Source organism: Bactrocera dorsalis, chromosome 1, assembly GCF_023373825.1.
Source record: "Bactrocera dorsalis isolate Fly_Bdor chromosome 1, ASM2337382v1, whole genome shotgun sequence".
NCBI classification, from domain to species: Eukaryota; Metazoa; Arthropoda; class Insecta; order Diptera; family Tephritidae; genus Bactrocera; species Bactrocera dorsalis.
The window spans coordinates 99,129,820-99,201,908 of NC_064303.1; the positions used below are offsets into that span (position 1 = coordinate 99,129,820).

At 37.3% G+C, this 72,089-nt stretch overlaps 1 long non-coding RNA gene across 1 annotated transcript; it reads right to left on the bottom strand.

Moving 5' to 3' along the window:
• Positions 1-12,795: 12,795 nt before the first annotated feature.
• On the bottom strand, positions 12,796-58,572 carry LOC125777835 (uncharacterized). The gene is made up of 3 exons (XR_007422419.1): positions 57,824-58,572; positions 18,667-18,829; positions 12,796-12,876 (listed from the first exon to the last, which is right to left on the bottom strand). It is a non-coding gene; the product is annotated as an uncharacterized LOC125777835 (long non-coding RNA).
• Positions 58,573-72,089: the final 13,517 nt, after the last annotated feature.

Consider the following 72,089-nt stretch of genomic DNA (forward strand, 5'->3'; position numbering starts at 1 on the left):
GTATATTAATGTTTGTATGTATGTATGTATGTTAGAAATAGCAGCAACCAAGTAGAGCGCATAGCACCTACTCATACACAAAATCAAAATACGCTGGACGACGGTACAAAACATGAAAGCACCTCAATGCGCAGGTCCTACCCACAAGTTGCTCCTTAAAGCGTAACACCTATCTGCAGCGCTTTACCTTACATATAGCCAAGTATGGCAGCTCACATTACGAGCACCGCCACAGACTGTTGCTCATATTTTTTATTAGACAATTTTCTTTCACTTTTTTCATTTTTTCCAACAAAATTATGTGCGACTGCTGCGCAGTCAGCCAGTTAACAGTGACTGCGGCGGTTGCAGCGACAGCGACAGCGCAGCTTAAGTCAGAGGTGAGCTTTGAAATTCCATTTTTATTTTATAACGCTCACTTTTTCTTAGTAAAACTGTTAAACTTCTTGAATTGCCACACACACACACACAAACAAGAATCGCTTGGGTGCTTAGCTGCCAATGCTAACTTTTATATAAAAATGTATAAATCTGTGTATGTGTGTGGTTTTATATAATAAATATCATTACTCCAAGGTAGTTTGACGCCCTCTGCGTTTTTCGCGTTGCTTTTGTTTTTGTTTTTATGGCATTAACCAATAATATGTAATATGAAATGTAGAAAAATTCATAACTCACCCCTAGTTGGGAGAGTGTAAGCTGAGAGCGCATTTGGCGCAAAATAAGTAGTGAGTTTACAGTACCTGCCACTCGGATTGAGATAGAAAAATCTATGAAATATAGCGGATTTCATAATATTTATGTGATTCCAGAAATGGGCGTAAACTTGAGAGGTTGCAGTTGGTTTTTTAAAGTTAAATTTTTTTTGCAGGGAAAAGCAGTTGTATGTAAATATGTACATATATCTGTGAGTTGAGGTAGTGGATTAATTTTATTGTGAGTGTTTTCTGCTATATTTTTTTTACTGAAAATAGAATGTTGGAGTTAGCAATTGAATTATTTGCTAAGCGAGTAAACTTGTAGAATTTTATATGTAATCATATCTTTTTCTGATTGTCATATGGGACGTTTTAAGGGGTAAAAGAGGCTTTTTTTCAATGATTTTTGTTTATCATAAAAAAAAATATTTTATTACAATTTTTTATTGTTACAAATATACACTAATAACAAAGAAATTCCGAAATATTTGGAAAAAAATATTTTAAACTCGGCTGTTGCAAAGCCCTTTCCTGTGACTCCTCAGAAAAAAGATGCGTCCGCGGTGGCAGAATAACTCCTTAAAGATCATCTAAAGTGAAAAAATACTTGTTTTAGTTACAACCTTAACTTAGAACATGAAGGAAGGAAAAAAACTGAAAATTTAAACCGTTAAAACTGTTAATTTAGAACATGAAGAAAGGAAAAAACTTAAAATTGGATTTTTGGCAGACTTTTTTACAAAAAAAATTAAAATTTCAGCGAATATTTCGCAAGATTTTTTTTTTGTTATAATCAAAAATAATAATTGTTTCTCAAAGACCTTTGTAAAGTTTCATAAAGATCGGTTGAGTAGTTCTCGAGAAATCTTACTAGCCGACTTCAAAAACACAGTTTCGAGAACAAAAACGCGTTTAAAGACTTCGCACTTAGCCTAGCTAGCCTCGAACGCACAAGTTATCACAGCTGTAACCCAGAAACTATTACTCTGATGAACTTGAAAATTTAGAACAATAAAACGATAAAAAAATAAATTTTTTGAAACCCGTAAACCCATGTAAGTAAATAAGCAAACAAATTTTTAAATAAAAATTTCAGCTGTGATCAATAATTGCAGTATTGAAGATTTTACATCAAAAAACCATATAATAATATATAAAAATAATTAAATAATTAGTATTTCGTCGAATGTCCGTTGGACATACGTCGGACAGTACAGCTGCGCATCTCGTAAGCATGGAGTCCACCAAACGCTTGCATTTCTCCATGGGAATGGTCCTCCACGCCTTCTTCACAACATTCCATAATTGCTTCGTATTTGACGGCTTATCTTTCTCTATAGATTTACCGCCTGTAAACCATTTTTGGGATCAAATGAAGCATTTACTGGCCACCGTACATGCTGTCGGCGTCCTAGGGAACCAAATAAAATAATTTTTGTTTCGTCGGACCACAATTGTTGCGTAATTTTTTGACCAGCCGATGCAGGTGATTTTCATCAAATTGAATCCTGGCCAGCACAGTGATTTTTTGATTTAAAGCACTTATTTTGCAATTTTTTAGACTTATGTCGGGAAAGGATCTGAGCAGAAAACGTATTGAAATATTTTTTTAAGTAACGAAAAGCCAAATAGTCTTATTATTGAAGCACTAGCTGATCAACTAAATGCATATATACCTCTGTACATACATACATATGTACATGTGCATATAAAATAATTTTTTATCAATTCTATACTAAAAGGGAATATGTTTTCCATAGATAATAAATATATGTATGCATATACATACATATCTACATATGTATGTATGTCTATATATTTATACACATTTATATATCTACTTAAGTTGTCTGTATTTATGTATATACTTGTACATAAATACATATAAAATACATAATTCATAAATGACAACACTCATATTCATATTACGACGGCGCTAGAGCACCCATACTCGTCATACTCCTCTTACCACCGACACAACAGCAAAATAAGCAGACAAAACGAAAAAAATGTAATGAAACCGAACCAATACTTTGAAGGGAGACACAGCAAAAGATGACTACTGAATATACGTAAATATGTGTGTATACAGTATACTCTCAAAAAGTAAATTCTCAAAAAGTAAATAATCGCGGAAAAGTAAATCACCTTTAAGATTACACATGCACCTCGAAAAAGTAAATTTTTTAATTTACTTTTCAGAGAGTGTGATACAAAATTCGAAACGAAGCAAGCAGCGTTTCTTACGATGTTGCAAAAACATTTACTCTCTTGTTTATCGCGTCTTTTTAGTAAACAAAGAAACTGCTGATGAAATAGAAATTTTGTCAGACACTTCAGATGGAGAAGAAGTCAGCCAGGAACCCAAAGTGACATATACGGAAGGTTTAAAAATGAAAACGATGCAAATCAGGTGTCAGACTTTTTGAATTGTCGTACAAAAATGGTCAGAAAATATATTGCAAAAGAAAAAAAAACAAAAGAATATTCAAGATTTTTTCTCTTCATAGTAAATATATATGTATGTATGTATGTAAATGTAAATATATTTTTCATGTAAATCCATATGTTTTATTGAAGCAAATAAATGAATGAATTTTTTAAGTTTAAAAATGCATTTAATATTATAAAAACAGATAATTTATGTATATATTTGGAAAAGTAAATTATTCGAAAAAGTAAATTACCCAAAATACCAATCGATTTACTTTTCGAGAGTATACTGTATAGTTATGCAACGCTCATATCTTCCGTCATATTCCAACATTATTATACGCCTCAATATACAACAACATCAACAGCGACGGCAACGTTAGCAACTTGACTTGACTTGATTTGACTCGGTCGTTGCACGATGGTCACCTCCTCTTCTGCAACTACAACTACCGGTTTATATATGTTACAATTTGATGTTTTGCTGCTTGCCTTAACAGTGTTGTTGCCGCACAAGAGTCAAGTTTTGATAGCCTCTCATAATCATAAACAGCAGCACGCACACACAGCAATAGCAACAACAGTCGTATAGAATATCACACAAGCGTATGCATTGCTAGCAGCGATGGTAACTTAAAAGCAACAACAAAAGCATGTCACCACTTTTGCTGCTCAGCAAAATCGCTGCATGCGCAACAACACGTGTACGCTCTCAAATGTTAAAAAGTCGAGGCGGGGACCAACTAGTTTAGTGAGTGTGCTTCATTTCAGGAGTGCTTGCTCCAAAATTCAAGAGTTGCGTGCTATATAGCTCACAGTTTCCAATTACTGTTATATTAAAAGTCGTGTGCCATTATGTTACTTCGAGAAAGCGCGCTCATTGGCGCTGTTAACCATATTGTAACAGTTTTATTTTGCTCATTCGCCATTTTTTTCCATTTACTGTTAGTTTATGCTCTGCGCGCTCTGTTTGCTTTCGGCTGCGCAACATTGTTGGTTTTCAAACAAAGTATTACAGCTATCTCGCTTTGACGTGTGCTTTTGCCAGCCGTTATCTAAAAATGTATTTTAACAGCGCACGGTTATGTTGAAGTAGCATATTCTGTTCAGCGTTACAGTCTTATACTCTGTAATATTGTTTGGGAAGGTGTTTTCGAAATGTTGACGCATAGCAGAGAATGTGCATAAATAATTATTTTAACTCGTTGTGTTAACAGAGATTCATGCTGTAAAGTACATTATCAGAATCAGTGAATGTTAAAGAAAAATTCTCTGTCCAAATGTTATCACTACAGAAGGCGCAAATGTTAAGGAATATAAAAAGAAACAACTGGGAACATTATTCCTCCAAGTATTTGTTAAAATTTTCTGGAGTAATTGCTTTCAAGTTTCAAACCTTTAAATTTAACGTATTATATTCACATCCAAAACTCGTTTTTACAATTGTTTTTTCTGATTTTTTAGAATACACAAAAATAAAAAATGTGCATTTGAAGAAATTCATGTATGTAACTTAATAGTAGGGTACTTATTTTTAAAAATTTTGAAATTTTTTTCCCAAAAAAATATTTTTTGGAAAAAAATTAATTCTTCAAATGCCTTAAAATCAAAATTACTGTTCTTCGAATATTATCTATCAATTATACATATCTAAGAAGGTTAAGAAGACAGTCCGGACGTTTCGTCACCGACTCTCAATTGCCTACTCAGTCCGAAGTAGCACCTGTTGGCAACAGTTATTCTACGTAGGAGTTCGAGGCTGATATTATTGTTAGTGTTATTACTGGTTCCGAGACAGACGAAATTATCTGTGACTTCGAAGTTATGACTGTCAACAGTGATGTTGGAGCCAAGTCGCGAGTACGACGACTGTTTGATGACAGGAGATATTTCGTCTTGCCCTTGTTCACTACCATATCCATTTGCTTCGCTTCATTGGGTTACACTATGTTAAAAATATCTTACAAATTCGCTCATATCTTCAAACTCTTAGCCAATCTTCTTCAAATCTTCCAAGATGATACTCTCGACATTACTTGCGTAGTAGCATGCAAAGCCTATCAAGTTTATATAATTTATTATACATTGTTTTTTTTTTTTTACTCTGCGAGCATGTCAAGATTCTAGTTTGACCCAGCGTTCAGACGTCTTTATCTTTATGATACGAACTAAACGCGCAGTTCAAATATTTCGGGCGAGAACTCAACAGTCTATTTAGTCGAAAATAGCACTTTGAGATTAACAGGTAGTGCTGTCATGAAACTTGATAATATTAGGTGCAAAGATATAAGCTACAATACGAATGAATGATATCGACGGCCCATAGACTCACTGAATCCCATCAAACTTCAGACCATTAGATTAGAGTGCCACAAATTTTGTTAGTCAATGCAAAAATTTATTATTTTGTGCCGCTTTGCTTGAATTGGATTGCAAAAGCTCTCTTGGTAATTAGACAGTGGATCTCCAACCCAAGAAATCTTCTGACAACTTAACTGTTGAATATTTTCGCATTAGGTTCTCATCCACTTGTGAATCATAACACTTACGGGTGAGGTTTCATCTTGAAAATCTGCTTTGGAGTATTATTACATTGAAGACATTTGTACATACATCTCACATTATCTTGTTGTAGCCTAAAGCTCACAAAAAAAAAGAGTTCTAAACTGACCCAGCTCGTCACGATGATCATTTATATACATACATATATAGTAGATACATGTATATATTTTATTGGCTTCTCTGATATTTCCTTCTGGTTGTTACAAACTTAATATACTCTCTTCAGAGTAAAAAAAAATTAATAAAACCCACAAACATCAAGACAAAGTTGCTGAATCTATTAGATACATATTTAACATGCGTAAATAGTAGCGCACAACTGTCTAGCCAATAAATATGCGCGCGCTGAAGTGTTAAGAATTTCATTAAGCACGTTTTAAATGGTGGCACGCATGCGCAGCACAGCAATAAACCAAAACGCACTGAAAAAACGTACAGAAAAAACTGAAAAACAGCAGCAACAACACACCCACACATAACAACAACAAAAAGTAGTAGTTTTAGAATAATTACGTGAGCGCTAAGCTATTGAGCCCGATCTAAGCCTAGCGTTTGGAGCGTAAAAACGCCGCACCACGCACGCACCAAATTTCAAGTAACCCCTTCGCGGCGCAACTGCTGCCGCTGCATGCCACAAAGCGGCACAAAGTCCGCCGCGCAATTTTGTTTCACTTAAAATATATAATATTGTGCTCTGGTAATGGCAGGAAGGCAATTCCCATACAAACACGTACATATGTATGTGACCTCTTAATATTCCATGGAAAACTGTGTCTAGTTTTCATATTTAGAATGGCTGTTGCCATAATTATACCCTAAACAGTGTATATTAAGTTTGCCACGAAGTTTTCAAAACCTAAAAGGAAACATAAACGAGCAGAGTGTCAAGCTGAGTCCATTTAGCCATGTTATTTCATCTGCAGATATGTATACGAAATAGGCCCTTAGTTTTTGAGATATCGAACAGAACTTTTGCACATGTCCTTTTCTCTCCGAGAAGCTACTCATTTGTCGAAACCGCCGATATCGGACAACTATAGCATATAGCTGCCATACAAACTGATCGATCAAAATCAAATCCTTGTACGAAGACCTTCTTTATTTGACAAGAAATCTTCTCGAAATTTTGCGCAGATAATTTTGCAAGACTAAGCTGGAATCCTCTCGTAAATTACTCGGATGGGACCACTATTGTACATAACTGCCATACAAAGTAAACGATCAAAATCAAGTGCTTGTATGAAAAACTCTTTTATTTGACGAGATATTTGTACGAAATTTGGCTAGAATTATTTGTTTAAATAACGGTATAATCTCCGAAAAAATTGTTCAGATCGGACCACTATAGCATATAGATGCCATACAAACTGAACGAACAAAATCCAGTCCTTGTATGGAAAACTCTTTTATTTGACGAGATATTTTCACGAAATTTGGCACAGATTATTTTTTCAAATAACGGTATAATCTCCGAAGAAATTGTTCAGATCGGACCACTATAGCATATAGCTGCCATATAAACTGAACGAACAAAATCCAGTCCTTGTATAGAAAACTCTTTTATTTAACGAGATATTTTCACGAAATTTGGCACAGATTATTTTTTCAAATGACGGTATAATCTCCAAAAAGAATTATTCAGATCGGACCACTATGACATGCAGCTGTCATACAAACTGCTCTTTCAAATTGAAGATAAAAATCTTTTTATACCCCTTTATGCTATTAGAAATGCATCCGTGAAGGGTATATAGTCTCGTTCCACCCGAATTTAACTTTTTTCTTATCTTATTTTAATTTGAATGCGATTTTTCCTACATGAAATTGGTGTGAAATGTTGAGCGGCTCATTTAAGTGCCCACGCATGCGTGTTTGTGCGAGTGTTCGAATATATTTGTTTACTTACGGCAGTCGGCAGCAAGTGTTAAAATGGATTTCGTTCAAAATCACATAAATTTGCCTAATTGCACACACACATACACATACACTTTCATGCATACTCTTTTAACATACACACATATGTATGTAAATTTAATATCTAGTCGTTATGTAATAACCAAGTAGCGGCATGCCCTAAGCATTACGTAAATCCACACAAAATTATACTAAATCCATTGCGGACACGCTGCACATTTTCCCGAAATTTATTGTTGGTAATAAAAGTAAAAAGTTGAGTGTGTTGTATTTGCTTTGAGTATATAGGACTATGTGGAAACAGAAAAATTGTGTGTAATAATTTTGTAAATTTTTTTGGTGCTTCTTCTGCCTTTTGCTGCCTCATTAGAACTTCCTGCCGCTTAGATCTTTACGCTTTTAGCACTTTTAGTATGCAACGCAAGCGTTTTGCTTGCTGCCAGTAGCCTCTGTGGTCGCTTGCTTGTTGGCTTGGGTTCGGCGCGCATGCGTGCAATGTGGTAGCAATAATTAAGGAGAAGACGCAGCGGCAGAAAACCCCTTTATGCGCTTAGAAAGGAGAAATTGTTGTTGTATTTTTATATTTGGAATGGTTTTAGTTTTGATGTTGATGGAAAACTGAAAATTTTATTTATATACAAATATATGTATACATACATATGTATCTATAGATGTGCGTATGGATGTAGGTATTTTAGAGCATATGAAATGCAGCAGCACTTGAGTGACTTGCCGCAGGCTAACTCATACGCACATATGTATGTATGTGTGTATATTTGTATATTTGTATGTATGTAGGTATATAAAATTTAATGTACATATGCATTTATATGACTATGTGCTTGTTTGTGTTGTTGTTTTTGTTGCACGGAAACCGCTCACCGCTCTTCGCACAAATCCCTTTGGGCTTTGAGGTTTGTCTGCCCGCATTCGCCTCGAGTATTTGCCTTCTTTTACAGTTGACATACATACAGGTACACATATGTATGTATGTACATACATATGTAGAATGTAAAAATGTGCGTGTCTTCAATCCTTACAAGTCTCTTTTTTCACGTGTATTAATTTGTGCCTGCAAACGGAAGTGATTCTTTTTTGCCCTTTACTTTTATTAGATTTAATTAATTTTCTTTTATTTCTGCTTCTTCTTATTTTTATACCCTGAACAGGGTATATTAACTTTGCTATGAAGTTTGCAGCATCCAGAAGAAAATGTCAGGTTTAGACATGTCCCTGCATTGTTCCGTTCGTCTGTCTATAGATATGAGAACTACTCCCTCAGTTTTTGAGATATCGATCTGAAATTTTGTACACGTCATTAGTGTTGGTAATTTGTCGGAACGGTCGATATCGGATCACTATAGCATATAGCTGCCATACAAACTGAACAATCGAAATCAAGTGCTTGTATGAAGACTTTTTTAAATTAAAAATATATCTTCCTGAAATTTTGCACATATTATTATCTAAGACGATTGTGCAATATATGTAGAAATTGTTGTGATCGGACGACTATAGCATATAGCTACCATACAAACTGACCGACCGAAATTATTTCCTGGTATGGAAAAAAATTGTATTTGAAGAGATATCTTCCCAAAATTCGGCATGGATTATTGCTCAAAACAACGGTACTGTATTCTGAGAAATGGTTCAGATCGAACCACTATAGCATATACCTGTCATACAAACTAAAGGACCAAAATCAAATCCTTCTATGAAAATTTTTCCATTTTACGAGATATTTTCCCCAAATTTTGGCATGGCTTATTGCTCAAAGCAACGGTACTATATTCTGAGAAATGATTCAGATCGAACCACTATAGCATATAGCTGCCATACAAACTGAACGAACAACATCAAGTTCTTGTATGTATTTTGCATTTGTGTAGGGTATTATAGCTGCAGTGCAAACGTAGTCAGTGTTTCTTCCCTTTTTTTCACATAATCAATAATTATTTGCCCTTTGGCTTAGCTCTATTTTATAATTACGCGCTTCACTTGATTTAAGCCGTTTTCTTAATTTACCTTGAAGTAAGGAGGCTCATAAGCGATTGATTAACAGAAGATTTCAAACACGAAAAACATTTCTTCGCGAAATGTACATATTTTAAATCCTTCGATTGCTAATGAAACTTTAGTTTTGTCAATCTTCGATTGTTCTTTAACTTTTTTTATCTAAATTACACCCGAACTGACAAAGGCAGGAAAGTATTAAAGCAAGGGATGGTTACTGAATGGGCTGTTTGGAAAAAAATTTAGGCTTTCTCAAAAATTATGTACCTCTATACATACATATACATATATACTCGTAAATACCTATTTCTAACATGGCAGATGTCACATAGGTTGGCGATGACGAGATATCGCGCTTATTAAGGGGTTAGGGGTAGTTAGAATTTTCAAAAAATTATTTTTTTTTGTATTTTCGTTAAGTGTAATATCTTAAAAATATTCCCTGAAAATTTCACGTTGATCCGATAATTAGTTTTTGAGTTATTCGAGAAATAAGAAAGAGAGCTCGGGCACTTCAAAGCACTAGTGTGAAACTTTAAACGCGTTTTTCTCAAAACTCTGTTTTTTGAATCGGTGACAACTGCAACTCGAAAACCGTTCAGTAGATTTTAATGAAATTTATGCAATCCTTCGATTTTTATCTTTTCGAAAATTTCGATTTTTTAAGACCAATTAACTGTTGATTTTTTCGCAAAAATTTAGAAAAAAAATTCCTGAGGCCGCCATTTTGTTAATTTTGAAAAAAAAAATAAAATCCTTTGATCAGGCCCGGGATTATCTATTTATAAAACTAATTGTTTTTTGTCCGATTGTTTTTAGATGAATATCCAATCTCCCTGTCACTGCAAGTACGTTTTTTTGGAACAGGGTCAACACAAACAACTATAACTTTGGAAATTAATTTTTTTTTTGAAATTTTCGTGACTTCAAGTCAACACATCCTATAATAATGCCATATTACTACTTTTGTAAAATAACATGATTTAGTAGCAAAAAAAAAATACTGAAAACTCTCATTTTTTCGTGCCTCTAACTACCCCTAACCCCCTAAAGCTGCCAACAGAGAAGTATATACTTATCATTCTAGAATTACAGAGTTATGTGGGATATTGTAAGTAGCTCTACCTAACGAGTTCTGTTAATAGAACTACAAAATTGTACAAACAAATAAAGGGGTTTCTTCAAGCATATGGTTTTCAAAAAGAAATAAAACGAATATATATAGTTTAATGTTATAATCAAGAATTTAGATTTATTATAAAATAAGAGAAGCAAGTGCCCACCACGGCTGAATGTAGTAGATTCTGACTGAGAAGCATAATTTTCATTCAATAGTAGTCTGATTTGGGCCGTATGTCAGCAGTAACGTGCCGAATATACTCTTCCAAGGCGTCAATCGCCTCAGAATTAGCTGCGTAAACAAGCGACTTCGCATAACCCTACAAAAAATGATGCAGCGGTGTTAAATTGCACGGTCTTGGCGGCCAAATCACACGCTCAAAACTCCAGATAATGCGTTCACCAAAAATTTCCTTCAATAAATTGATAGTTTTGTTGCCAGTATAATGTAATATCTAACGCCCTCTTATTGGAACCAAAGCTCCTCCACTACAACATCCACTTCTTCAGGCACAAAAAAGTCATTAATCAAAGCTCTATAGCGTTTACCATTAGCTGTAATAATTTGAGTGGCTTCATTTTTGAATAAATATGGACCAATGGTTCCCTCTACCCATAAAGCTTATCCAAAAGTTAATTTTTGAGAATGTAACGCCATTCCAACAATCACTTATGGATTATCTAAATGTGATAATTTCGTTTATTAGCGTACCCATTCAACCCGAAGTAAGCTTCATCTCTGAAAATATTCTTATGAAACCCGAATTTGTAACTACCTCGTTTTAGACCCAATCATGAACGTGCGACGCGCTTGGTGGTTACTTGGCTTCAATTCTTGCGCGAGTTGGATCTTGTAAGTCTGCAAAGCAAGACCCTCCTCAAAATCTTCTATAAAGTGGCTGAGTAAAGCTCCAAGTCTTGCCTCTTGCACTCATTCGGGTCTTATTCAATACTCTGCTCCACAGCAGCAATACCGTCTTCGGCGCACACTGAATCGATTTCTTATTTAGTAAGTTAGTTACATAATGTTCTATTTTTTATTGTGTTGTTTTTATTATTATTGATTACAAATGACTTCAGAAATAAAATATATAATACGAGGTGTGTACAAAAAGTATCGCGAATTTTGTGTTTTTTCAAAAATTATTTATTTATTCATGAATATCTATTTTGTCCCCTTCAAAGTAATCCCCATGAGATATTATACACTTGTGCCAACGGTTTTTCCAATCTTCGAAGCACTTCAAAAAATCATTTTTTTTTATCTTCTTCAGCTCCTCCTTCGATGCCGTCTTTATCTCGTCAAGAGAAGCGTAACGTCGTCCTTTCATGGGCCTCTTCAGTTTAGGGAACAAGAAAAAGTCTGGAGAATACGGTGGCTGCGGCATCATTAGTGTGTTGTTTTTGGCCAAAAAGTCGCGCACAAGCAACGATGTGTGAGCAGGGGCGTTATCGTGGTGCAAAAGCCAATTTTTGTTCTTCCACAAATCCGGGCGTTTCTGGCGGATTGCTTCGCGCAAATACTTATCCATCATTAATATACATATTTTTTCAAAATTCGCATTAACAGAAACTGAAGACAAGCCGAAGATTAACAACGACCGTCGTCGAGCACATACATACCTACCTAGTAAGACCTAGTACATACAAGTATATACCCCAAAAGCACACATTATGGCTTCACTGATTGTTGGTCAATCTTCCAGGCATAAATGTGGGTAACGGTCAAGTATTATATCCTTAAACAGTCTTTAAATGAAACATAAATTGTATTTCGATGCCGAAAGCACTAAATAAGACAAGAGATCGGTGAACATATAAACTTCAGCAGGAAATTTGACATGAAATTGATGGCTGTCAACATTTGAATCAAACGAACATGGCTTTCCTGGAGAAAAAAAGCGGCATGTTTTCAAATTATTATTTTAAATTAAATATTTAAATTGTTTTTTTTTTATACAAAAAGTTAAATACTTTATTCAATCTCTTTATTATTCCAAAAATATATTTTCAAAAGATGTTGTGAAGTTTTCAAAAGAAAACATTCAAAACTCGGTCATGACGACGTCATTTTCGGCAAAGCCTCGGAAAAAACATGCTTCCGTGTTGACAGCAGAACGCCTTACTGGATCATCTGAAATAAAAAGAAAAAAATACGAATAAAAATCATACTTATATACGTAGACGAAGGGAAAAAAGTGAAACTTGTAGTTTTGGCAGAAGTTTTTCCAAAAAAAAAAATGCAAATTTTGTTTAAAAAAAATTCTCAAAGTTATTCTTTAATTAAGGTGAAATTGAAAATAAAAAAAAAAATTGTAAATTGTATCCCGAAAAACTATGTAAAATTTTATTAAAATGCGTTATGTAGTACACAAGAAATCTCTAAAACTATAACTCGGATCCACTGAGAATTTAGGCCAATATTCTAGAGATTTTTTAGAATTAAATAAGGCAAAAAAAAATCGATATCTTAAAGCCGTATAACCCCTTAAATATGTAATATTATATTTTCGAAACTACTTGTCTTACTGCCCGGAATCATCAATTCGTATTATCAGCAACTCTTATATTCTGAAACTCCAATGTACATACATATATATTTTTCAATTTAATGTAAATTTTTTACCATTTCGTACTAAAAATAAAGAAATAAAATAAAAAAGGCTTGTTTTATTTTAAATATACTTATTTGAAACGTCAACAAGTTGTATCATACTCATATATTACATTTTGAAAATCTTAATATCTACCACAGTAAGTATAAATGTATATCATAACATAAATCTCTTAAAAAATATATGTATGTATGTAAAAAAAATATCCATTACAATGAAATGAATAGCGGAAATTATTCATCTGCACCACCCTGTTAAAAACAATATTTACCATTTCTACAAATCAATAGGAGATCATAAGAAGCAGCAAGGCTGCGCTCAAAGCATAAAGCACACAAATAATAGATAAGCTCTCCATATTACATATGCATTAACTATTTCCAATAACAATTAGCAACAAATAAACCGTGTTGTTTCTCTCTTACGGCATCACCCACTCATGAGTGATAACATTGCAGCTTTGTTGTGGAATGGAATTTCATTTACCGCAAGCGAAAATGACACACAGGATGAGCGAAACAAATGGAACGAAGAAGTGTTGTTGCATTTTTTAGAGTAAAGTAAGTAAACAAATCAAAGAAATTCGCGCATAATCAGCAGCTGTCAAGTGGCTCTCATTATAATTATGGGCGCCTATTAAGACAACAGCGAATAATGGGGATTTGCGTGGGAATTTTTTGATTTCTGCAACCAACCTTGAAGGGGCGTAAAAATAATTTTTTAATAATGAAGGGGTACTTACACTAGGCAATCATATTTAATGAGAAGGTGGGTGGCCTCACATTCCAAAGATTGCCGTGCATTTATCCTGCTCTGATTGTACTAGGCGCTCAAAAAGTAGATGACAGTAAAAAAAATTATATGCAAACTTTATCATTGTAATCCTTTTACTCGCTGTGCATGAGCTTTACAGTTTTTTTTTAGTATTATGCTATATGGAGTATATAAGAGCGACCTTAAGGACACTCGGCAAATGGAACAAAGCTTTGTTGCTGTGAGCAAATATTTCAAGGGCAAATCAAATGTAATATGATGCGTGGGACCTTCAAATGATCAGCTGTCCATCACTACATTTTGTTAGTGTTAAGCAGTAAACAGCGAATATGCAATCGAGCTTAAGGATATTTGACAAATAGAACAAAGCTTTGTTCTTGGAAGCACATATTCAAACGATCAGCTGTCTAGTGTCTACTACTATTACTACATTTATGGGCGCTTGGTAGGTCAACAGCGCATTTAGAGGCCGGCCGGCCAAAAAAATTGCATATTTTAGTATATAGGATTTTCCACCAGGCAATCATATTTCATGAGCTTCATATAAAATCAAATTTGCATGGTTGATAGGATTATGTTTTATACTAGGGCCACAGAAACTATAATATATAATTTTTTTGCTATAATCAGCCTCATTCATTAGCCTCTGCTTCATTAATGCATATGCATATGCATTATCAGTTTTGTTAGTGTTGCACAGTAAAGAGAGAATATGAGGTCGAGCTTAAGGACACTTGGCAAATGGAACCGAGCTTTGTTGCTATGAAGAAATATTTCAAATGGAAATCAAATGCAATTTAGCTCTTCCAATGTAATGCGAACGACCTTCGAATGATCAGCTGTCTAGTGTCTATCACTGCATTTATGGGCGCTTAGTTAAACAACAGTGAATGTTGTATGATTTTGATGCAATTTTTTTATTTTCTTTTCAACTTTGAGGCGATAAAAAAAATATCAATTTTAATATACAGAAGGCGGCCCCACCACCTGCTTGCGTTGCGATAGATCGCATGTTCGTGCTTTTTACCAGGCGCGCAAAAACTAGAAGATATACGAAATTGACATTTTTATTGTTTTAGTCAGCCTCTGCTTCTTTAATATGCTTATGAGCTTCACAGTTTTGTTGGTGTGGAATAGAAAACAGATAATATACGATCGCCCTTAAGGACACTTGGCCAATGGAACCAGAGCTTTGTTAGTGTGCGAAAATTTTCAAATGCAATACAAATACAATTTTTTGCTTTTCAAGTGTTATGCGGTTAACCTTCGCACTGATTATGGGCGCCTAGTTGGTTGACGATCACACGATATGAAAACGATTGCTGACTGATATGGACGATTGGTGGGAGTTTATTTAAAAAGAAAACCAAAAGGAAAAAAATTATTAAAATATGTATATAACATACAAGTTACTCTCATACCAGGCGCACATAAAACTGTGATGATGACCGAAAAATGTTAAACCGCAGCATGACAACAAACAACAGTAAATAGATCAAATACAATTCTATCGGCATGATTTGGCACATGGAACAGAGTATTGTTATTGGAATTCCTGGAAGCAAAAAGATGTCTGATTTTCTTCCAAGAAAATTCGCCGCTAAAAAGTGTTGCAACAAAGCGTGCTTAACTCGGTATTTAATGAATACTTTGCTTACCCAACATCTTGTTGATTTTTGAGCGCCTAGTATTATACATTTTCAACATACACTGAGAGAACGATGTGAGAAGAAGAAGAAATAAAAAAAAATTTTAAATCAAGAAAATAAATAAAATTCTTACTTACCAAATAATATACAAGGTAATACAATTGTTCGAAAATCGTTTGTTATGTTATTTAAATAAATAAATTTATTATTTTTAATTAAAAAAAACGTTTGTAATCTAATTTTTTCGTGAATTAAATTTATTAAAAATTAAAATGAAATAAAATACAAAACAAATGATAATTTAAACAAGTAAGGCAGGCAGGCGGCTAAAAACAAATGTAAACGAACACTTTATACCCTCGCAACTTGCAAGAATCAAAATCGAAGAAAATAATTTCCGAACTTCAATAATATAAACTGACAAGTTGACCGATATTTTTTGGTTAAAAGATCGAAATAAAATTGGTGATATCACGATATCAAGGGCTTGAACAGTTGTAGTTCAATTTTGACAATTTTTAGTCATAAGGTGACACACCTCAAATATACAATTCTTGCAAAGTGTATGTATGCATTGGTGCTTGATTCGTATGCTGGAATGGGTCAGTTTCAGATTTAAAGTGGCATTATATGGAAAGTAGACATGGTTGTTAACCGATTTCATTTTTTCATTTTAATATAGGAATATCAAGATAATCTGAAAAACCGAATTTGGTTGGAATCAGTTGGGTAGATACAGAGATATGCATTTTCACCTAAATGTGGGCTGTGTCACCCATATCATACAAATTTGAAACCGACTCCTACAAAGCCTTTTCTGCCATTTCAGGTGTAAAAATTAAAATGTATCTGGTGCATTTATCTACAGATTTATCGCACTTGTAGTTGTATTTAAAATATGTTATACGGAGAGTGGGCGGGGTTATGATCCGAATTCACCCATTTTTAAATGCTGGGTAGGAGGCTAAAAATATTTACCCTGAACGAATTTTTTATTATAATTTGAACGGTTTTTGAGATACATAGATATGTATGTATATATAGATCTTATGAGAGGATGGGGTTACGCCCACTTAAAAAAAAAAAAGTTCAACTATAGATGCCCTTCCTAAAGTAATGCTTTGTATTAAAACTCAGTCTTGTATCTCATTGTGGAGCTAAAATATGGTACTTTATGGGTTTCCGATTAATGGCGTTATGTGAGAGTAACAATGGTCCGATTCCGGTCATCTGGAATAGAAACCTTCCTTGGGTGCCAAAGTATAGGGTGGGCCATCTAACGTTTTAAATTTGAATTATCTATATTTCGACATTGGAAACGTCAAATACCATTCGGAAAGTGACAGATATTCAGTAAAAAGTCTAAAATTTACGAAATGGGTCGCTATTCACTATTCTACAGTTCGCAGATTGGGCAGAAGATCGTTTGATCGAGGATGGTCAATTTTACCGAAAAATCATCTTTTCGGACGAGGCTCATTTCCACCTCGATGGTTACGTTAACAAGCAGAATTGTCGCATTTGGGGCACAGAAAACCCGCACGAATCACTGTATGGTGCGGATTTTGGTCTGGTGGAATCATCGGCCCATTTTTCTTCGAAAATGAAGAAGGAACCGTAACAAGATGTCTCAATTTTTAATCGAGGACTAAACAGACACAATCACTTGGAATTCAATTGGTCTCGTCATCCTCATCATTTTTTATATGTATATGTAGCGGGTTTTTCAATGAAGGCGCTATAAAAGCAGACTGATAGGGACGACGCCATATTTTTTTGCCCTTTTTTCTGACATTTCTGTCCAGAAAAGTTTGTCTTTTCAATATACGATCCAATAAATTTACTACCGAAATTCGGAGTCGTCAATAAACAATACATGCGTTATTGGTCAGGCAGTAATCTACACGTACTCAATGAGACGCCATTTCATCCCAAAAAAATTACGATTTGGTCCAGTTTATGAGCCGGCGGCGTCATTGGGCCGTACTTCTTCCGTGATGACCAAGACCGGCATGTTACTGTGAATGGGAATCATTACCGCTCAATTATAACTAACGGTAAATGCATACTATTGGGTTCCAGTGAATGTCACAACCAATTTATTGAAAGCCATGTTTGGTGAACGTGTTATTTCACTAAATGGCCCAGTCAATTGGCCACCTCGGCTGAGCGATTTGATGTCGTTAGACTATTTCCTATGGGGTTACGTCAAGTCTATGGCCTGTGCCAACAAGCCAGCGACGATTGACGAACTTTGTCCGAATATCGATCGTGAAATTGCCGCAGTATCGGCCGCTTTATGCTTTAAAACCATCGAAAATTAGATTTAGCCTCTGGACCTCTGCAAGCGTGCCCATGGTGGCCATGCAAAAGAAATAAAGAATTTCATTGATATCTCAAATCGTTTTTTATTTCTGTAGCACTCTTATTGAAATCCGTTTTATAAAATCTTTGCTTCCGACCAACTAGCGTGAAAGCTCTATCAGGCTTGAAAAACTGCTTGACTAACCAACTTTTTGTCTTTTATCATCCTAACCGAAAAATAATATTGACAACCACCCAAAATACAACAAGAGACCGCCGCTTATGACAAAAACACTCGAGAAAGCAGTCGCTAAGCACTTCACTTGGCTGCCGCCAGTTGCCACAGTGCCACATTCTGCATGCAACATGCGACAACGCACTCGAACTTTTCCGGATAATTAAACTTTTGATTAAGCAAATAAATATTCGCGCAGAATTTGATGAAATAATTCAATTTAGCAACAATTTAGATAAGTCTCCTCAAGAGCACAGGGCTCGGCCTTGCGTTGTGTGCAAAAACCAAGGCGACTGCAACACACTTACAACTGAACATACATATGTATATGTTCCTTAGGTACTTACCGCATAAATGGGCGCGAAGCTTACGCCCTCAAGTTGTGGTGCGTTGAGTGCGGGTAGCGAAGACATTTTGTGGTTGCCAGCCGGGTCTTGCATCCAGCGTGCCGGTCGCTCAGCCAGTGAGGCACGCATAATTTCTCGAGTGCCGAACATTATTGCTGACTTCCTGTGCAAATAAATAAAAGAAAAAACAACAGTTGATAAAAAAAACAAATCATATGAATGCAAAAATAATTTCACATGCCGTCAATTACAGTTATATTATATGCAAGCATTGGTGTGAAAATTTTATTATGCAAGTGGATTATTCGCACAATTTTATGCCTCGCATTTCTGACTTTCTGACAATTGAAAGCATTTTGATTGCGTGTCATTCAGTCGGCGAGTGAGTGGTAAGTGTTGAGTGGACACTGGTGGTTGGTGAGCCGTTTAAATGGTATCAAAATCGCTGTTTTATATGTATGTACATATGTATAGCTGTAGCTTCCATTGTGATTTGCATCAAAATCAATTTGAATTGAAATATCACTAAAGGACCGTTTTCTGCAGACAAATACATCTGTGCTCAAAAAATTTGCTTATCTGAGTGGACTCAGATCTTAATGGTCTGTCGTATGATGCGCCCTGATAACCGACTATTTGATATTTGAAATTGAAGGTCGTGATCTCGGCGACATTTGGTTTCAACAAGACGGTGTCACTTCCCATACATCGCATCAATCAATGGATTTATTGAGAGAACACTTTGATGAACAGATAATTTTACGTTTTGGGCCGGTCGATTGACACCGAAGTCATGTGATACATTTCCATTAGACTTTTCCTGTGAATATATGAAAATTCTACAGTCTATGCGGACAATCCCGCTTCGATTCAGGCCTTTGGTCTTCTTAGCAGAGAAATAGTTAATTAAGAAAGGTTTAGCTATGTATTTGGTTAGATCGGCAGGGTATCATCTATTTTTATTTAGCACCTCCCCTATGTTCAAACTCTTATTTCGGACCTATACTGTCAACGATTAGTCCATCTGAAAGAAGAATTCGCCCAGAAGAAGCTAGCTTTGGTCTATAGGAAAGAAATTGTGTTCCATTAGGACAACCCCGGTTAGACAAATCGATAGTGACTTGGTAGTCAGGGTGTTGCTGGTTGGGAGGTTCGTATGCTGCACCTTATAGTCTGGACTTGGCAACAAGTGAGTTCTATTTGCTCCTATGTATGGTGGAAGATTAGGCTGGTAAAAAATTCGCCTCAAGAAAAGCTTTTGACTCCGCGTTTCGTACGGTATGTGAAATGATAACTCAACTCTAAAAGAGAAAGCCAGAGCAGATACGGTGAAGCACTGGCAGTAACGACGGGAGGACAGCCGAAATGGTCGCTGGACATTCCGACTAATCCCAAACATTGAACCATGGATACATAGACCGCACGGTGACTTTCATCAACACAAATTCTCACAGGACACAGCTGTTTCAAATCATATTTGAAGCGATAGAAACACGATGACAACGATTTATGCGATTATTGCGGAGGCGAGACCATCGAGAATGAAGAGCACACTTTGCTACCTTGTCCGAATTATGAACAAAAAAGCAAAATTTGGAAAAATGCATTCGAAATAGACGAAATCCCAGAAAATCGAGTAGGTATATCAAATGTTGGAACCACTAGATAAGTGGAAAGCCGTGCGTGAAGTAGCAGCCAAAATAATGACACACCAAAGAGTTGGAGAGCAAAAATGTAGAATAGAACTATAAAATGTAACGGACAACTAAGAAGCCATGACTAGAGCAGACGAGAAGGGTTTGGGTACAAATACTGTACAAGGCGGGTTATGAGACAAAAAGAGCTCGGATCAAGTAAGTGCAGTTTGTTATTAAATGCATTAAGATCATTACGTATGTATGAGTAATACTCAATCATCCTCCCAACGTAATACTCGTACTTGACAGTGGTACAGGGGGGATCGGTATAAAGCAATAGGAGATTCAGTTCGGATTAAAGTTCCACACCGACATGGTCTTCAGGCTTTCGTTGCTTCCTCTTCGTAAAAAAACACTAAATATTGCGCAGATCTGTTGCATGTTGGAATTAGTAGAGACCTACACTCGCGGCCCGAACGAACAAAAAAGTCAGAAAAAAAATTTAAGAAATTATAGTGGTAAGGTTTCCGTGGCCACGAGTGTAGTTATAGTTTCATTTAGTAATAAGTAATTTGAGAACGAAGATTGTTCTAGTGCGATTTGTGATACTCTACAAGTATTCTCTACAAGTTTCAAAACAAGAGCATCGTTGGGATTGTAAGTAATCCGATCTAAATATGGGTAATCTTCTCTAACTCGGCCATTGAGTAATCTCTCCTCACAAGCAGTTTATCTAATCTAACCAAGAGAAGATTATATACATATGTATGTATGTATGTATGTATACACAATTATGAATTGTTAGCGTTCATATTTGCAAAGCTGTCTTGTTTACTATTTGAACTTTTCTTATTTGTAGGCTTATATACTTATGCTACTTATAGCCATGCATATACTTATAAATATGTATGTATATGGCAAAACTGTAACTAATACGCCTTTTTACACCCGTAAATCCTTTAAATGACGACTAAACGCTGCTGCCCACTTGTAGACAAACAAAACGGTATACATATATATATATATGTACATATATGTATGATTTGGTGAGGCAGTCTAAAGTGTTTCAAACGAACGCCTACCTACACTCCTTCAACACAAACAAACAGAACTGGAAATTCAGGAGTTTAAGTAAAACTCCAACTAAATTCACTAATCCGGTGTGCCAAATCCACGAGGCTAGTGAGACGCGCAGCTGGACGCAACCGTCTGTGCTAGAGCACCACCAACCGTTATAATATTGGCTATATTTTTACCGCATGCCAAGGCACGAACAAAAGAACGAGCACAAACGAAGAATAAAGCATATCCTTTGACTAAGTGTGTAGAAGAGCAGCAGCAACGGGATCAAAAGTAGCGGTTTATGGGCCTGAATAGGTGCCTATACTTATAAGGAAACACAAAAATAATTTTCGCATGCGCAAAAGTGTTGAGTCGGCAAAATTAGTGCAAAATGCTCGAGCGGTCACTTGAAGCCTTTACCGTTGGCAGGTATATCGAGTGCATTGGTTAATAAGAAACAAACGGTTAGACGGACAGAACTGTTGTTCACTGACCGTAAAATCAGCTTGTCTGCATTTATGATTTTTCTACGGCTCATTTACCTTGTCCCCCTCCCGATATACAACTGAGTCTAATATGCCAGCAAATCCTTTGAATTAGACGAGTGAATGGTTGTGGGTTTTATGTTTGGATGTGTAGTGTATGCATGTATGTATGTATGTGTTGCAAGTAAGTAGGTGGTTACGCTGTATTATTTTCGGACAATTAAAGCAAATATTTTGCGTACTAATTAAAGCAGGACACACAAAGGTGAGCACACAAACACATACATACAGTTAAGCAGACACATATGTATATATGTATGTATGTACATACCAGAATTTGCATGCAACGCGGCAGGATATCGCCCCAGTGCCAACCTTTTGCTCGAACTCGCAAAGCAAGGAGGCAAGCCAAGGCGAATAGTTGGTTTGACAGATATGAAAAATGAAATGAAATTCAGATTTGCCAATTGTAGACATTTTATGTGAAAATATGTGAGTGAGAAAGACAGAAAGTGAGTGAGAGCGAGAGAAAACGCTGGAAGTAAAATTTACATGTTTTACCCTTTTGTTTGCGGCAGAGAATATGCATCTCTGCTGTGGGCAAAAAATAGTAAGACTTTTTAACTTAAACGAGAATTGCTACACACATTGAAGAGTATTCCAGAAATTTACTTTAATAACGGCTTCGAAGATAGGAAAACACGTTAAAATAAGTGTATTGGGGTCCGGGGGGACTACTTTAAGGGAGACCACATAGATTTTGTAGAATAAGTGAAGAGTTTTAAAATTATCAACAAAGTCTAAATTCTTTTTGCCCACAGTTATCTGCACCGATTTTGAGGTTCATTATTTAGAGCATTTAGTGCTGCCTGCCGAATTACACACACATATACATGTACATATTCAAAAACATAAGCCAAGCAAACAGTGCCGGCAAGCGGTCAAACAAACAATTGGACAGCCTTGAGGAATGTATTGTGCGCCATTTCTCAGAAAAATTATCCATTTAAAGGATTTAGTGTGTGCATATCCTTTAATATGCCTATTTAGTTTATGCTTGCGCATGCGCACTATTCTTGTGTTGCGCGCTGATATGCAAATATTGACAAGGATAATTTGTCAAAAATACCCGCTACAGCACAATTGACCAATAGCAACAACAACAACAAAACACCGAGCATGAATATTTGATTTTGTGAAATCTTTGATGACTGTGCCCTTGCGCATACACACGCACACATGCGTATATATTTCATACACAAATTGGCATGCGTAGCTAACTGTTTGCTCTTTTCACTCCACGAAAAATCATTTATCATTAAGTAAAGGCATATAAAATATTTAATGGCATGCGAAATGTCGCTACTAACGGCTGTGTGAGTTTCTTCAAGGTTTTCGTTTTGTTTGCGCGCTCAAACGGTGCTTTGGCAACTCTTTCTCCTTAACCAAATTGGAGCAAACGCCGAATTGTTCAATTGTCTGCAGGGCAACAATGTAAAAGTCAACTGGAAATATTATGGGCAGAAATTGTGAAGGACGAGAATTATGCTTCATAAGAATTCTAGGAAGTAGCAAGCCATTATTTTATGATTACTTTAAAGTACAGCTGCTGTTATGGTATAAGCATATAATAAACATATTTATGTAAATAACAACTATACATATGTATATACCTAAATAAATAATATTATTTCAAAACCACCTCTAATAAAAACTATTTCTATTACAAAGCATATGATATACTTAGATATGCTTGGACCTGCAAAAATCCTTCTAAAAAAGCACTCTAAATGTATAACGGATACAATGAGCCTTTCACAACGCTGATGACTTGCATTATGCTTTGATCGCAAGTTTAGAAATTTCATAATACCAATGAGAAGAAAAATTATTGCTCTTCTTGACTCTTTCAGAATTGAATTTGGCTGCCTTTGTTTATTTCTGAACTCTCACATCGATCCTTAACCATAATTTGGCAACTATGTCATATACCAATTGGTTTAAAGTCCAAAAAGTCGCATTCTGACTCATGGACCGAAAGTCGTTTATAGAGAATATCTGTGAAGGTTAGGTTAGGTTAGCTCATCCCAAGTGAGGATCTCCCTCGTTCTCCCATCTCCGAAATAGTCTTTGGCCGGTTAAAATCCGGGTCAATTCCGGTAACACAGAACCGGCTGTCGTGGGAATTGCCCAAGAGAACATCTTTCTTGACTGAACCTTCATAACGAGTCCTTTGTGAAGGCAGAAAAAGACCGTAGAGACTCGGACTGAGGTATGGAAAAACTTAGCGAATTTTACGTCGAGATCTTAAATTGAAAGCGTACAAAATACTGCTCGTGTAAGAACTGAAACCGCTTGACCTATCTAAGGGACGTTGCTTCGCTCTATAAAAAGTTCCAAAAAGAGCCGATGTTTTGAGCCAAATTATGTACAGCGATGAGGCCTATTGGCTCAACGGGTATGTAAACAAGCAAAATTGCCGTATTGGGGACGAAGAGAAACCTGAAGAGGTTCAAAGGCTGCCATTTCATTCAGAACAAACTACAGTTTGGTGTGGTTTGTGGGCCGGTGGAATCATCGGTCCATATTTCTTCAAAAACGATGTCGGAGAGAACGTAATCGTCAACGATGACCGTTATGGCGCCATGATAATCGATTATTTGGTGCCTGAAATTGAAGCTCGTGATCGCGCCGACATTTGATTTGAACAAGACTTCGCCACTTCCCATACATTGCATCAATTAAGGGATTTATTTAGAGAACATTTTGGTGAGCAGATAATTTCACGTTTTGGGCCGGCCGATTCGGCACCAAGATGATGTGATATCACACCGTTAGACTTTTTCCTATGGGGATATGTAAAGTCGTAAGTCTATGCGGACAATTCCACTTCGATTTAGACCGGAGCAAAACATCAGACGTGTCCTTTGCCAGTTACCAGTCGAAATTCTCGAACGAGTCACTAAAAATTGGACTCAACGGATGGACCAGCTGAGACTTAGCCGCGGCCAACATTTGAAACAGATAAACTTCTAAAAATAAATGCCTACTCCAAAGTATACAAAACGATTTTTCGCTTGAAAAACCGAAACTGAAAAACCATCTTTGAAACAATCTTCTTCCATAAGCACTAAACTGCGCAGGTTTAAGACCAACTACTTATAGACAGTATTTTTGTGCCTACCATCTTTACCTTACACCCACCTCCTTTAATTTTTATTGTCTTTCTGAAGGCACTCCATTTAATTTGGCCTTAAATCAAAATGTTAAATTCACCTTTTCAACATTTAATTCTACGAAATGCACAAACGAATTGATATGTCAAATTAATGGCAGGCTCAATGGCATATTTATTACAAACACACACACTCAAAAGTACACAGCCATGGTCGCCTCATATATGAAAGCGCAGAACCCACCACGGCGAAATTTGCGCCTACTTAAAGATTTTTACACACATGTACATTGAAGTTATAAGTATGTATGTCATATGTAAGCACGTGTGTATGTGTCTGAGCAGCTCACCGGCTGAATGCCACACGCATGCGCCAAGAAATTTAAGGGCGAAGGTAGGCGACTGCAAGGAAAGCATCAACGGCAGTCGATTCCTCAAACCTTTTGGCCATTGACAGCCAAGGCAAGCAAACACATATACAGATACACAGTCATACGTAGATATATGTATGTATGTATGTAGGTGCATTAATGAGCAGCAAATTAAATATGTAAGTGCAATAAAATAAATAAAATGCAATAAAGAACACGTGATTTAATATAAAATAAAACAAAACTACTCGGATACAGCGCACAAACACATACATACATATATACAGCTTGGTTATTATTGTATGCACATCTACCCGCTGGAACATAAAAATCCCACAAATTTCATCTTCCCCGAAATAAATCAATCAATTAAATTTTTATGAAGTACCCGCAGCGTTGCGACCGTGCAAGTATTTTCGCTTGAATTATCATGCTTTTTTGGTGCTTTGTTTTTGGTTTTTATGCCCTGAATTTATACCCTACTACCCTACCCGTAAGTTTGCCAAGAAGTTTGGGATTTGTGGGGATCCAATATACATTCATGAGCAGATCAGTTTTCGAGATATCGATCTGAGATTTTGCCGACGTCTTATTTTCTTCAAAAAGTTGCTTATTTGTCTGAACCGTCGATATCGGAAGCCTACAGGATATAGCTGCCATACAAACTAATCGACCAAAATCAAGTTCTTGTATGGAAAACTTTTTTATTTAACAAGATATCTTCACGTCTTGTATGGAAAACTTTTTTATTTAACAAGATATCTTCACGAAATTTGGCGTTTGTTCAGATTGGCCCACTATATCATATAGCTGCCAAAGAAACTGGTCAAAATCAAGTTCTTGTATGGAAAACTTTTTTATTTGTGGAGATATCTTCACGAAATTTGGGATGGATTATTACCCAATCCAAGTCTACAATATTCCAAGAAATTGTTCAGATCGGCCCACGATATCTTATAGCTGCCATACAAACTGATCGGTCAAAAACAAGTTTTTGTAAGGAAAACTTTTTTATTTAACAGGATATCTTCACGAAATTTGACATGTATTATTATCAAAGTCAATTCTACAATATCCCAACAAATTATTCAGATCTGCCCACTATATCATATAGCTGCCATACAAACTGGCCGAACAAAATCAAATTCCTTTTATTTGTAAAGGGTATTACTGCTTCGACACAGCCGAAGTTAAAGTATTTTTGTTGTTGTAGTTATTGGCTTTTAGCCCGGCCAAAAGAATGCTGTGACAAACGGCTTTACAGACTGTCATCACTACGCCTGCGCATGTGCCACAAGCTGCATCAATGACTAATCACTGTGTATGAGTGTGTGTTCGCATATGCATGTGTGTGGATGTGTGTCAAACAAACGAGATTTGAGGGAGGACTCACTGCGTTTGAGTGACTGACATCATTGTCAACGGCCATAAAATCGTAAGCAACAAACAGTCAATAAAAGTAAATCGAAAACGAATGAATTGAAATTAAGATAAAGATGAAGAAAACGTAGAAGAACAAGCATAAAAGTGAAGTATATCAAAGTGTGGAGCCACATCATATTTTACGATGACTTTTGTGTGCAGCTCATCAAAATGTCTGCGACGGCGGCAGAATCACAGCGTCGTTTTGACAGACTTTGCTGCAAGTTCACCATTGACATGTGTGTGTATGTTGTGTATGGATATGTGTAAGTGTATTTGTGTCAATGAATCTTATGAAAATGAGCCTATCAACGCAATGCCGAGCAAATGTAGTATATGTGTGTGTTGTTGTGCCTGCTCACATTGATTTATTTTATTTCGAAGGATTTTTATGTTATTTTTGTTTTTTGCTCTCGTAGTAATTAAAATTTCAGTTAATATACTCGTAGCAATGCAGTGAGTTATGCGCCGAATCGCGTGTTGGCTCTGTCTGCCCTAACTGAAGATAAAGCACTGGGCGAAGAAATGTTAGAGCACATTTTGAACAGATTCTTTTAGATTATTTATAAGGAAAGCGAAAATATCATATGGAATCTCCTTTTAAAATTTAACATCATATTTCTCTCTATGTAGGGAATCCCACTTCAAAGTACGGAACGTCGTAAGTAATGCTACGACCTATTCAAATTATGGAACACTTCTCCAAGCTTCTGAATGATAGTGAAAGCATAACACCAAGAGCTGATGATCCGATTCCCTAATCGATGACGATTTCATCGCCCGACCATGAAGAAGTTCGAATAGCAATTACCCGTCTGAAAAACAAGACAGCGGCGGTGGCTGTTGGATTACCGGCCAGCTCGACGGCGAAGAACTCATAAGGAGTATGCATTAGCTTCTATGTAGAGTATAATCGGACAAAAGCATGGCCGACGATTGGAATTTAAGTGTGGTCTGACCAATCCACCAAAAATGATTGTGCCAACTACCGTGAAACGCCTCTTTAACATCACATATAAGGTTAGATTAAAGACCCTTGTCGACAAACTGATTGGTCCTTATCAGTGTGCCTGGGAAATCAGCAACTGGACAGATATTCACCATGCGCCAAATCTTGGAAAATACCCATGAAATGTTACTTAATACAAATAATTTACTCCTGGCGAAAGGATGGTGTAGTGGGGATGAGTTGAACATCAACCTTTCTAAGACAACTATCGTCCCTTTCACGAAACCTAGGTCCCTGCCCAGTCTTAGGAACCTTACACTTGGAGGCAGTGGGGTAAGGATAACTAACATGGTCAAATACCTTGGTCTCACGCTGGATTCCTCTCTACGGTGGAAGCAGCATGTTGCCTGACCTTAATCAAAGCGATTGGCTGGCTGGAAAAACCTGGGGCTGCAAGCCAAGGATCGTTAGGTGATTGCACACCATGATCATGCGACCGATAATCAGGTATGCAACGACTTGCATGTATCTGCATGTCGAATGCAAGGCGTACTTGTCCGACGGCAGCACTTGAAGTCATGCTTGAGCTTACATCACTTCATCTAGTATTATTGGCCCTTCTCCCAAGGAACAGCTTTACTAAAAAGGTTAATTTCACGAAGAAGTTCAAAGTTACTCTTGACGGCAAGGCTGAATGAAATGATTCCACTCTCGAGCTACTGCTTAGGGATAGTACAATCAAGTGGTACACTGACGGCTCAAAAACGTCGGATGAAATCGATGCAGGGGTCGCCACGCACCAAGCTCTTCATAGCGACATTCAAGTGGCACTTAAACCAGTCTAATCCTATGAGATCAAATCGCTACTGGTGCAGGAGTGGAGAGAACGGCTGATAGCCTAGCGGAACGTAATCATGTGCAGTTCATCTGGGTGCCCGGTCAGAAAGGTATAGCCGAAAATGAACTGGCTGATGAGCTCGCCTGCTCCGCAGCTCCACTAACATGGTAGGATATAACTCAGACTACTGGTCGCATTTTACACTGGCCACTGCCAGCCGAAGAAGCACTTACACAACACGGGTCTAGCTTCTTGCTTAAATTGCCGGCTCTGCGACAGGGAGCCTGAAATACCAGAACACATGCTAATTGACTGCATAGCAGTGACTGAATAAACCAAGAAGTACTGAAAAAGTTCACAAAGAAAAATTTTCACGATCTTCAAAAGAAAATAAAAGCCCCAGGAAAAGAGTTCCAATAGAAGCTTATTTCAAAATCAATTCTTTAAGTGTACCATATACAAAATAGAGTGTAGTAACTCAAACGAATTCTGAATGGGCGACAAGCATATGACATTTTGACAATTGATATGCGCGTTTTGATGGACAGCAACGGGTCGGCAAATGAACTCAAGTCAAAGCCAAACATGTGTGCCAAACGATTGAGCCAAACACGAACACAAACCTGCAACAATCAATGAGCTAAACCGCTGGGTATGGAACCGCAACAAACAGTGGCATTTTGGGGAAATAATTTGAAGTTGGCATGAAGCCGCCAGCGCCGTGTGCTGCGCCGAAGCGCCACAGAAAACATCAAAATGCGCTCTGGCATCTGTGCAATTCGATTTCGGGGAGACAAAACTACAATAATATTTAAGCAAACACATAATGACGATGGATGATGGCAATGCCGGCAGCCATAAAAAATAGCACTGTTGTTGTTGTTTGACTGATTGTCAAGCGAAAAAAGTCTAACTACGTCACGGTTTCTTGACGTCAAGGCAGGAAGGACCAGTGAGTGGCGCTGTCGGGCAATGCATTACAGGTTTTATAAGTTATTGTTGCTGCTCTTGTTATTTGTTGCATGCAACAGCCGGCAGTTTGGCGACAGCCTGCTGCTGCTATTAAATCTTCTTGCGAAAAAAGTTGCAAGAAAAATTTCGAAATGTCAAATTGGTCGCAAATGACAAACGACTAAGCGCCACTCGGTGAAATATGCCGCATGTTTGTTGTTATGAAATATTGATTGGCGGAGTTGCGGAAGGCTCGCATGTAGGCGCCACCACTTGAGGAACTTTTTTGTTTGTGCATTTATTAAAAGGTTTTTGTTGTTGTTATGCAATGTATGCCACTTCCGTTTGGAAAAAATAGACTCTTTTAAGAAAAAAATGGCATCCAGTGCATTATAAAAAAATATATAGCAAAATATTTAAGAAAAATATTGTTTTGTGTTAAATTCATTTTTTTTTTTCTTCTTCTTCTTCTACATGGCGTAACAATACGCGATTTAAAATTATAGCCAAAAAAAACAAAAAAAAATTCACGCAATTGAGGAAAAAATCTCTAAAAAAATCTATGGGAGTGCACAGTGGTCGGGCTTGTAAGAAAAAAATACTTCTAGTGGAGAAAATATTATAAAAATTCTAAATATTTTTCCGAAATTCTATAAGAAAAATATGTTTTGTGTTAAATATCATTTATTTTTTCTTCTTCTTCTTCACTCCTTAAGTTACACTGGCGTAGTCACCGCTTCACGCGAATAAGCCGAGTCAATTTTAACAAGTTCACGCAAGTGAGGAAAGTTCTCTGATCGCCTTTCACTTGGGAGTGGCCAGAAACGATTCTTTTACATATGACTCAAGCAGTTCACGACTTCAGGTCTTTGATCAAGTATCCTCTGGGTAGCCTAAGAACATCCGTTTGAAGTGAGAAGGCGAAATATTCCCTACTTAGGGTTGTGCGCTGGGTTTGGGACCACGTAAAAAAACACCCCCAATGAGGAGGAAACAACAAGAAATTCATCGGAAATTCATTATTCACTGCAAAGTTAAAGGAAGCCATGAAATTACATGCCAAAATACTCAAAACTAAGCTACTCATCGTAAGACTTTATAAAGTCACAAGTATATAGTATTCCCGATTTAACAAGCTCATTATCCTCGCTGTTTGCTGATAAGGCATGAAAAACAACGTTTGCAAGCTTAATGGAGGCTGTTCGAGCAAACAGCTCATTCAAAGCTTAAAAAAACTTCTAAAAATGTGATATTTTTAGAGAAAGCTAAGAAGATTAGTTGCCACCATCTCATGGGAGATCATCAGAAAGCACAATTACTTCATATAACAAGAAGAAACCCAACGAGATATCCATGGCTGCTTCAACAATGGACTGAAATAACTAGTGTTAGGCATTAAGCGTTTGCCAAGCTTAGCCATAAAATCGGTCCACGAAAGATCCCTTAGTATTGATCAGCTCACAAATCCAAGATAAGCGATTCACACTTGGACAGATATTTGTCCTTTGCCTTACCCATCAACTCTTAAAGGTGGATCACCAGATCCTCATAGACCGATCAAGTGTTTTCAAAGGGGTGTTTATCGACAAAAGCCGCTTTTCTCAAAAAAACTCCCTTTGGTACGCGACATGTGAGCCAATTGGGCCTGTCAGAACACCTATAAGTGCGAAGAGATTGACTTTGCTCAGAGCTCGGTTCGAGTTCGGAGAACCTTTTACGATTCACTCTAGGCCAGAAGGATATCGCAGTCGTACAAGTTCTGGTTGTTGACCATCCGAATGGATGTACATTTCTCTGAAGAAAATTGCACTTTGGAGCAGTACATCCGCTTTTTGAAGACAGCCTGCTCATTTTGCAAAACACTCCAACAGTTCGGTGGGTCTGTAACTAGAGATGATGGTGAGCTCACGACAAAAGACTTCACCACCCACTCTAAACCTTAAATTCGATCCATTCATGAAAAAGCTTAGAGGCATTTCTTCTTCAACAGCTTTGTCCGCCCACAAATCCCTTGCAGGTGTGTGTACTGAGAAGGTTCTGTGGTGCAGTGATCTAGGTTGGAAGATATGGAATTGAAGTAGTGGAGAATTTCAGTGTGTCCCTACCCTGGACCCCTCATATATCCAGCCTTTATCAGCTATGTTTATAGATGCAAGGTGTAGAATGGTATTGAGTATTGAGCACTACAGATGCCGATGAGGGCCCAATGAGAGAAGAGTAACATCAGGGTCCTAGATTAGACATAAATTTGGAACTATTCGGGATTTATAGCCCCTACTATCCTGCAAATGGTGATCGGACTAAGATATTGGATAGTTGTATTTACTCCTAACCACTAAATCATGGGGACCTCTAATTCTAGAAATAGCAAAAGGAGACAATTTCTGTTCCATAAAATTATCAGAAGAATCAGAAATCATCTTTTGATGGCTAAAAATATTAGACTTTGATTCAGTGAGTAAACCTTAAGCTTACGAAGTTCAAACAACGTTTGAGAGGGGACATAAAACAATAAAGAAGTGTATGAAAAATTCCAGGATGATAATACTAGCTTGACTGCATTAAAGTTACAACTCGAAAGTAGATAAATGTTGTGTATGAGCTCGGAAGGCTTCCACGAAAAAATAGGTAAGCCCGATCACATTAGAAATATGTCAAATTGTGTATTACAATATTTATATTTCTAAGGTCGAAATGAAACCGCTACCGAAGCCCAGTTGGATTCCAACAGACGAAGTGTGTTTCCTATGGTTGTGGATATTTTTTGGGTAGCTTAAAACAGCTTCAGAGGCCGAACTTCGTCAAATTGGAAATGCTTTTCAAAATTAAAAAAAAAAAAGGTTTGGCAATGAAGAAGCAAGAGTTTAAGAGACTTTAGTGTATAAAATTTAAGGAAATTATTGCGGTCCGCAGTAAGGAGGTTATCGAGCTAAATGCAGACATTTGAATCATTAAAAATTAATTTCGAATCTTTAATTGTCTATTATTTCAACAAATTGTGCACTTCTGGCATCGTGCTGCTCATAAGGTGCTGTCAAGAGACAGCCGATTAACTGATATAACTTTTTCCAGAAAACTGCTGCAGTCACCACATGCTGCATGTTGAAACAACATTTTACCTTAAAAATATCACCTTTCACAGGGGATTTGAAAATTTTTACGATTTTTAAATGTCTGCCAGGAAATTACATAACATAACATATACATATGTATGTGTGTGTATATATCCCGATAGTAATTTGTCTAAAATGTGTGCCATAAAAATTGCCGTCCGATTTCAATCACAATTGCCACAACCACATATCCTTAATAGCTGCTTTCACCTTTAAAAAGCTATAAAATATTTTGGAAAATTGTCTCGTCGTTAAAAATAGAGCGCAACAATAATTTTGGAAAACAAACAAAAACACAAATGAAAATTCCAAGGAAGCTGCAATGATACACGATCGACTGTTGGCGAAAGGGTAAACAGATCGTAAAAATTATTTTTATGACATTTCTGGTGCCCTGCAGGAACAACAACCATAATGCAGCTAGTTGTTGCTGGTGGTGCTTGTGATGATGATGCTGCTGATGGCACTGGCTTGGGTGTGTCCTTCGGTGATGCAATGAGCAATGAGCCCGGGTAATTAGTGGCGCAATTAGACAACAATAGCAACATTTGGACAACAAAAAACAAAACAACACAAAAAATTTTAAAGCGAGTGCTGTTTGCTCGCTTAAGCCGCTACTAATCAGCAAATGCAAGCCATAAAATAATATTGTAATAAACACCATATTTTATACAAAGCCAAGCAGCGGGTATTTTGTGCGAGATTTTTCGTTTGTTTAGTGCAACGCGTGCGCATACGCGCCATTGTTTCGGGCGTTGCAAGTGTTTTACGTTATGTTTTTATGAGTCTTCGCCCTCGGCGCAAGGTCGAAACGCGGTGAAAGTTGTGTAAGATAATTTGTTTTAGGACTTTTGTGTCAATAGTAGACAACAGCTAATGGGTTATGCTATCGGGTAGTTGGCTGGTGGCGTTTTTAATGGCGATACGCGGAAGGTTCGAGCGGCAAACAACTATATGCGATTTCTAGGAATCGCTAATATAATATAATGCTGTTAAATAAATAGATGTTTTGCTGGAAAATATTTTTGTTTGGAAATAATAAATGAAGTGTTACATAAACGAAGGATTACATAAATGAAGGATTACATAATAATGTATGTATATGTATATGTGAATACCCGCATTATACTTGGGTACCTAAGGATTGGCATTTTTAATGCAGACGCTACATTTAACATCTGGAATAGATGGGACAAGACATAATTTGGACCAAAAGTATATGGTATATGATATATATATATAAGTCCAATCGGACGTCTAGAACCAGAAAAATCTAAAATTATATAATATATAGTATGTTTGAAAGGGTCACGGTTCCTGCCTGTATTCAGCGTCTACATTTTTAACTTAAAGCATTTTTAACAAAACCATTAACAGCTTGTATGTCAAAGAAACCCATTTATGTATGTGATAAAATTGCAGAAATTAAAATCTTGAAGAATTAAGGCTCTAGTTTATACCTATTACTCGATTTCAACTAGTTCCATGGTATCAAACAAATATTCGCAAACAAAAGGAAGTGAATGAAAAAAATTATATATCAATACGAGAGCGGTCGGATAGGTACTTAGACCCCACAGCACCATTCTAGCAAGAGGTTACCATCGTGTAATATATTCTCGTTGACTGCTACTGTCGAAGTTTCAACCAAATCGGACTTGTAGTTTTGTTTTGACCGCGCGGAGGCATAGAGGTAGCCGAGGATTTCTAAAAAACACGAAAGAGACCAAGCTCGTCACAAGACGGTGATTCAAGTAACATAATCTAAACACTTCTATTCTTTGTAGACCATCAAAATTTGGTTTTATGATTTTCAACATAATCGAGACTCCGTTATACTACATGAAATACAAGGTGCGTTACAAAGTAAGCAGGAATTTTTTGAATCTAGCGCTCCCTGGTGGCGCCATCTATATGTCGACTGGTGCGATAGAACCTGCTATCTTTATCGATTGTCCAGTGAGAATTCCATGATATTTCATCTATTGAAAGTGAAGTTATTGCGTTTTAAGTGTCAGTATGTTTGTGTTATCGGTGCGAAAATTAGCTTCGAACAAAGAGCCAACATTAAAGTTTGTTTTAAAATTGGTAAAACTTTTACCGAAACGTTTCAATTGATGAAACAAGTTTATGGCTATGATTGCCTATCTCGTAGCGGAGTGCCCAAGTGGTTTCAACGTTTTCGAAGTGGTCGTAAGGACATAAATTACGATCAACATGTAGGCCAATCAAAATCAGTGATCACCTGAAATTCCATCGAAACTGTGCGTGAATTCATCAAAAATCAGCCGAAATCTTCATTGAAATTCATGGAAATGGAATTGAACATCTCCAAAACATCGATGTATCACATTTTGACCGAACATTTGGGCTTATGAAAGGTGTAGTCACGGTTTTTTCCGCACAAATCGGCTGACGAGCAAAAATTGCTCAGAATTCAACATTCGAAGGACACCTTGTGACCGATTGTTTGACCAAAATTTACATTTTAAGCATTAGCCACTCCCCGTATTCACCTGATATGGCACCGTGCGACTTCTTCCTTTTCGGAAAAATGCATTTGTCCGTGAAAGGAAAGCGTTATGCAGACGTAGAGGCGATTCAAAAGGCTTGCACCGGCCAACGAGCTATAACACTCGTTCGACAAGCTTTTGGACCGTGTAAAAAGCTGTATTGAAGCCGAAGGAGACTAAATTGATTTTGCCGAAAAATCATTTTTTTAAGTCCTGTTTACTCATATGTGTCATGAGCACGTTCCAAAGTTCTCGGCTGGTTGTGGGCCGCGTTTTGCTCACTCCAGACAACAAGCATAACCATGTTCTTTATATTTCGGGATTTACAAGCGCTAAAGATGAATATTCTAAGTTACAGTTTATTTACTGTATTCATCCTGGCCAAAAAATTCAATAAAATCGCAAACATTTCCGCGTAATTTTATTACAACTTTTGACGTAGTTTAATTTAGCAACACTGCATCGATGAACTCAATCTTGGTCCTCCATCAAGGACCGGTGTTTATCGATAGCATGGTGAATTCAAGAAGCAAGAACTATTAATGCTGTGCGTAAACTGATATTGAAAATCCTCATGTGCCTTATCGCGAGATTACGTTTGATAAAGATTTTTGATGAAAATTTGATGACATTTTTTTTATCTTGGATCTCACAAAACGTGTCGAACACTCAAAATAAGGCTCGCCTGCTGCGAAACACGTCTATTACAGCGTGACAAGTTATAAATCGTGGATTTAAACGTATGAGCCCGAAAGTAAACAGCTGTCGACTTTCAAGAAATCAGAAAAACCAGCCACCGAAGACGGTTCTACTTTTACAATGACAGTTCGAGCTCTCACACATCGACTGAAAAAACTGCATTTTTAAGCACTAAAAACATCGATTTGACGAGACATTCACCGTATAGTTCTGACTTGGCACCGGGGATCATGGCTTTATTACGCTGATGACTTCTAGATAAAATTTGATGCAAAGTTACTGGCTCTCTTAAGGGGTTGCTTGGGTTTACGGATTTCAAAAACTCGAATCTTTTCATTGTCTTATTAAATTCTATAACACCTCTAGAATATTATCCTACATTTTTAAGTCAATCTGAGTAATAGTTTCGAAGATACAGCCTTGAGAACTTGTGCACTCGAGGTTAGCTGGGCTAAGTGCGTCATCCTTACACGAGTTTTTCTCGAAATTTTCATTTCTTTGTAAAAATGTCTGCCAAAAATCCAATTTTCAGTTTTTTTTCCTTCGTACAATTTCTAAGTTTAGGTTTTAACTAAAACACGTATTTATTCACTTTAGATTACTCTATAAGGAGTTATCCTGCCAACGCGGGGTCGCTGGAAATGGCGTAGCAATGGCCGAGTTTAAAATATTTTTTTCGAAATTTTCAGAATTTCTTTCTTAATAGTGTATGTTTGTTACAACAAAAAGTTCTAATAAAATATTTCAATCTCATATGAGAAAAAAATTGTTGAAAAAAGGCTGTTTTTAACCAAGAAAACCCATGTAACCCCTTAACAATATTTCTATGAGAATTACTAAAGCAATCGGGAGATGGAAACGAGCTCATTTTAAAATGATTTTGCTCCGGCGTGAGCGAAAAAAATGAGGATCACCGAGTGGATTAAAATTCGGAGCACAAAACCAAAATTTATAATCTCAAAACTATTTTCTTTTGCCGGAAGTGCAAGCTGAAATCCACAAACTGGGTTACTGTCTAAGGTCAAAGTATTGATATCAGTAAAATAAAATAACAGTTTTTATTTGGTTGAACTTCAAAAATGTCGGTCACGAACAAGGCAAGCACTTCCGATTTGAAGGCAAAATGCAGCTGGAAATACATACATACATATGTATGTATATGTAACTACATGTACATAAGTAAAGGTGTGTGCTGACCACATGCACCTGCTGAATTTTGGCCACGTACAAAAAGGACGAAACTACGGTATGATCCGGCTATGATCTCAAATATTTTTGTAGCGTCCAGTGTTGCACACGTACACATATATTTAGATGCATTAACACATACACATGGCCACATACATATTTACCGTAATGTGCATATATAAATCGCATAAAAAAACTTTTTTGCTCGCAAGCTGTCGATTTTCACTTCAAATTTATGAAATCTCACAAATCGGCGCTGTCTATCGACAGACCAAGACCAGATCCTTCTCTCCGCTGGCGACCACAACATCACGCTTGTCCGAAATATAAACGCAGTCGTTGGAAAGCATTTGATAAAAAAATATTATGAGCTCAGCAAACCGTTGAAATGTGATTTAGATTTAAGATTTTTACTGTGTCTTTTTCATGCAACCAAACAAACAACAAAAAATAAAGAAAAAAATAGACAACAACATAAATTAAATTCGCTTATCACAAATAGACCGCCACTGGCGCCTCACGTGTTTGCGCGGCTACAAGTGCGGACGGCAGAAAAATGAGGTGAGTGGCAACCGAAAAAAAAATAATAACAAAAACAGCAACAGTGATGTCGCCAATGCTTATAGACTGCCGAAAATTAAACGAAGAAGCAAATAAGGCAAATTAAAAAGTGTCCAACTGAAAATCACATATGCTGAACAACAACAACAACGGGCACTCTAAGCAGGCAGTTGCACTTGCGCAAAGCAGGATCAATGAAGCAGGATTTTTACCAATGCATGTGCGTGTTCACAAACATACATACATGCACATATAAAGGTGCATATACATGCGTGCATTTCACATGCTTATTGTTGCTTTTTCTGCCTTTTTTTATACAAGTATGCATGAAGGAAGCCAATCTTCGGTATTAGATCCCTTACTCAATCAGTTATGCTCGCAGACCATAATAATTTCTGTCAAGTTAATCGATTATTTCGTCGCCAATTGTCTGTGGCGCTATTTCATTGATGAAAACGGCAATTGAAAATTGTCAAAAACGTAAGAACGAACAACAACAAAAAAGAAAAAAAATATACAGCAATTTAAGATTTACTTATGGCCAATTGAGGAGGTACACATTTAACACCGTTGCGCATTGAAATTACTTTGATTGCCTCAAATCTTTGATACAGGTATGAACATATAAAAATACACATTTTTTATACATATACTATATAACGATATAAGCATATGCACATGTGTATGTAAGTTTGATTGTATGTTGAGGCAAAATGTTGTACGTGTCCTTTTAGGGAAGGTCGTAATTCTTATGTTTATTACTTTCAATTTATCCATCATTTTAAGTAACCTTTAGACTTCCATACTTACATACGTACATAAAAATATACATATGTACAACTATGTATATCAAAAGGTAGTAAATCTTGTGCAATGGGAAAATAATAAACGAAGTCAGTCCATAATAGATATATTGTATAAAACTCTTTAATGAAAATATCGGGAGATACAAGTTGAGGTAATCGGCTTGCTGAGCATACTATTCGTAACGTCATCACCCACCTTGAGACCCAGCATTCATTACTGGATAATATTTAACCGAATAGACCACGTCCACCATGAGGTGAAGAAAATATAGCAGCCGTAGCTGAGAATGTAGACGAAGATAGTGAAGAGTCGATTCGGCACCATTCGCAGCAACTTGGACTGCTGTATGGAACGACTTGAAGATCTTAAATTGAAAGCGTTCAAAATACAGCTTGTGCAAGAACTAAAGCCAATCGACCTTTCAAGCGACATCGCTTCACTTTATGCACTCTTGAAAAGTTCCAAGAATTTCCGACATTTTTGAGCCAAGTTTTGTTCAGCGATGAGGCCCATTTCGAGCTCAATGGGTTGTAAACAAGCAAAATTACCGCGTTTGGGAAGAAGTGCAACCTAAAGTGATTCAAGAGCTACCACTTCATCTAGAAAAAAAACGGTTTGGTGTGTTTTGTAGGTCGATAGAATTATCAGAACATATTTCATCAAAAATGAACCCGGTGAGAACTTAACCATCAACGAAGACCGTAATCGCGCTATGATAAACGACTATTTGATACCTGAAACTGAAGCTCGTGATCTCGACGACAATTGGTTTCAACAAGGCGACGCCACTTCCTACACATCGCATCAATTAATGGATTTATTGAGAGAACACTTCGATGAGCAGATAATTTCACATTTTTGGCCGTTCGTCTGGCCACCAAGATCGTGTGATATCGCACGGTTAGACCTTTTTCATTTTGGAATATGTAAAGTCTAAAGTTAATGCGGACACACTCTTGTTTTTTGGCGCAAGAGAAGAGCAAAAATTTTGTAGTACGAAATTCATCGATATCGCACGGGCATTCCTCAAAGTTTTGCAGGAAGTGATCATTAAAGCTTTGAATAGATTTGGGGTTTAATCGAACCTTAAGAATCTCATCTTCAAATTTCTCTGCGATAGAACGACTGTGCGGGCACAACGTAATGTGAGTAGGCGCACCCCAAAAGAGGTCACTTATCCGGATCATGGTTGCCAATGATATTCTGGAAAAGCTTGAGTGTCGAGAATGTACGAGTTAACTCAGAGGTACCTTAGTATCATAAGCTACTGGGGTCTCATAACGGCTTCTCAATAAGTCCTGGCAAGATCGAATTGGTTGTATTCACTACGAAGTACAAAAGAGGCGCATCTACTATCAATAAGGAGAACGCGTCTACGGTCTGCTGACAGAGATAAGTACATATGGCTTATTCCAAACAGTAGCTCTCATAGAAATCTGTAAAAAAATCTTGGAGTTCGATTTTAGATTTCCTGTCCACTGTAGCGTCTTCCAAGCGAAGGTGGCTACCATAAATGTAGAAATCTACTGCTCTGGAGCGCAGCCTCCTTCAAAGTGGTGACTGTCCACTCGAAATGTGAACGGTAGGATCTCCGTTTGCATCTTGTGGTTTACTACTAAGCTAAGGGACCTCAGACCAAATTAGCAAGCGTTAGTAGACTATCTGGCTAATCTAAGAGATCCAAGGAACTCATCGCCCTCAATAAGGTCACCTTTCAATGGTTGTTGGAATCCTAACTGGAATTCAGTAAAATTAAATACTGTACTGGTTTGTCTCTATTTTCCCAGATCAAAGAGCAAAATCAGTTAGGATCTCACACTTTTAGAAATCCAGATGAAATAGTAAAAATTAAAAAAAAAAAAAAAGGGGTAAATTTAGATCTTGCGTTAACTTTGGAACAATATGGATACAAAGTTTATCCAAGCTGATGAGTTCAGATAGAAGTGAGGAGTTTCAATAAACTAGTTCGTGCGATCATCCAAACGAACTAACATGATAGACATTCGAAAGAGAATGTTCCGAACGAAACCAGCGAAAAGTTCACAGAATGATTTTAATTATAATGAAATTGAGTAAAAAAAATTAAAAACCTAGCAAAACGGATCTGGTCTCCAGCCGACCTTTTTTTGTTCTCATACAGAAAACGAAGAAGTTACGGAGGGAAGAAATTTAGCGGTAAGAAAATGAACAGATATCTCTTTTATCCAAAAATAAATCATATTAAAATTGGTAACGAAGAGAAGAAAGCCAGCTATAAATGTATAAAACTCGACGAAGATTCTGATGAATAATAAGATTGAATTTCGACTTCTTGACACGAACCAATAACAGCGAAAATATATTTTCGAAAACTATACGTGGACTTTCGCGGCATTAGAATTTACCTTTCTTTATTCGAACCCCAGAAATTTTATAGAAATAGTCTTTCAACCACCACCAAATAATGCAGACATCAACATATTTCATATGCAACAAAACCGCAACTTTGGTGGCCACATTTCGATCGTAAAATTTTCCAGAGAAGCAACAAAACATAAAATCGCCAACAAGAAATCAAAATTCCACCAAAATACATCAATATTAGTGAAAATAAACCGACAACGATTTCAGTTATTGATGTAGTGTGTAACAAGCGAGTGCGAGCAGCAACGACTAACCGGTGGAACAACAGCAGGAACTGGCAGCCGGCAACAATAAATGTCATGCAACATTTTCACGCATTATTCACACACATCATGCCACCATATATGGATGTAGATGTAATTGCGTTCTGGTGAAATTAAAAGCAAGTTTGTTTATAGTTAATATGGCAGCACTGTGCCTTGGGAATATTTCAAGGGAAACATAAGCAATTAAAAAGGTTTAGAAATTAAGCCATAAAATTTTCCCCCGACAATACATAAATTATGGAAAAACTAACATCAATTAAAAGTCATAAAAATCGAAAATGAAAGCAATAAGCGGTGAGCGGTGGAAATAGCGAGTGCAAGTGCGTGTGTGTGTGTGTATGGATGCCGTGGGCTACGCAGGGCTGGAAAGGTGGCAGCAATTGTAGTAGGTGCGCAGGAGTTGTGGCGTTGAAAGTTGTTGAGAAAACAACACAGACAACAACAAAACAGAAAAGCAACAACAACAAGATATAAATGCAGAAACAACAACAACAACATATAAAATGATAACAACAATATAGAAAGCAACAACAAACAAAACAAAGCGAATGATAAAACCTGAAAACAACAACAATAAAACAGCAAAAATTACAATAACAACATCGTAAACAACAACAACCATACAACAGCCAACAACATCAACAGCAATTATGAAGCCTTCCAACATCGGTAGCCCAGTATGTGGCCAAGATTTTACGAGCGAAATTCTACAAAGTGTCTACCACAAACAATTACATGTGGCTGCAACAATTGTACTGCTGACTGCTGCAACAAGCTTCAATGCCCAGCCGCAAAGCGATCGATCGATGGATGACTTGTTGTTGTTGCGCGCTCGGCTGCTGATGAGCTATGTGTGTCTTCTATGCTGTGCTATGTCGTGGCGTTCTATTTGTGATCGCTTGATGGCTGACAGTGGCAATGACGGTGGCGGTGATAATGAACTATAATCATAAAAATAGCAATGCAACAACAACAACAACTAAATAACAACAGCAACAATGATAATAATATTAATAGTGGCATTGAACTGCTTCGTATGCCTAGTACTCCAAGGGATCCGGCGAGCGCTCGCTCACTCGTGTGATTGCGCGGGGCGGGAGCGCAAGGTGCAGCCGCATCGCTGCTGTTGCTACTTCTAACAACTACTGTTGCTGCCATGCGGCACTGAGGCACATTTATCAACGATCAAATTAATCACCAGAAATTCAATAGAAAACGCATAAATGCAAACGAGAACCGCCTGCAAACGCCGCCGACTTACTCTCACACGATAAAAAAGAAGTAAAAAAAATATTTTGATGTAAACATTGTTAAAGCTGCATATAAATAACATTAAAACATGAAACAAGCCAATTGATACTGGCATAAACTTCACAAAAAAATGAGTTTCTATACAAGATCGGTCGGTTTGTATGGTAGCTACATATATGCTGTAGTGGTCCGATCTCAACAATTTCTCGGAATATTGTAGACTTGTCTCTGATAATAATCTATGCGAAATTTCGTTAAAATATCTCGTCAAATGAAAAAGTTTTCCATACAAGAACTTGATTCGGATCGTTCAGTTCGTATGACAGCTATATGCTATCACAGGGGGCCAGACCTGGGGGATACGGTGGCTGCGGCATCATTAGTGTGTTGTTTTTGGCCAAAAAGTCGGGCACAAGCAACGATGTGTGAGCAGGGGCGTTATCGTGGTGAACTTTTTTTGATAGGTAAAAATCGAAGACGATCCAAAACACGTGCAAGCAAAGCAGCTGTCAACATTTAAATGAACATTCAAAATGGCCGAGCATGTCGGCATAAGTGAGAGACATGAGTACCAACATAACGCCACAAAAAATTCGAAATTCGAATATACGTAACCCGCGAAAATTCAAAATCCGCAATACTTTTTGAACACACCTCGTAGTGTCCAATACCGGCGATTTCTATAAATGAGCAGCTTCTTGGAGAAAGAAGATCATGTAAAAAATTTGTAGCGACATCTCAAAAACTGAGGGCCTAGTTCGCGTTTATACAGACAGACAGGCATTAAAAATTTCGTGGCGAACTTAAAATATCCTTTTTAGGGTATAAAAAAGTCGAAAAAAATGAAACGAAGTAATTGGTTAAGATCGCGAAAAGACATGTAAGAACAAATAGCATATGCGACGCAGGCTGTTGTGGCCAAGAGTGATGGTGGATAACTAGGTGCGGCGTGAGATCATATCCCAAAACCAGTAAAAATATATGATCTAAACATCTTCCGTAGATTAAATTTCTTGAACCATTAACACCAATTGAGGCTCCACTACAAAAAAAAGGTGATTCCGCAGATAGGACCATTAGCCGTCAATTTATAGCAAAATGGCCTCAAACAAAAGTTGAACTTCCGCTTGCATTACTTGAATGAATAAGCCGCCCACAAAAGGATCGAAGCTGCATTTCAAGGAACAGTTCTTTTCATGGTCGCGCATGAGCAACCCATTATGAAACGAATCTTGTGCGGTGGACTGTTCCAAGCTCTCTGATAACTATGAGTTTTTACACGAAGCTTTAAGTTGAAAATTTTCCATAATACAAGAGAGAATGTTGAGTTTTTACTCAAAGCATTAAATTGAATTTTTTCTACAATTTAATGTTTTTTTCGAGCCGAAATGTGCTTGCAGGCAAAAAACCTTATTATCTCAACCAGGCAACATAGTTTTCGATAGTGGTATCTCGGATGACCTGCAAATATGTTAGTAACATTGACGGGCGGTTATCACTGTTAAAGATAAACAGACAGTCGGATTTAAGTTTTAGACAATCGGACTTAGGCTTATCGTTACTACGGACTCGATCTTGTTTCTAAAATCGTGTTAAATTGGCAATGTGACCATGAAAATTTAACTGTCGAAGTGAGAAGCTGGCGGAAGGGCAGGTTTGTTCAGTGGCAATCCATAGCAAAGATAGCCTCAGACTATCATTAGACTTTTAGTAGTAAACTCAGTAAACATCATCTCGTTACCCACTCAGAGGTATAGATGGAAATTCAAAGGGGAGGAGTTGAAAAGTTCTTTTGCGGCTCCCCTATGCTGACAAAGACATTCAAGGGTTCCTTGAAGCAATTGATGTTAGAGGACTCAGTTTTTGGAATTCCAGCAATAAAGTGCGTACAGCAAAATCACTTTAGAGTAGCGAGTGAGCGAAGCAAAAGCTAAATATTTTTTGGAAAGCGAGAACTGAGTAACATTATTGTAGTCATAAGAGAGTACTTAACTCTGAAATCTCACCATCACAAACTTGGAATATCGGAATCGGCAGAATGCAGAGCTTGTCAGAAGAACGATAGAACATTAGAATACCAGATATTTCCCACTGCCCCCAATGTTTCACTCTAAAAGAGATTGAGAGGCTAGAAAGTTTGTGACAGTAACTTAGAAATTTTATTAAATCTAGCGAATTGTTGAATGATATCTAGTTGACACCAACTTGTGAGGACAAGAAGTATAATAGAGGTCGTTACATTCAGGCGTCTTTGTGACCTCCTTATTTAACCAATCAACCAAAGATTATCATTTCAATTGTTAGGATATTATAGTATCTATTCAGACGCAATTCCTCCCCTTCTCAAAGCTATTGAGCATTTTACAGAAATACTAAGGATTATCTCTAAAATTATTATTTTGCCCACAACAATGATCTCCATGTTGCATTCTTTTAAGGAGAAATATTTAAGGAAGCAATGCCATTTTTTTAGCACCTAATAAGGAACTTGTCAAGAAGGTCTCGGTTAAACATGGTAATTTAAAGAGAAACTTTTATAATCATGTCCAAATGTTTACCAGTGCAAAAAGGGGTAACACAGGAACCCTGTAAATATTAATTTCTTGCAAGAAATTATGTATATGTATATATACCTACGTATTTAGATGAACTTACCACCGCCCAGAGATTATCAATAGTTTCATAACTCGCAAACAAATAACTTCCGACGAGATGGCATACGATTTCAAGCCTATTTCCGGGGTTAGTCACTAAAGAACGATTAAATTTGCTGCGCAGAGAGTTCGTATATCAACTAGATGTATTTACCGGAAAATTACATCATCACCGAAGATGATAAAAATCAACTATTATAACTTAAATACACACACATACATACATTCAAACATATGCTTTGTGTTGGAATGCGCAAGGAGCGCACGGCGTCGAGCGTGTAAGTGATGACAGGATAAAGCTGATAATAAGCGAGACCCCACCAAGCGAAACCTTGGCCAAGCAGCCAACCACCTTGCGTTAACCAACCTACACACATATACAATTATAAATATTAATATCTATAACAACTTCCATAAGGACCCACGTCGAAACGCGCGACTCCGTGTCCATCTGTTTGTGCCTTCACTTATGTCTCTGCTTTATTCCGTCCGTCCACCAGTCTGTCTGTCCGTCTGTCAGCACGACATGGAAAATATGGAAATGTGTTATATGCAAGTGGGCACTAAATAGCGGCACGCGGCTGCAATAACCAACCCTCAGCCTAATGTTGCAACAACAACAAAAACAGCATTATGAATTGTGAATATGATGGCAATAACAATAGCACCAACAAAAGTAAAAATCATAATGCGCTGTTGAAAGCACCAAAAATTCATAAATTTATAGGGGTGCTAAGCCCCTGTATGTATGGGTGTGTATGAGTGTGTGTGTGACAAGTAGTTGACTTCTGGTTAACGGTGACATACAAGGCATGTGACATGTGGCATTGTGCGAGAGTGAACACAGCAAGTACCACAGCAACAACAACAACAAAATCAAACGTTTACAACGATAACAACGATAACAACAAAAATTTACAACAACAACTGTAACAAGAACAAACACAATAAAAACAACAACAATATCAAACGTTTACAGCAACACAACTTGACAACAAAAATAACAAAACTTTACAACAACAACAAAAATAAAAAACACAATAAAAATTTACAACAACAACAGTGAGGACAAAAAACAACAACTGGCACAACAACAAGAACAAAAGCAAAAAAAATACAACAACAACAGGGAAAAAAGAATTACAACAACAACCACAACAACAACAGTTTTAATAAAACCATTTCACAACAAGAACAATTTACAACAACAACAACAAAATAAATAAAAAGAATACAAGAATAACACAACAACAAAAAATATCAAGCAGCAATCATAATCACAACAACATCAGCAAAGCAATATCTACAAAAACATCAAAAACAGCAAAAACAACAACAACAATAACACAACAAGGTCACGCGCTTCATGTTCACTGCGCCGCATATCCTGCCGCAGCGGCACACGCACACACACACTCGCTGCTTATTATTCACATTATGGAAAATAATTTCATAATTCGTGGGGTTGTTTTGATGAAGTGATTGGAAATCGCGGCGCCTGACAATGTGCGAACAAAGTGGAAAGCGGAAAAGTATGTGCCCCCAACCGTTAGACCCGCTAACAATTCACCCAGTAGCTGTGGCGGAGAGGGGTGCGTGCCAGCGCCTCTGGTGTTGCTATAATTTTATGAGTAATTCAACTTTATTAATATAGTACGCCCGAAAAGGATAGCGCAAAGGATAATGCAAATGCGCCGCCGGCCTGGCTGGCGGAAGGAAGTCGTCTGAAAGGGAAGTGTGTTTTTGTAGGCAGCGTATGAAAAGTGTGGCACGTGGCTGGTTGGCAGGAAGGCGTTATGTTTACACAGTTTCATCTATTGCCATTTATGAAATGATTTTGTGCATTTATGGCGACTTATGTAAATATTATTGCCTCATGCCGCACACACTTCCGCCAATTTTATTCGCAACATAGCGCGTATTGCGTGTGCCAGTCTGTGTGGGTGGCAAATTGTACGCGGCAAGTGGCAAAGTCAATATGTTTGCGTATTAATGCATAATTATGACAGCAGGAAGCTGTTGTGCAAATATTTGAGGAATTTATTTGAAATTTATGCAGTCAAACGGAAGGACAATGAAGTGAGTACTAAGTGCTAACGAGGTGGGAGGTATAAATGGGCGGTCTGAGGGGGCGCTTTCAAGGAATGTTAAAGAAATATATGAGAATAATAATTCCTATGCGAAGACTTTTTGCATACAGGACCCTTAGGAGGTATAGTACGATCGAATTGATTCGGAACAAGTAGGCGGAAAGCGGGTTCTATGGTACAGACCCAGACTTTATTCGGCCACGCGTTGACCTTTTCGTGATTTAATCCTTTTTGGATCGGAATTTAATATTATCGAGGCATATATAGTACTCCAGGGTTCAACAAACATATTCTACCCTATTAGCTTAAAATGATTTAATTTGGTTGTATTCATGTATGCGAACTCACATAATTTTACGTGAAGATAATGTGAAGCCCACTGAAATACCATTCTCCGAGCATCACTCATCGGATATACTAGGTTAGGTTAGGTTCTACTGGCCGGCTGCCATGCCATACACTGACCTACTGGTTTTAGTAATGACAGATAAAGGTAGGGTTTAATTAGAACTTTAATATTCATCATAAAAAACGTCAACGCCTTCACCATGAAATACCACGAAATATAATATAATGAAATGATATCATCGGGTTGTTTTCTTGAAAGAAGTAGACTAAAGTAGGTGATATGGCTGGCCTACACTAAGGGCATCATACTTAGACTGTCAAATACCGTCCTTTGTGAAACCTCATATACTCGTAGTGAGATTCAGGTGTTTTCACATTGACTTCGCAAGAACGGAATATTCAAAAAGACGTCTTGTTCTAAGCTACACGTACGTTATGATTTTGAACCAACATAGCCCCGATCGGACAATGCCCAGTTAAAATAACGTACAACTAAGAGAAAGTTGGTAACATCTCATTTTACTTTGAGAATACCCGAATAACAATATCCGTGTGTCAAACGGAATTACTCATTGGATATATTACTATATCTCTCCCCCCATAAAATACTGTGGAATGCTCTCTTCAGGTTCTTGCTGTAAAAAAAAATATTAAGAATAAGAAGACTAAGTAAGATGCTATGGCTGATGTTCACGAAATAGGCTGCCAAATTTCATTCCTTGTGAAACCCTACATTCTTCTGGATGTCAGAAAATGCGAAGTTTAGGTGTGTGTGTTAAGTAGGCCTTGACTTGACAGAAACGAAATATTAATAAAGTCGTCTTATTCCAAGCTATTGATATTTGGCAATGATTAGTAAAAAATAATCTACGACTTGTAAAAGGTGAATGTTGGTAAGGGCGAGATCTCCCTAGTCATTAAGATTTACAGGACAAAATGAAAGATCTTGTGATTCCATAAATGTTTGTAGTTGGCCAATTCTCACCATGCTCACGAGGGACCCAGTTACCCAGTAGTAAACCGAAAATCCTACCAACTTGTTCCCTTTCTGGTCAGATCAGATTCAATAAGGAGATTTCAATATCGCATACAGGGACCAATGTCTACGTCTCTCAGAAAAAATTATAATAGACTTTGAACAAAGAATGGGAAAGATTACGTGTCGAAAATAATAGTCATACAAACTAAAGACCGAAGCTAACGATGATAGAAGTATAGGTTTTTCGAAGAGTGCAGGGTAGTCGAGTACAACCTTCGGATCCGACCTAACCCAATAAATATAAACCGAAAACTGCAAAACTAATGAGTTTGCCAGTGAGAGCACTTTAGCACCAACTTTTTTGGAATCGTGTGGGTACTTCACTGTCCCTTGCGCTGAAACGTTGGATCTATGGACTTTACGTGATTTTCGTAAGCGCAGGTCTAAAACCAGTAAAAAGTCCTATTTTCTGTAAGTTGGCAGTACTGTTAGTGACATCTATGATAAATTTGACGTCAAAATATTCAATAGTATTTGAGATATGCGTCGTTTTGTGAGGCTCCAAAAGTGAATTCTTCGATTTTTACTGAATTTATTGAACAAAGAAGTGCGATAATGCACCATGTCATACTGCATTGTTTATTCGTGATCATTTCGCTACATTTTCAACTAATATCTTACTATACTTATTGGATTGTAAGCATAGACGGTAACATCTACTACTAATTGAAATTTTGAGTCTCTTTTGGGAAGCTATAAGCCTTAACACTAAAATCTTTACTATTTTTTCGCAAATTTTCTGCTAATTACAATTTAATTCACTCTTCATAAGACGCAGCTGTCAATGCTTGATCTACCAATTCTGCACTGGGTAATGCTACGAGTACAAGACACTAAAGGTAGTAAAAAGCAACTTCGACTAGCTCTAATCCAACTACTAGTCTTACAAATCACTTGACACCACTATTTCGTCCTCGACTCCAGCACTTTTCACATTTTTCATGTAGCTGCGACGCACCACGTTGGGCGGCACAATCATCTGTCTGCGAGGGAGGAGATGAGCAAATCCGCCCTTCCTGACTTGCACTAGTGTTTCAGGCTCGTGTATTAGTACTCGTATATGCGATATATACAAAGTGTCTACAAGCGTACCAAATACATATGTATACAAATGTACAAACATTATTACCACCCGTTTGACATGACAATTGAACTTTCTTAAATTGCGTTTAGTTACTCTTACAAACGAAGGTCAATAAACTGCAAGTTTGAGAGTGTTTCAACCCCAAAATTTCACTAAATTATTGACATGGGATGCAATGGTTCCCCAATGTAAAAGGAAAAAAATTTCATGAAATTTTCAAAAGAAGTTGCGAATTCAAGATATTTAATGTGAAGTTTTGATTAGAAGTAAAGAGCGAAGAAATCTTCCGACCATTAAATTATTAATTTAACATGTAGTGTATTGTAGAGTACTCCGCAAATACTTTACTCTCTCTCTCCTCTCCCTCATTTAACCTAAGTAATTCGCAAGCCTTGTCCAACACTTCTAATTTTAGTGCCTTCAGGCGCACTTCAAGTCACCTCGAACCAGTCATAAAAGCGGTTAACCGCTGGATTATCTTATCAGCAAATGCTAACGCAATAAAATTGTCATAAAATTAGCTCTTATGATGATAAGAATGCAAAACGGAATCACTATTTTTTACGATTAAAGCATAAGTGGCGGCTTCTGTATCTTAAAGAGATAAGAAGAGTATTAATGTTCGGTCATTGTTGGCAAATTAATGTTGTTTGTGCGTTCAGAAAAAAAAAGTGTCTAGGCAATGTTGTGAGGGAAAGCTTTTAAGTTTTGAGATTGCGTGGAATTTCAAAAATATCGTTTCGTTAGAGCTGAAGGTTCGAAGCTCCTGGGAGAAACAAATTTTATGCATTCGACAGATCGCTCTTAAACATTTAAGGATGGATCCAGCTACATGACTCATGTGGAGTCCTACAAATACGAAGATCATATATGATGGGAAATCGCGAGAATTTTTTTTTATAGCTGTGAGTACTGCACTCAAAATATTAAAATTTTCTTTCAAACCGAGAGGTCACCAACAACGCAATTTGAAGCCACAATAGTCCGAGTAGTAATCTTGAAGTCAAAACATTCAGTTGGATCAGTGAAAAAACAGAGAGAGAGAGAAAGAGAAAGAAAGGCAGAAGAAGACAGATACACAGAGTTGATGGAAGAAAGATAGAAAGAGAGAGAGACACATATAGATAAAGAGAAAAAGAAAAGAAAGAGGTTCTCCAAATCCATTCTTGGTTGAAAGACAAGAACCATATCTGAGACCCTAAAAAAAAATCCAAAAAAAGAAAGCTTCCCTTGGATATTGAAGTCGTCGCAAAGACCAATACGCATATAGGAAAGGTAAGAATAATGATTGGACTTTACTAATATAGCTTTAGGTGACCAGATATTGACGAGGCGTAAAATATAGAGAAAAGGGAAATGTTGGCCGTGGGTACGGGTCAGATGGTCTATCCGTTGAGTCCAGTTTTCGATGACTTGTTCAAGCATTTCGACTGGTTACTGCCGAATGACTGGCGTAATGTTCTGCTCCAAGGAATCGAAGTGGGATTGTCCGCATAGACTTTAGACTTTACATATCCCCAAAAGAAGTCTAACGCGGTAATATCACATTATCTTGGTGCTCAATCGACCGAACCAAAACATGAAATTATCTACTCTTCGAAGTGTTCTCTTCATAAATCTATTGATTGATGCGATTTGTGGAAAGTGACGTGGTTTTGTTGAAACCAAATGACGTCGAGATCTTGAGCTTCAATTACAGGCATCAAATAGTCGGTTATCGTGGCGCCATAACGGTCGCAATTGACGATTACGTTCTTACCGGCATCATTTTTGAAGAAATATGAACCGATGACCCCACCAGCCCAACTCTTGAATCCTCCAGGTTGCTTTTCGTCTCAAATGCGGCAATTTTGCTTGTTTACATACTCATTGAGCCAGAAATGGATCTCATCACTGAAGAAAATTTGGCTCGAAAACGTCGGATCTTCTTGGAACTTTTTAAGAGCTCATAGAGTAAAACGATGTCGCTAGGGAGGGTCCAGCGGCTTTAGGTCAGGTCTTCAAGCCTTTCCATGATGAAGTGCCAAACAATACTAAACAAAAAAAAGCACCTTTAATTGGATCACCCGTAAAAAAAAGAATTTGTTTTTAAAAGGTTTATATTGCATAAAATACTGTCAATTTTGGTCGTGGTCGTTATGAATAGATAACGATGAATCTTAATGTCGCATGCTGAGTGCATTGCAAATAGATTTTTACACAATTCCTAGCTAAAATCCATGAATATCAATCCAATCTTCTAACGAGAAGTACTTTAGATTGGCATCAATATATTATTGTCGTTCGTTTTTTAAGCTCATTATCGTTGAGTACTTAAGATAGGTGATACGGGTATCGGCCTACACGCTTACTTTACAGAACTTAAGCATTCATACTTTATAGCGATAGCTTTTCGATACTTTATTGAACTCAACAGATCAAATTCGATCCGCTTGCTTTCTCAAACGAACAACTTCGGCTAGCGGTCGTAAATTAGCACACACCGAGATGAGTATTAAATTTGTCACCGTTAATGGCGCGAATGAGCTAAGTTCACATAATTTTTGATTTTTATTGAAAATGGAAAATTTTGCATACGAGATTTCGAGTCTACAACCATAGAACTACAACAAAGTTCCGACTATTTTGGTAGGAAATAAAAATTTGTGATTTCAATAAATTCGATTAGAGTGTGAATATAAATTTTGTGCTTATGGAATGTCTAATTACTTTACGCTTTCGATTTTCCCCATTTTTGAGACATTAAGCATGAGAGGGAGAGAAAGCGAGAGGCACGAGATGCGGGTGTTGGCGGTGGAGCAGATATGGACGTATGGTTGCCGTTGGGCGGCTTTGTTGCAAGTTGCACATATATAAATTTATAATGCAACAATATGGCACGTTCCAAATCAATTTAGAAAATAATAAATGGCAGGCATAAATTAAATTAATATGGCAGTGACTTTCAAACTATGCCGCAGCGAGCAATTCCAAAATTAACCAAAAGCATTTGCCGCGCGACATTGCACCACGCACCGAGGCAATTAGCGTAAGTCCCTGCGGTGCCATGCAACCGATGCGAGGGGGTGGCTTGCCGCGCAACCATAATCTGCCTCAATTTAGCTTTGAAAACCATTTCGAAAATCCACAACACACACACACCGAGCACTCAAAATAGAAGAAGCCTCAACAAAAGAAGCCAACTGAGTGAGTGGACTGACTGATCGCAGGGATATTTGCTGTGGGGAGCAAGCTGCAGCTATTGTGGCTGTGCTGTGTTGTTGTACGTTCGAGAAAATGTCAAAAATGCAATTATTTATATAAAGTGAAACATTTTAAAAGCAATTAGAAAATGTGGCGGCGAGCAGTAAGCTGATAGTGGGCTGACAGGGGGTTGCGAGTGGACGGAAATGCAGCACGCGGAGAAGAAGAAACTCATTTTTATAAAATTCGATATTTTGTTGTCAAAGTCATTGTATGTTATTGAAATTTTTTGTTATTGTTCTTGTGATATGCAGTTGTTGTTGACTGCAATCTAGAGGTTAAAGTGAACGCAGGCTGTTGACAACTGGGTAGCTCATTGCATCTTTGATGTGTACATGTCCAATGAGAGTTGGACCTGTAGGAACCACGTTCCGTTGGAATTGTTAGAACCAAAACCCCTTTCCCTAATGAAAGGAAGAAAACAGCTCCGGATGAATGACCCGCAGTCCAAGAAATGCAATGGACACGACAAGGACTGGGGCGAGTAGGTCCTTGTGGCATTTATTACAGTGACCTTATAAAGGAGCGCAAATTTGGTGTGGGATTTGTGGTGGGAAGAGGCTCCGTCGCCGAGTACTGTCATTCACCCCGGCGGCTGAACGTCTAGCCACGATCCCCATTAAAGCAAAGTTCTTCCACATATCACTGATTTGCGCACACGCCCCGACGGAAGAGAAGGACGATTGACTAAAGATGTCTTCTTTGAGCGCTTACAGCTCACGTATGAGAGTTTTTCCCATCACGATGTAAAAATCGTGCTTGTGGACTTTAACGCCAGAGTGGGCAAGGAAGGTATCTTTGGCACAACTATCGGTAAATTCAGTCTCCCCGATGAAATATCCCCAAATGCGTTGAGGCTGATTGACTTCGTCGGGGCCTGAAATATGGTTATCTGTAGTACAAGATTCCTGCATGGAAAAAGTCATGAATCTACCTGGCCTCCGAAATTAAAAACCACCAAGCAGATCGATTAGGTTGTGATAGACGGTAGACACGTCTCCAGAATACTGCGTACGTTCCGAGGTCATGCCATTGGCTCGGACGACAATCTTGTTGAAGCGAAGATACGAATCCACCTCTGCGTAGCAAAAAACGCAAGTCAACAAACACAAAGAAGGTTCGACGTCGAGAAGTTGCAATTATAACAGACAGCCGAACGATATTTTACTCGGCTTGAACTCCTGCTCTCTGAGGGTACGAATATAAGGGAACTGTGGGACCGCATTTTAAGCTCCTTACGTACAGCTGCAAACGGAACCACAGCTTTTCGAAAAATGCAAAAGAAAAGTTGGTACGATGAGCCATGCGCAGGAGAGAAAGCAGACTGCCTACCTCGGAACGTTACAATCGTTCACAACACTTGCAGGATGGGACAGATACTGAGAACTGAAGAGGAAAGCGAGACGCATTTGTAGACAAAAAAAGAGAGGCCGAAATGTGTGAGTACGAAGAGTCTGACAAACGGGCCGATAGGGGTATTGCTCGAAAATTCTACGAAAAGATGCAGCGACTAACAGAAGGTTTCAAGACCGGAGCATACTCTTGTAGAACCTCCAGAGGTGAACTAGTGACTGATGACCAGAACATACTGAAATTATAGAGGGAACACTTCTCCAACTTGCTGAATGGCAGTGAAAGCATAATACCAGGAACCCTACTCCCCAATCGATGACGATGGAGCGGACGATGAGCTTTACGATATACATATACGACGACATTGACATAGTTCAGCAGTTTAAGAGACAGCGGTTACGCCGGCTAGGTCATGTCGACCGAGTGGATGAAAACACTCCAGCCCTGAGAGTATTCGACGTCTATAAGAAGAGAAAGACCTCCACTCAGTTGGAAGGACGAGGTAGAGAAGGACCAGGTAGAGAAGGACGTGTCTATACTTGGAAATACCAATTGGTGCCAAACGGCGAAAAAGAACAACTGACGCTATAACCGCGTAAGCGCTGTCTAGTCCGATAAAAAAAGAAGAAGAAGCGCATAGCTTCAAAATTTCTTCCAGGGCTAGCACAAGCAGCTACGAATATCTACTACAAACATATGTATATATGTATATAGCGTACTATAAATTTGAAGACATATTTCTACACTCGTGTGACATGAACAGTTCATAATAATGTCAATGACAAATCACGCGCACACGTCAAAAATCACTGCATAAAATATTTCAACTGTCGATCGATGCCGCTGCACGTAGTCACCACCCTAAGGTGATGCCATATTGCTTTGTTTCTCTTTGCTTCTGGTGGCTGGCGGTACTCGCGGTGTTGAGCTATGTTTTGTTTTCGATTTTGATGACTGTTTCACTGCACTTCAAGGCATCTAAAATTAGTTTTCAAATATTGTTACAAATGTGTTTAGTCTAAACAAATGTTGCACTGCAACACATATGCACAGAGTGGATGTATGTGTGTGTTGCACTCGAATTGAAGTGTAATGGGGCGTACCAAATTGGAGTTTGCTGACACTCTTTGTTGCTTTTGTAGAAAGCATATAGTTTGCAATTGAAAGTGCATCGCTTTGTATACCATATGTGTATGTGTGCGTGTGTGTCGTTGACAATTTTTGAATTCCAAAATTCTGATAAGATAAATGTGTTGCAGCTGTAATGAAATTAGACGCGAAGGCGAATCTAATATCACGAGTGAATGTGTTCATAATGAGAGGGGGTTCCGCTCTTTTTTACAAAAACAAAGTTCACGTACATACGATAATGGTATACAAATTATGTTTCTTCGCTTTGAGAATTTCTAACATGTTATAAGAACTGTAGTAAAGCACGCCTGCCATTAGGAAATTTTAATATTATAGATAAGTTACATCGAACAACTTGAACTTGCCAAAATCGCCTGTCCAAAATCACCTATCTCAAAATTGGGTAAGATCACTGCAACTTCCTATAATTTTCGAAAATAATTAACAGATACCATATGTCAACTGTTCATGTTGGCAAAATCCAAAGTAAGATCAGACAAGCAAGTAATACATAAATCAGGGTAAACACTTGATCCTAGTTTTGAAAGTCTTACATAGAATCATAGAATCATGTCTTGAAATAATACGAAGTTTTGGGCTGTCCTAGAGAAAGATTCTCGAGGTTTTAATACTAAAATAAATTAAGTGGATAAGGATTAGTGGATGGAGTCATGTAACATTGATTGTCGCTGGTTCGCGATAGATCGCAGGACAATCTTGCAATTTCTGTTTGCGCGGATCATCAATAGTTTCCGGAACAGCAACTGATTTAGGACGACCTTCACGAAATTTATCTTGGAGTAATCTGCGACCTCCAATGAGTTCGACTTTCCATCGATAAACACTGTTCCTTGCAGAAAAAAATCGCGTTACATGTTCTAGAATTAATTTCGTTTTATGGCCGAAATAAATATTTGAAGTTATTGCATATTCTGAGTATTTATAATATCAAAAATGTCAAACTTTACGATAAAGCTGTGAGTTGTGAGATCCTAGGGTTGCCTATTTCCGCATTTTCGTTCTTAAAAGGGTGTTCATAAAATATAACAGATTTTCAAAGAGAAGGGCTGAAGAGGTGATTCGCGACCGAATCATTTATGGACAGGTCATAAATTCGGCGAGGTCGGCTTTTACACAACTCAACTATTAGCTGATCACGGATACTTCAAAAAGTACCTCAACAGAATGAGAAAAGTCGAAAAACTGTAGAAGACCTGTTGGCACTTGCTCCCACGACAGTCGGGTCTACGTAACAGGAACGGACCCGGACTTTTAGCCAGCCAAGAGCTGTCAACTCGACAGAGTTCTGCAACAACTTAGTTGGCCCAATAAACGCGAACAATTTAATCAGCGTCAGGCTGGAGTGGATCAAACTGGGAGAATATCCAGATATTCGCATGGAATCTTGCTACGCAGTAAAAAGCGGGTACTGGACTCAGGGCGCAGATGTAAATCTCTCGATGAGAAAAATAAACTAAGAAACTACTTTGAGGTAATTCAGTTCTGGCTACAGGGTGACGACGGTTCCTTAGAGAGGGGTTTTTACTAATATGCAAGTCGCACATATAGTTGCTGTGACGACAGCACTGATAATCAGAGTGACGAGCTTAGTCGATTGCTTGGAGATTTCTCCCCAAGAAATTTTTCGAAACCGCCCATATGTGACCACTTACTAAACGATCCCGAAGTAAGTGCTTGTATGAAAAAATGTTTAATCTCACAAAATATCTTCTTGAAATTTGGTTTACTACCTAAGGCAACGGTTCAATCTCCGAAGAAATTGCTCAGTTCATTTCGCCATAGCGTATAGCTGCTATACAAACTGAACGATCGGAACCAAGTGCTGGTATGAGAAACTTTTGTATCTGAGCTATCTTCCCGAACGTTGGCATGAATTATTACCCAAGAAACCGGTTCAATCTTCGAATAAATTGATCCGATCGGACCACGATAGCATATATAATATGTAGCTGTCATGCAAACTGACCAGTCAAAATCAAGTTCCTTCAGGAACTTTTTGTATTTGTTAAGGGTTTATAGCCACAGTGCAACCGAAGTTAAGGTTTTTTTTAAATTTCACTTCTACCGTTCATTTGGCTCAAGTTAATGTTATTGACTGAATTTCCTGCAAAATTTTAAAGAATTCCAGAGTAAAAGCGGAATCTGTGAAACTTTTTACCAGTAAGTATATGTACTATATATGAAAGAAAATCAGATATAGTTATAGTTAAGTACGTAATTCTTAAAAATATAGCTATCTGTATATATGTAAATTCTCTCATGCTGTCAATATCTCACTACTAGCAACTCTACCTATCTATAAATGTATGTAATACGCCACTCATGCCTTAATGTATTCATAAGCTTGGCCTCTCTAGCATCCCTGCCACTTTTATGCCTTTCATTTCACGTTAATCATTACGTGCGTCTTATAACATTTTATATAACGATTAATTCATCATTAAAATAAGAAGGCAAAAAAACAAAAAAAAAAATATATGGATAAAGTCAAACAAAAACTCACCAGCATCCAAGGGTTCCCGTGCGCCAGTGTTCAGGCGGTCAGTTGAGTGTTCGTACAAGGTGCTTCCGTAAGCGCCGCTCACACGCACACATACACAGCGAACGACGCTCATACTCACGATGTCTACTGGCGCGCCAATTTCACTCGCTCCATTATCGTTAGCAGATGAGTTATCGCCCAAATACAGTAATTCTTACGAAGCCGTCAGTTGGTTGTTGGTGTTGATTGGCTTTCATGCTGTGTTCCCATCACCAATGATGCTTCTTAATTCATTACTTTTATTCAACATCGGCGTACAGTATTTTATTATTTGTTTATATATTCTTTTTTGTTGCTTTTTCGACGTCTTTTTCATATCGTGTTTTTACGTGGTGTCTTCAGTGTACTCTTTCTCAAAGGCAGCCAAATCTCGTGGCTTGTTGCGGCCCTTTTTAATGTAAGCAATCAAAATTTTTATGATTTCTTGTGAAATTTTCTCTGCTCTTCGTGTTCTTCGTGTTCTGCTGCTTCGTGTTCGTTACAAATTTTTAGTAAAATTTATTTACTATGAAATTCAATATTTTGTTAATTTTGTTGGCGTAGTTTTTTCGTGTTGTTTTTTCTGCTTTCAGTTCATTGTTGTTTTTATTGCTTTTTAGTTAACTCGTTTGTGTGTTGCTTTGCCTCTATAATGAAGAATGTCTTCGGTTAGTCGATAAGTATCACTTTTTAATGTTTTGATAAGCAAATAAATTAGCATTTGAGTAGTTATAATGGCTTGTAGAACACCTGTGTGAATCAAGAAAGAGAGAGATGAGCATCAAAGTAAGTGCAGTTGTTGAAGAAAAAGGGTTCTCGCGCATTGATTCTCAAACAAATTTACTGCTTTTCTTATAAATTATTTTACTACTTATTTTTAAATTTGTACAATAAATTTTTAATCCACCACTCGCTTTTTATTGATTAGTTTAACAGATAAATTTGAATTTCCTCTTTTTTTTGGTAATTTCTAAGAGAATTTCTCTGATGCAATGACAGCTCTTGTTACCAGTTAGTTAAATGTTTGATTTTTATTCCCAGAACAGGGTATATACAGTTTGCAACACCAAGAAGAAAACGCCGAAGAGTATAAAAGGTATATATGTACCTAAATGACCAACGTGACGTGTTGAGCCGATTTAGCCATGTCCGTTCGGCAGTCCGTCCGTCTATCTGGATATAAGCGAACAAGTTCCTCAGTTTTTGAGATATCGATCTGCTGCTCATTTTTCGAAATCAGCGATACCGGACCACTGTAGCAAATGAAGTTATATCTACCACCTAATCTAAAGGAAAAGAAGTTGTCAAAACACTGCACCACGGACTATAGCGGGATGCCTCTTGATGTCTCCTATGGAACATCCACACAGTGAGGTCTGGAGCATAATGTACTTCTCTCCAATCAATTTCCGTTAGGATGTTTTAGTAGAAACCATCCGTGCAGTCACCTGCTTGAAGCGGAACCGCCTCATAGGAGCATCAAGGTATCTCTTCTTAACCATATCGACGACATAAGACAATACGCCGACCAGACTTCGGATGCAACTAACTTCATATAAGCACTGACCGCAACCGACTCCCTATCAGTAAAAGGCGTACTTGGAGTTGAACCACTAGCCGACGAGCTCGAGTTGCCGCGGCAAACGAAAGTGACCCTTACGTAGCTTTGGTCTGGACACTTTTTCTTATCCAGAATCGATCCCGACATATTAAACATAGCATGCAGCGAGTCCTTGCATGACTCTAAGCACCTATTTCCTTGCCCAGCTAGCCCTACACATCTACCACTCCTCTCCCTATGGCCCAACCCTGCCAAAACAGCCTCAGTCCGCATTAGTACGTTAATGCTAAAAAGTAGCTTGGAGCTGTTGCAATTAGGCTTTGTAACGAATCTAAAGCTAGTCGAGGTATGAACAAAAAGTACTATCTTCCTGATTCTCCATATAAGCCTTCTTAAAACCAAGGTTTCAGTTCTGGATGTTTCTACATACAATTTTGATTTTGCTTGTGAGTTTCTGAGAGAGTGGGCTGGATTTAAGTGGCTGACTACATACTATCTATTATTAATGGTGATGGTGGGAACAGATACAGAGATTAAAAACAGAGGACTGGCCTTTGCTACTACACACTGATTCTTTCCTTGAAAATTTTATCAGCCTGAGTTCTCCTTGCAGACATGCCTTGTTCTGGATGACCCACGTCCTTTTCAACTAATGAAAATATTAAAAAAGTGGAAGATATTGTGCTTGAAAATCGTCAGGTGTTAAAGAGATGGGAAGACAGCTCGACATCTCTCGTGAGTCCGTTCGAATAATTTTGGCGGACATTTTGGGTATGAAATGTGTTCTTACTCGAATCGTACCGATAAAGCTGAATTTTTTTCAGTAGGTGTACCGTAAACAAGTCTCTTTGGACTTGCTTGATCATTCGAATTCCGATCAAACATTCATGGAAAGCGTTATAATTGAAGATGAGACGTGGGTTTATGAGTTTGACATGCAAACAAGTCAATAAGCATCGAAATGGAATCTGTTTTCAGTCGATTGAAGATGTAAAAGATATAAAAATTCGCTTAAGGAGCTGAAGGCCATTCCAAAAAGTGCTTATGGAAAGTGTTTCGAGGACTGAAAAACTCGTTGGCATAAGTGTATTACATGTGGGAGGGATTACTTTGAAGGAGAAAAATAAGTATTGATGAATAAATAAATATTTTGCGTTTTATATACACATTCAAATAGATATACATTTCGAAATAAGAGTTATAGAATTACTCTGATAAAAGAATCTTTAACTATGTTCCTTTCATAGATACTTTCAGAATTCGTGACTTCAAAAAGCTCCTTTCCAGCACTTGAAATTAAATTAATCCACTGCAACAATAACACCAACAGGAAGAACATTAGCTACGCTGTTTGACCAACAAATCGAACATATCCGTTAGGCAATTTTTTATGCGAAATTCGTTGCGTTCGGCATTCGCGATCAAGTGTAAAGTGGAAAAATCCGTTATGCCACTCAAAATGCGAATGCCGCGAGCAAATGTATTGACGTAATTTAGCAAGAAAAAAAGAAAGTATTGAAAGGGTTGCAAACTAAAAAGGGTTCGATATTTTGCTAACACAAAGAAGCAGAATTTGTTTTTTTTTTTGCTTTTTTATTTTTTTGATTTTCGAAAATTGCCTCGCAGCAAACAAGCACAATAAAAGCATAACGAATGAAGCATTCAATCAAAGAAATGTAAAAGGAAAATCATATTGAACGGCGTTGAGATTGATATGCCAAAAGAAGCAACAACAACAAACAACACAGGCAGCATCATCATCAACCAAAGCAACAGCAACAACAACAACGAAAACATTACCACCACTTTATGGAAGGAAGTATAATAATAATATTGAGTAACCTCAGTTCGATGGTCGTGGAAATGCATAAGTATGTATGAATGTGTGTCTATTTGTATATATAAATGTATTTAACTATGTATGTGTGTATGTATTTGTATGTGGGCATGATATGCCACCCATCTTCCGGTTGTCGCATTTCCGCTGTCATTTGAGTTATTGATGTGTGATCCAAATAACACAAGCAACATACAAACACATACAAACACACACGGACATACTCGCACACGTGCTATAAATAACACATATGTTTGTATGTATGCGTGTATTTATATTATCGTTACATTAAATATACTTATTGAATATCAACTCGCTGTAGGCAATGTGGCGGAAAGAGGCAACTAACTGCCAAGTCATATATCATGCTAATGTACGCAGATTTACAGCAACAAATATACACACACATACACAATCAAACAAATACACACACAAGCAAATAAATTCATACACAAATAGTATTTCAGTGCCGAGGCAGCTTAAACAAGTGTATTCTTATGCTCATATGCATATTTAAGCCCCAGAGCTGTCTACGCTTCCAGCAAATACATATTATGTAACTAAAAGGGTTCAAGGCATCATCCTCATCATTCATCCTTCCTGTTTTTTATTTTTTTACATTTTTTATTCATAAACATGATTTTTATATTTTGAGCTTAGTGAAAAGCGTATTTTCTTGTCAACTGTCAATACTTTTTTTGGTTCAGAATTAATATTGTTGATATTGAAAATACTGAAAATTTGACGAAGAAGTGTTAAGTTATCATAAGATGTCGCTCGATTTGCTTTAAAGCTGCAAAAAGTAAGAAATCACCACAAATATGAAAAGCTAACATAAGATTCCTTATTTCTCATAATGTAAAAGATGGTACTGCCCTACAATTTTTAGAAGTACATTGTGACATAAAAGTACCCAAAATATTTGTTTTGTCGCCTTCAAAGTAATTCCCACCAGATTTTCATAAGCACTGTTTGACTGTTTGGATGGCCATCAGCTCCTCGCGAGAGTAGTCGAGCTCTCTTGCAATCTCACTATCACTTGCCTATCGATTTTCAAGTACAATATTATTCACTCTTTTAATGTTTTCTTCAACAATCTCTCGCCCATCTATGAAGGCTTTGTATATTTCTAATTTGCCTTCAAACCGTCTGATTAGAAAGACGAAGAAAAAGCAAGAACAAATGCAAAATATTCTTTACAAGGACATAATTCGGATCGCTCTGCTTATAAAGGGTGATTTTTAAGAGCTTGATAAACTTTTTTTAAAAAAAAAACGCATAAAATTTGCAAAATCTCATCGGTTCTTTATTTGAAACGTTAGATTGGTTCATGACATTTACTTTTTGAAGATAATTTCATTTAAATGTTGACCGCGGCTGCGTCTTAGGTGGTCCATTCGGAAAGTCCAATTTTGGGTAACTTTTTCGAGCATTTCGGCCGGAATAGCCCGAATTTCTTCGGAAATGTTGTCTTCCAAAGCTGGAATAGTTGCTGGCTTATTTCTGTAGACTTTAGACTTGACGTAGCCCCACAAAAAATAGTCTAAAGGCGTTAAATCGCATGATCTTGGTGGCCAACTTACGGGTCCATTTGATGAATTGTTGTCCGAAGTTTTCCCTCAAAATGGCCATAGAATCGCGAGCTGTGTGGCATGTAGCGCCATCTTGTTGAAACACATGTCAACCAAGTTCAGTTCTTCCATTTTTGGCAACAAAAAGTTTGTTAGCATCGAACGATAGCGATCGCCATTCACCGTAACGTTGCGTCCAACAGCATCTTTGAAAAAAATACCAATGATTCCACCAGCGTACAAACCACACCAAACAGTGCATTTTTCGGGATGCATGGGCAGTTCTTGAACGGCTTCTGGTTGCTCTTCACCCCAAATGCGGCAATTTTGCTTATTTACGTAGCCATTCAACCAGAAATGAGCCTCATCGCTGAATAAAACACGCGCGCGAAACACATTTCGAACCGAACACTGATTTTGGTAATAAAATTCAATGATTTGCAAGCGTTGCTCGTTAGTAAGTCTATTCATGATGAAATGTCAAAGCATACTGAGCATCTTTCTCTTTGACACCATGTCTGAAATCCCACGTGATCTGTCAAATACTAATGCATGAAAATCCTAACCTCAAAAAAATCACCCGTTATAACAGCTATATGTTATAGTCGTCCGATAAAAGGATGCGAGCAAAATTTCATATACAGACGGACATGACTAAATCGACTCAACTCCTCACGCTGATGATTTATATAAATTGCTTATATGGTCTTCGAAGTTTCCTTGTGGGCGTTACAAACTTAGTGGCAAGCTTTATATATCCTGTTCAGAGTATAAAAATATTCGAAATGAGCTTAAAATAAAACCCACAGTAGGCCTATTTAATTAAATTATTCTTATAATATCGGGGTGCTTATTCAAACTCTGTAAGCTGTGGTTATACCGCTTCTTGCATAAGCCATCATCTGCGCAACACCTTTTATCCAAAACATAACGTCTAGGTTTCGCTGGCGTATGTTGGTACAGGAACAAACAGTGTGAGGTAGATTGAAATTTTCACCCATCTATCGGTCGTGCGACGCTTTGGATTTTTGTTTAGCGCGAAATAGCATAATTTTCGCAGACATTGTTCATATCTATTCCTAAGTACCTAAACTTGTCAACTATATTAAAGTTATACTCGCCAATGCTTCAGTTTTGTCCGATGTGCTTGAGAGGTGATATGTTTAATGTAAACAACTCTCCTTATCAGTTAGCTAAGATTTAGTTGAGTTACAACGGTTGTCTTTAGTTAATCTTTTACAAGAAGTGAGATCGGCTGGGCAACGGAAAGGAAATGAGAATTGGAAACATTGACGTCAAGAAGTACTTAGGTGGAAAATATAAAAAAATGTTATTTTTAAGGTACTAAATGTGTTTCAATATACACTATGGACTTGACCAAACGCTAAGAAAGAATTGGAGGTGTAGAAAACTTTTATCCATGTTCAGTAGGTATTCAGATGCTTAAGATCGATATGAAAAATATGTATTTCTCTTCAGGTGTGAGGTGGACAGAGACTCAGGGTTGGGTATCTACACTATATAATATATTAGGTGTCTTTTGAGCAATATCAATTACCAGAATCGCCTTCCAACTACCACACCACTGCAGTGTCTTCCAAGCAGAGATCACAGCATTTAAAGAAAGCTTTTTTGTTCTGACAAAGACTGTGGTGATAATAAGAAATATATTCTTATATATATATACAGATAGCCAAAAGGTTCTGAAAGCAATAAGGTATTTTAAAGTTTATTATAGTGAAGGAATACCATGTTCTCTTAAAGGACCTAATATCTTATTTCAGGATAAATCTGCAATAGATTTCAGCACATGGTAATATACCTGGTAACTGAGAAGCAGATGAACTAGCCAGAACAATCACTTTCCCATTATTAGACACTTAAAAAGACGGAGTTTATATGTGTTTGGCTGCTTGTGGATATTTAATGAGCAAACAGCTTAGAGATATAGCTGAGACTCGATGCAGTCACTTCATAATTTTCTTAACAAGCAGACAAACGTGTCATGAATGTATTATGGGTCACACATGCCGACTTTAAAATTCAAAGTGAAGGTCAATCTCTAACTGGCAGGCACACCAGCAGAGTACAATGACAATTTCCGCAGCTGTCAAGAGCGGAAGAAACTATAGAATATCTTCTATGCAAATCTAAAGCTTTGTGGAGGAAAAGTATGGAAACTATCGGTCGTAGGCTTTTTGACTATGCGTAGGAGTTTGCATTAAACTTTTGTTTTGATGAATTTTATCAGGAACACAAGGTGGTTCAGACAGAAGATAATAGAGTGAGAGAATTCTTAGTACCAGTGGATTCACAATGGACTTTCTAAAGGCCTAGGTGCCCCGTCTGACATCCACTTTACCCACCTTATATCATATTAGTAGAATCATATGAAAGTACAAGGTCTCTGAAAACATTATTCATACAATATTATAGGTCTTTCGTTGCAATTTACCTATATATAGTGATAAAAAAGTATCCGGAAATAATAAATAAACAAACTCCTGCCAACAACGCGTCACAAAATTCCTTTTTCAACCGGTTCTTAGAATATACTATATAACTCAGGCATTAGTGAATGTACAGAATCGCATATATTTTCCTATTGACTATTCATATAAGAATATATCGCTTAACATTTCGTGAGTTTGGCACATTTCATTTTCCAATATATTTCGATATATGTATGTATGTATATTTGTTCCCACATGCATTTTGCTTTTTAGTCAATATTTCTTGTGTCAGTCAGTATTTTGTTATGTTTGTCACTTGCCAATCGATGTATGGATATTTGGTGATATATGGTATCTACATATGTATGTATGTATATACAGCTGGTGCTATAAAAAATCGCAACCTGTGTCAAATAAATTGCTTTTACAGATTCAGCGAGATGTCAAACACTCTGTCACGTTCATATTACCATACATACAAAACATACAAACATATAGGAACATTCACTATACCATATATAGTATGTACATATGTAGGTGTGTATTGCATTTGTGTACTGTTATAGTTTCCAAATGTCATGCATTTTGATTTATAGACATACACATACATTTCTATGCATACATATATTTCATACAAGGAAGTGGTACAGACATGTACGAGTATGTACATTTGCATGAATGATTGAATGATTTCCATTTGACATTGATGACGTTTATTTATTTCGTGCGAAAATGGATATTTTGGCAGGTCGATATGTGTGCAATTTTTCCTTTTTGCGAAAAAAAATTTGGTGAGCTGGAATTTATTTTTTTAGTCATATTTGTAGTTAGGTGTGAGTTGCAAGTACACTGAGAAAAATAGAGAGCGGAGAAAATAAATTTTTATGGTAAAATGAAGTAAGAAAATCACTGTAGCCTGATATTTAGCCTACGCTCCAGTAAAAATTCTTACAGAATATTTCTAAAGCAGACGCAGATTCCGAGTAGAACAGTGATAGAATCTATGGTTTGGCCGTTCAAGGTGGAATAGTCACCAAGTTGAGATATAGTCATAATCTTCAAGAGTAAGATAAAGGCAGGAACATACATATTCCCATTATCCGGTGCTTTAAATATCTCTTCACTAGCTCTACAGATGCCCAGAGACCAAAATAATCGACAACAAAAAACAAAGAAATAATAATGAATAAATTAACAACTTTGATAGGCAGACTAGATTTGTCATAATAAGATCATATGGATCTGACATTACGAATTGAAGCAAATTCCTCAATTCAATTTTTAAGCCGTGAATAGTTACTACACACTTTTATTCAGCAATCGAGACCTAGCAAGTGAGTTGTGATAAGTAACAAACAATAACTGAAAGACTGCGATTGAGTCGTGTCTCAACTCCAGCAAAGAAAATTGAAAATCAGCAGTAACAATTTATAATGGTAACGAAATTTGATTTCTTATAAAAAAAAGCGAATATTATATAAAGAAATTGTTTCTAAATTATTTCAGCAATTTTTTTTTCACTGTACTACGATGCTCTTATTTATTTTTATGCTCTTACACTTCAATTATTTATTTCAATATTCACTGGCATGAGATGCTGTGTCTTCAGCTTCCGCTCTCCCACAGCTTTAACATTTTTTATGCATTAAAAAGGCAAATGTATAATTTTTATAAAAATTCATGAAAAATGGCAAAGGTAAATTACCAGTTAATGAGAGTAGATTTTCGTGTTTCTTAAAATTTGTACTATAATGAAAGATTTTTTTTTTATTTTTTTAGAAATCAATATACAAATAAAAATACAAAAATTTAACCCCTAAACAAAGATAAAGTTAAAATAATCTTTTACAAAAAAAAAGATTACTATAAAAACTTGATCTTGATCAGTTGGTTTGTATGGTAGCTACATGCTATAGTACGCTGATCTGGATAATTTATTCAGATATTGTATAAATACTTTAGACAAAAATTCATACAGAATTTCGTAAAGTTATCTGATTCGATAAAAAAAAGTTTTCTATACGAGCCCTTGATACCAATCTTTCAGTTTGTATGACAGTTATATGCAAAAATGGTCCGTCGATATCGGTTTTATCAGATAAGTACTCTCTAGAAGAAGAAAGCATATGTTGAATTTTTCAGAGCGATGTCTCATAAACTGATGAACTTATATATGCAGACGGACAGACGATAAACTTAAAATACCCTGTTCAGGTTATAAAAATGGGACAACAAAAAACTCTGAAGAAAGATTTTTGGCACTTGAAGCTGGAGCAGAAAGGTTTGGCAGAGGTAAGGTACACTGGTTCTTCTCCCAAGAGACAAAAAGTTTACACATCATTAAGAAGTTCAAGGTTGCCCTTAGCAGTAAGGCTGAATGGAATGTCCGCTCTCGAGCTAGTGCTTAGGGATAGCACAATCAAATGTTACACCGACGACTCGAAAACGTCGGAGGGAATTGCTGCAGAAGTCGTAGGACCACGCACCAAACTCTCCATACCTATAGGAAGTTTTCCGACCATTTTTCAGACAGAAGTCTTTACCATTAGTCGATACGTACTGATCAACCTCCAACGCAACTATCTCAATGAACGTAAAAACATACTTAGCGACAGTCAAAGAGCGAGATCAAGTCAGTAATGGTGCAGGAGTGTACAGAACGGCTGAATAGTCATCCCTTCGTAACCAAGTGCACTTTATAAGGGTTACCGGTTGCAAAGATATCATTGGTAATGAACTGGCCGATGATCTCGCCCCGATCCGCAGCATTCACCAACATTTATTGTGGTTGGACAGGGATAAATGAATGGACAGGGTGCCAAGTTGCTAAAGGGTGGTTATACAACCTTAAAAGGAACCTGGAGATATGTCAGTCGAAGGGTCAACTCGACAGGATGGAAGAATGTATGTATAAATCGTCTGTAATATGAGTGTCTCTTAAAATAAAATATTTTTTCCACCAAAGAAGCTCTGAGAGGACATTCTGAGAATTATTGAGGATTTTGAAGTTCTCTAAACCTAAAAGTCCGTGAGTGGCACTGAAGTCTCGCAAAAGACCTAACACAAAAAAAATTATTTGAAAGAATGTATTTTTGTCTGAGTCAAAGGCAAAATCAAAATCAAATCCAACTATAAAATACACATATTTGAGAATTTATGCAGCCAAAAAGGAAGTAGAGGTAAAATATAGCACTTTTCTCAGTTCTCATTGCCGGAGATGGCATGGTCACCGGTTGTAGGAATATGCAGCTTGGAGTTGTGATTTTTGTCGCCTAAAGTCGACAACAGACATTAGCTGCGAAGATGACATCAGGCAAACCAACTCATCACAAGTGAAATGCGATGGTCCACAAGCGATGGGAACCGAGGGCTGGTGGGTCGCCACCAGCATGCTCATTCTCCTGCTGCACTTGTGGGTGTGAGCTAAAGTGCAATAAGACCGTTGTTCGTACTTACAAACATATGTTAAAACTTCAATGCAACACCCCCTCCCGCACTCAAACTCACACCAGCTAACACGGTAATAACGAAAAAGCCGCGCACCACCGCCCACTCGCCATCGCCATCGCCGTCGTTAATGTAAATTGCAATTTTAGTATCAACGCTTCTTGCTAATATTGTGCTTGTTGTTGTTGCTTTTATTGTTGCATTCGACGACTTTGGTCATTTGCTGCATTTTAGTTCGTCGAAGCGTAAATTAGGATTTCAAAATGACATTTCGAATATTTACGACGCATTGGCTGTTGCCACGCAAAACGCATCGACACGCACAAAACAACCGTTACATGCAAAGTGCACACATATAGATGCATGTGTTCATATGTATGTGTGCTCTATTGCGAATGCAAACAACTTCATTGCAAAGCTTTGCATTCCGTTTGGAGTTTTCCGCCGAGCTTTGTGGAGGGTAACGGTATTAGAATGGTTTGAAGTTTGCAGCTTTTGTTGTTGTTATTTTTGCTGTCATTACTAGTTTATTTATGTTAGTGTTGTTGATTGGTGCATATGTGTGTATTTCTCCCAATCACAAACTGCAGCTAAACTGGGACTTCGAGCTCAAAATTTGATTGCGGGTGTGTTGGGGCCATCAGCTGTGAAGATTGGTTCTCAAAAATTCTAACTGAAGCGTCATATTTTTCAAAAACTCAATTTATGTATACTTTACAAAATCATTTTCAGAAAACCAAACGTTGGTTTTTGTCTTTGTTCACTCTTCTGTTATAAATATTAAAATTAAGAGGGATCTTCCGTATTCCCTACTCAGACCGAGATCGTAAAAAAGATGCTATGTTAATCAATGCAATTTTAAATCACAATTTTCAACAGTCTTTCGAATCCAAGATCAGATTGAGCTAACTTTTAACTCATTTATATAATGATGACTACCCCAGATCTCCGCTTAAAATAGATTTTACAGTAGAGGTTGGGTTTCGTTGTTGAAACTATTAATTTTGTCGAAACCTAGGCTAACAACGTCGATTTGTTTGATACTGATTAATTTCTGGTACAGACGAGTCCAAAAGTGAAACAATTCGAAGACATTTTTCGTAATCTGAGCTCATCTGTATTTTGTTTCTGCATAAATATCAATGGCGCTCCATAATTTCAATTCCTTCTACCATTGATCTCAGCCACCTGTAGTCTCTTCGCTGAAAACTGCGCAGTAAAGTCGGTGGGACGACTACTGTCAGCAGGAGAGTTTACATACAGAACCTTCGGGCATAGTTCGGTGGGTAATGGCGGCTTGGTAAACACCGCCGACATGATCACACTTTCAACTGGGAAAAAAGGTTCGACGTACATAGAAGAAGATGGCTGGCATAAAGGTTTTTGGCTTCGCGCAACGCTCTAAACATCTATAGGATGGCTCTAAGATGGACGATGGAATTTGTACAGGAATATACTGCCCAGAGTTAGGCATAAGGCTGGCTTCTAATGCACCTGCAGGCAATTCCATAGTCAACATTTACGTAGACAGCCATGCAGCAGTCTAGGCAGAATCCTCGTATCGCATATCGGCCAAAAGTGTCTTGGAAAGCAGGGCAGCAGTGGAAAGTGTTGCCAGAAGCAAGCAACTTCACTAATACTGCCAGGACGCAAAGACATCGAGTGCACGGTGGTGTACGGCTAACATCCGAAAAAGTGATCAACATTGGCAAACCAAATGTTTATACGAAGATCTCTACAGAATAATGGTAAGGAAAATCAAACTCCGATGGAACGAGCTACCCGGGAGCAAAACTGCAAAAGTCCTGTGCAAACCGGTAAATTGGAAGTTCACTGTCTGATGGCGACACATGCCCGCAGTATGGGGTTGACAGATCAAGAAATGTCTAGAGGAGAGGACACCAGGGAAACAAAGGAGCATCTCTTGTGTACTTGTCTTGCATTGGCAAGACTGTGCTGTAAGCATCTTGATACACTGGAGGAGGTATCGATAGTGATCGCAAAGGACCAAACTGGCATATGTGTGACTTATAGATCTACCAGATTTACCTAATCTAACCTAACCATTGTTCTCTTTCGTTATTTGTTATTGAACTACAATCTCTGTAGAAATTTATACTGGCTTTTATTATTTTATTTTATTCGTTTAGCTTACCCAGCGGTTCTTCTGTTGTTGCGATATCGTCGTACGAACTTCACAGAGAAATAACTGAATCCGAAGTTTCTTTATCTGCATTTTTTATTTTACGATGCGTTTTAGATGCACTTTTTACTCATCAATTGAAGAAGTGATCTCTATATACTATACAAAAATTTTACGTGCTCTGATCGTTAATCTTCGGCCCAGTTATCGCATTCTTCTAAGAACTTATTTTGTACTTGAATTTTCTGAAAATTAATTTTTTTCATAACCCTATATTGGATTTTTTTTAATTTTGGTTCAGCAGATGTGTCTTATTGTCTTGTCAAATTGACGGCGATTTATCTATTAAACCTCACTGCTTCGTCCTGTGTAAGGAATAGTGTAGTTGATTCTGGTAACCTAACGTCTGAAACTCACGGCAAAAATTTATGATGTATCTGATGTCTCTGTCATTTTAAGAACAGTTTCGGATCTTGACTTAATCGATCAATTTCAGTTCACTTCGTGTCTGAATTTCAAATACTTAAAGCAGACATTTTCGACATTGAAGTTCTGAGTAGAATTTTGTCTCTGACGTGACCAGTTCATTTAGAAAGACATCTTTGGTTATGCACTTTTACTCTATCGAAGGGGTTATCCAGATTTTAAAAAATCTTTCTCTAGTGTGAATTCCAATAATGCCTTCTCATCTTCAATCAGTGTAAGCAATCCCAATAGCTGTCAAAAGTATTAGATCTATCGAAGATATAGTTAAATTAAAAATACCATTAAATTGCCTGGGCTATTACGGAAGACGAACACCAAAAGTCAGAAATGGATCCTTGAAATGAAACGATGGTCAGAGAGCTACAGTAAAGCTTCTAATTTCCTCAAATTGAAAAAAAATTTTGAAAAATTGGACTATATAAATTATTTTCCAACAGAGTTCCAACGATTATTCGCTACAATGTTCCAATCTCAACATAATTTTTCCCACATAAAAAACATCTCACCATATTATCTTACCCACTTCCTTTTCCAAACTCAAAGCAATGCAAAAAAATGGACGAAAATAAAAATTGAAATCTAAGTAGAGTGAACAAAAATGGAGTACGACTTCACTATCTGGCGTTCTATGACTCCCCAGAGTTGCATAAATTATAGAGAAACGTGTCAAAATAACCGAATACTATTTGCTGCTAAAGCATTTGAGCCACTTTCACCACAAACTCCAAGCAAACACAACAAAAAAACGTA